This window comes from Impatiens glandulifera, chromosome 1, assembly GCF_907164915.1.
Source record: "Impatiens glandulifera chromosome 1, dImpGla2.1, whole genome shotgun sequence".
In the NCBI taxonomy this organism is placed as follows: domain Eukaryota; kingdom Viridiplantae; phylum Streptophyta; class Magnoliopsida; order Ericales; family Balsaminaceae; genus Impatiens; species Impatiens glandulifera.
The window spans coordinates 16,984,336-17,056,424 of NC_061862.1; the positions used below are offsets into that span (position 1 = coordinate 16,984,336).

Here is a 72,089-nt window from a genome sequence, read left to right on the forward strand (position 1 = left end):
GTGATATATAATATATAATCTATAATATTGATTGTTAATAGAAAATAACTGTTAAGCCTTTGTTAGTATTTGAGTTATTCAAATAATTTATTTAAGACTTTTTACATAATTTAGTTTGGCAAGGTATTAATATTTAATAAAAAAATATTTATTTTAATTGATAAATTAATTAATTATTATAGAACATTCAATAAGTCTAATATGGAGGCTGTTCAAAAGTTGAATTGAGGTCTATTGACATTACTATGTAATTGACATTACTATGTAATGGCTGGCCATGGCCAATTTGGTTATTGTTATTGGTAAAATTTGGTATAAATTAAAAAATAATTTAATAATATATAATAATAAAATAAATTTAAAATATTAAAATAAATATTTATTTAATATTTTAGTTAATGAATAGATATCGAGTGAGAAAAGTGAAAAAGTATTGAAATAACGTTTAATTATATTATTTTTTTTTTAAATTAGAACCTAACCATATATATATAATTTTCCTATTTAAAAGTTTGTTAATATTTAAGTCATAGTCAAAGTCTGCATTTGAGGTAGAAGTCCGGACTTGCTTACGTATCCAATAAATTTAATTATATGATGTTATTGAATTTGAGGTCTCAATTATAATTGTTTTGACTGAATGTAGATATTGTACTGAAAATTATATGCACATCTAATATTCAACACAAAATCAGTCTTTATCAAGAATAGAAAAATACAATTTTTGTAGATTTTTATTTGATTAATCTTTTTAGCATTTATAGGCAAATTTTAAACACTAAGCGGTAAGAAAGTGTGAAATTATCAAAATTCTATTTATATATACTAACTTATCAAAAAGTGTCAAATTTATTTAAAATAACGGAAAAGTTAAACGGAGTTAAAAATTTTGCCACATTTAATATCCACCTATTTTTTATTTATTTTTAATTTACATTAATTACTTTAATTTTTTTTTATTCAAACAAAACATTCAAATTTTTCCTTATCCATCTTTTTCTCTCTCTTTATCCCTAACTCTTCATTTCTTTTAATTGTTCATCTGTCTCTTCATCTTTAGTATGAGTAATTATTATGAAATAAAAGGCTAAATTCATAGTAGGTGGGATCCCATTAATGCCATGGAAGCCACCAATAATCATATCCGATGAAGAACCGTCGAAATATTTGGAATCAACTCCGTTTGAAATCCTAGATCAGAATTTCATTTTCCTATTTTTCCGACAGTCGCCGCCGATCGATACACTACAGAGGGCCCCACCTTTTGTCCAGTACCTTCTACATATCTTGCAGAAATACCTCGGCTACGCGAGGCTGTAGTTGTTGTAGTAACATAATTTCGTGTTTAGAGAATGGCATCTCGAACACTTCATCGGTTGTTCCGCTACCTTCACCGTCGTCACAGTTTTGGCCACCTGGTTATTCTTCCGTCACAATATTATTATTTGACGTCGACATAGTTGGTTCATTAATTTTCTAGAAAAAGTTGAGAAAGAAAAGATCTTTATAGATGATTAGTTCATTATTTCATAATTTATTCTTCATTGCAGTAACTCATACTTTATCACATCAATTTTAATTCTAGCTATAACCTAAACAAAAATAGACAATCAGAGTTATAGAAACGGTGTTCATGAACATTATAGAGATTTCAGAAAAAAAAAAATAGTAAGAAGAAAATGAAAAATTGGGGGTAAAGAGAGAGAAAAATAGATATGGAAAAAAAATTAAAGTAATGTAAATTAAAAACAAATAAAAAATAGGTAGATATTACATGTGGCAAAAATTTTAATTCCGTTAAATTTTTCTGTTATTTTAAATAAATTTGACACTTTTTGACAAGTTACTATATATAAATAGAATTTTAATACTTAATAAGTAAATTTGACATATTTTTACAACTTGGTGTGTAAAATTGATATTCTTCCCTTTTAATTTATCATTGTAAATAAAACTCAAATTTTGAATTGGTTGTGTGTTCTTATATTATATATTCTTTATTAGTTGATTCCTATTTTTTGTTACGATTTTTGTAATTCTAATAATAGTAATGTTTATAATCGATTGATGTTTTTATATCCTTCAATTATTTTAGTAGTCATTTTTTTACTACAGTAAATTTGATTTACAAATTAATTTTTTTTTAAATTATTGTTTCTTATTCGAATAATACTCATATTTATATATTCATATTCCATTGATGTTCATATTCTTCAATTATTTTGGTAGTTATTTTTTTACTTTAGTAAAAGTTATTTACAAATTTAAAGTTGTTTTAAATTATTTTTTATAATAATATAACTTTTTAATATATTATATAAAAGATACTTTTATCATTAAATAAAAATATACACAAGTGATTGTCCAAAAAAGAATATATATATATAAACACAAGTGACTAGGAGAACGAACCGAAATAGTAATTACTAATTACACTAGGCCTGTCCGAATTTGCGGCCCATTTCCATTCAACTATTACTAAAAATAAATCACATATTTTCTCAATTGATAACTTATCCAAATATAAATCTGTTTTTCATTAAAGTTCCAAATATCTTCTATTGTCTCAGACACTTCAAATCTTCTTTCTTTCTTTTCTTTTTTTTATGAAATTTGAATTCCATGGCTTCTGCTAATAAGACTAAAGCTTAAGAAAAAAGGTAAGCTATTTCCTTTCAATTAAAAAATAAAAAGTACCCTATTACTATTATTCCAAACAGGTCATCCAAGACGAGACGCTTAGAGTAAGGGATCAAAATCGAGAATTTACGTAAAATCGTTAACTAATTGTAAACTTGTAAAGATTTTAATTGAGATCCTAAGAGTTTAATTAAAAAAATAATAATTATATATTATTATTTATATATAATTAAGTATTTTATATTTAGTCAATTAAATTTTTTTTATATATTTAAATATAAAATTAATTAAATAATAATAATGAGTAAATAACACTATAAAAAAATTACACTTACAAAATTAATTATATTAATTTATTTATTTGAATAAATAATAATTTTATTTTTTAATTTTTAAATATAATTTTTTTTTTTAACTTAAAATCGTATTAAATCGTAAAAATTGAAAATATTTATAAACTAATAAAATCTTATTATTATGGTAAATTTAAGCTAAATATGTTAAGCACCCCCAAAGAATTAGGTTGCCCAGTATATATAGAAAATTTGAAAAAAAAAATTGGTTACTTTACATATTTTTATTTTAAAATTTTTAATAAATTTAATTAAATATTTTTATTAATTTTATTTTAATTGTTTTTATTATATGACTAGGCTTACCCGGTACCCAACCCTGCCCTAGAACCCGCCTACCATTTCCCGATCCAAAAAAATTTAAAACTATTTTATACTATAATTGAAATCACAATCTTAAAAGCACATATTATAAAAGTTAAATAATAAATAATAATATTAATTTTCCGAATAAACCCCAAACTTCGTGGCTAACCCACTATCACAATACAAAAATAATAATGATAAGAAAATATTGATTTCATTCATATTTCTATTAGATTTCAAAGAGGGACGTTATATTACATTGCACTTTGCACATACAATGTTAAATTAAATTTATTATTCGGCTATTAAAATTTAAATAACTATATCATTAACATTTTTTATATAAAAAAATAATAGATGCTCAATTTCAATTCTAATTTCAAACTATGAACAAATCAAACATAGTCTAATATAAATGAAATAAATTATGAGAAAAGAATTTGGGAGAAGAAATTTGAGAATGAATGACTACATAATTTGATTAGTCCAAAAGTGTGAACGTACCCACACAAATATGACCGACCATCTAAACATTGTGTTATTTCTTACATTACATTGAATATATTAAATTAAAATGCCGGTCAATTGTGTTCATTTGAAATCAAATATAAATAAACCATAATCCATAAGCTAATAATAAAACAAAGAAGACCAAATCATTTTAACCAATACCAAAGAATTTTAACCAAGGTCAAATAATTAGTCGAAGATTAGCCGAATTTTAAAACGCCCAAATCCAGGACGATCTGGGTTTGAAAAAATAAAATATTTAAAACTATTTTTTTCAAAATATTTTTTGTGATATTTATTTATATAAAATAATATTAAATATTGTATATATATTAACACATTTAATAATATTTGTTCACTCAAACTCAAATATAACTTCAGTAATTTCAGATATCTTTAAACAAGCCGCCTAAATAATTATTAATGAAGACAAATAAATACAGTTCTTTCTTAAATGCTAATTACAAGGAATACATAAAAAAAATTATTTATATTACAAAATGAAAACAAAGTGAAATAAAATATTATAAGTATTGTTAATAAAACTATGAAGATTACTTCACACAAATAAAATTATAAACAAAATAAATATAATTAAAAAAATAATAATAATATGTATTTCATGTTTAAATTTTTTAATAAATCAAAAATAATATATTAAAATAAAAAATAGAACATTCTAATAGATTACAAATTCGAAATATACTTATAATATTTTTTATTTTATTTTTAACCATTTTTAAGTTTATAGACGGGTCAACCCAAAATTCGACTCAAGTATCCATTTACTTTCATCTATATTCAAATTAATAATGTTCATCCCGAAATTAAGCATAATTTATATATATATATATATATATATATATATATATATATATATATATATATATATTTATATTTATATTTATATTTATATTTATATTGTAAAGCTTTGTTCTAATAAGGCGGCCTTTCTTTTCCTCTATCTTCTTTTATTTTCCAATCTTCAAAGATGTGTTTGTTTTAATAATTTGTTATATATTGGACTTGACTCTAACTTAAAATTAATTAAGGTACTGATTATTTCTCATTTCAATAAAATTTATTGTTGAAAATAGTTCGACATGTAATTGAATTTCTCTTAGATCAATATATGAATTATATATTATTAGGTGACATTATTAAAGTATTTATTAAAAATATTTTTTTTAATTTAAGAAATTAACAATTACAATTAAGATAAGACATTTCAAACAAATTTAAATATCTTAAGCATTATTTTTTTTTATTTGAACTATTTTAACTACTTATTTAATATATATATATATGAACATGAGCGGAGTCAGGATGAAAAATTATCTAGGGCTGACTCTAACTTGCATCTCAGATTTAACTTTCTATGCTCCGTTTTTTTTTCCAATAAAATTTCCACGATTATTAGAAGATGGAGACTCGTCATGCCCTCTCAATGCACACGCTTGCAAAGTGATCCACCGAATGCTTTCAATAGTTGTTGTAAGTCGTAATCTGTTATTTTGTTTTTCATTTGAAGATTGTGCATTCAGTACTTTGTCAATATGATAAAGATATTCATTAGATTATCAAGATATTCAACTGCCTTATTATGTGGTGAAATATTACATCATATATGCATAACAAAATAACACATATCCCCATCATTAACTCGCTTTCAATATTTGAATACATCTATTGTAAATGTAAATTTTTGGGGTTGCTTATGTTCAAACAAGAAACATGAGAAACAAAAACAGCATCTTTCAAAGGAGAGTATTCTAACCAAGTAAATTTTTAAACCAATGACTTTGGAACCGTTGATTTTAATTTCCAAATTTGGTCGACGGGTACTCATCTTTAATAGGTTGATATCACCCATCTTGATATAAGCTCGTCTAATTTCATCCATTTGGTTAAAATGATATTTCCATATCGGAATACGTAATGCTGGATCAAGTTTAAGAGAACTTACATCAACATCAATTTTAGGAGATTTGTTAGGTTTTTGAGTAGGGATATCAAATTCTTTATTTAAATACCGAATCAAACCAATGTAACTATTTTAACTTGTTTATTAATATTAATTTATATTTTCTTATAAATATTTAAAATAGTTTAAAATTAAAAAATATAAAACACTATTATTATTTTAATTTTTATATTTTACACTTATAAATAATTTGTATTATTAATTATATTAAAATAAATAAAAATAATGTATAATTATTATATAAATATAATTTTAAAATAAATAAAATTATTATATGATTTACATTATTTTATAAAACACTATTATTATTTTAATTTTTATATTTTACCCTTATAAATAATTTGTATTATTAATTATATTAAAATAAATAAAAATAATGTATAATTATTATATAAATATAATTTTAAAATAAATAAAATTATTATATGATTTACATTATTTTATATATAATTTTTTATATAAATAAATCTTATTTATATATTAATTAAAATTTATGTATTATTATAAATATTTGTATATTAGAAAATATTGTTAGTATAAAATAAAATATTAATAATAATTATTTTAATAAAATTAAAATAATATAATTATGAATTAGTTTATAGATAAATTATAAGTGAAGCCGGATTTGATTATCTGACCTCATTTTCACAGTTTGGTTACATAGCCAACTAGGCTGAGAGTCATAAGTGAAATACATATATAAAATGTTTTATTTTAAGATTTTAATTTAAGTGGATTGTAGCACACCCTACCTATGTGTGGCTCCGCCCCTGTATATGAATATATGATCATTCAAGTAATACTATTTAATTTTAATAAATTATTTGTTATAAATTAAGATATAGTATAGATTATAGTAAATAAATAATAATAATAATTAGAGAAAATTATTTTAGAATAACATAGTAATATTATATATATATATATATATTTATTTTATTATTTTAAATTTAAGCTAATACTAAATTTGCCATTATACTGTACGTGTAAACCTCCAGACTTTTTGAGTTTAAGTGAAAATCAAAATTATATATAAATATCATATATTAATTATTAATTGTTCTTACTATTCTTATATTATTATAATTGTATAAAGTTGTTATAATATATTAATATATTTAATCATGCATGTGATGATAGTCTGGAACACGCTAATTTGAGCATCACTAATTAAAATTTTAAAAGTGTTGAATTAATATTATTAAATTTAATATGATAATATTTTTTAGAATTTAAACATTCTTTTATTTGAATGGAGTTTAGTTTTATTTATATAACCACTAAGCATTATAAAGAGTTGACCACGTGTATGTATTTGTATTAACTTAAAATCAATAAAATAAATTTTGTTGAATTGTAATGAGTTGTTATTTGAAATACAAAATTCGTTATTAATAATTTATTAAAATATTTTATAATATTAAATGAAATAATATTTAAAATTTAAAGTAATTTAAATTTAAATAACGTGTAAATATATAATTAACTATTTTTAATTAAAATATAATTTTTTCTGTTAAAAATATAAATATATTATAAACAGATTTTAATAGAAGAAAATGATACAAGAGAAATTAAGAGAAATGGAGATAAATTATCAAAGTGAACAACTTTATTTTTAATAGTACATAAAACTAGTTATACAAGTTTTAAATGAACTATTTCATCATTTTAGTTTTTTTTTAAGAGTAATGTATATTAAAAATGATAAAAATTGTTTAAATAAACGACAAAACATAATATAAAAAAACGTTATTTAATTGGTTATCAAGCTCATAATTTATCGAGAACAACGATTAACTCCCCGATCGACTCTACCGACTTTCAGTAACAAATCTTAAAAAACGTCGTAAAAATAGTATTATAAATGATACGCATCGGGCGATTGCTATCGTTGAAAGTTTAATGATATCTCTTTAATTAGATAGTCCACCAAAAACAATTGAGATAGTAACCCAAATATGTAGGTCTGTCATATCAGCTATATCAATCCAAATTTCTCAGCAACTATCCAAAAACTCGGACATCACCCAATGAATTCCAGTAATACTACACAAAAATACTCTAGATACTAGTTACCTCTCGACAATATAAAAGTAAGTGAGTTGTCGATTCAACCTTCTCGTGACATATATGACGACTAACCATAATACAACATTTTTCATACACATATCATCAGTAAGAAATCCACCGTGAATAACGCTCCACCTAAAAAACCATATACTGAATGAAAATTTTGATTCACAAAGTTTCTCCCAACAAAAAATATATAGAATCATTTTAGCAAACAAATTGTAGCAATATCCCATATGCATGAAAAACTATCAATGTTTTACCGACGCATAACGTCTTGTTAGATGATGACACTCATTTGCGTCCTACCAAAAGTAAAACTCTATTATGAGACGAACTCTCCATAATGTTTTAAATATATTTTTTACACTACACTAATTAAATTTCGTCTAAAAAACTGATTGAAAAACCATCCTCTACATTGAATTTAAACTACTCATGAAAACTTTTTCCACATAGAATAAATTCTCCATTTTCTAGCTAAGTAACAACAAGAGGTTGATATCCCCAGCTCCCTGAGGTCCTAGGTTCGAGCCTGTCAAACATTATGTTATGCGCCTGGTTAAATGTGTTTGCGGGCTATATGCTTAAACTGCGGGATTAGTCGTACTCCAAAGAAAAAACAAAATCGGCATGCATTCTAAAATTCCAAATACTACGACCCGCTGGATAATTACTAAATATATTTAAAAAAAAAATCATCTGTTTTTAAAACAATTAAAACTAGTTTGTGTTTTTCCCAATATCCAAAAGATCCGATCTATGAGAAATTTCAGGAATAGTATCAAATGTCATGAGGTGAATATATATAAATATGAATAAATACATGAACATTGTGCTTGCCATTTCCTTATTATCGGAAATGTCTAATGCTAAGCTCGTTCCAATAAACAATATTTTGTCGAGGATCGGAAATCGGAGTAACAAATTTTATATTATAGACAAATTAATGCCTTCAACTCTTTAATTTATAATTATATATAGTTTCATAAAATTATATTTATACTACAAATACATTGCATGTGGTATTAACGTATTGGAGGAGTACGTGAGTACTGAAGATGAGTACCTTATTTTATTTTATTTTAAATATATATATATATATATATATATATATATATATTATATTATATGTTTTGTTTTTTTTACTTAAATTTAAGATATATAATGATACACTAGTTAAAATTTAATTTTATATTGACTCCTTTACCCACAATGTGCCTACTAAAGTTATCCATAAATGACAATATTAAGAGATCTAGGCATTTTAATTAAATATGTTTAAAAAAAAAATAGCTGAGAATACATCATTTCAATGGCTAAGTTAGTTTAAGTTATCACAAGTAAAGGGCCACGTGAATAAATTTTAGTAATTTGTAACATAATTAATTAGTTAAATATTTTGGTAACATTTAAAATGACCTAAGATTGAACCATTGTTGTTATTATTAATTTTTATTTTTCTTATTTTAAGTCTATTTATGATTAATTATTTTTCATAAATTATGGAAAATCAACTTAAACCTCTATCGAAAAAGTAAACAATAAACGCGATAAAAAAAGTAACAACTCAAAGAGAGCTAGAGCATCAATTGTTAAACAAGACACGAGGCTCAAATGCTCAATAATCGGGGAGACTCACGTATTTAACATTATAGCGAAGTTCTTGGAATCTTCTGTTCCCAATTTATCATGCTTCCTTTGTTCCCTCTCACAAGGGAGGAAAAACTTTTTTTATTTACAATATTGTCCCTCCCTTGTGAGAAGAGAAGAGGGAGCATGGTAAATTAGGAGTAGAGGATCCTGATTCGTAGCGAAGTTTAGACTCCCTTATCTGCATGGATTTATTCGCCAGGTTTCTTCAATAAATCATACTTTCTGATTATGCCTTCAGACCAAGTTCTTTAAAGTATAAATTTGTCTGTCACTGTAAATTCATGATTTTCTGTTTTATCCACCCTATTTGGAATAAATATGGATACAAAATTAACTTCACCAAGTAAAAAATGGGACAACGGATTAAGTATGGAACCCGTAAACACACTTAATTATTTAACTAGACGCATAATTTATTGTCTAACGGGCTCGAACCCAAAAACTTAGGGTTAGTATCTACCTCTTATTACCGCTATATATGTTAGAAAATGGTATAACTTCACTAAGGTATCTAAAGTGACGAGAATTATTTTTCAAAGACCAAAAATTACGAGTTCATTTTTACTTAAAACGTCTTAATTGGAGGTGGAAGTCATATATGTGGGGTGTTATACGAATTTCTTAAATCTAAACAAATTATGTATCTATAATTGAAACACAAAAATAATTTTGAATGTTAGTTAGTGTAATTTTAGTTTTACAAATTTAGTTATATATATTTGGATTCATACACCAAGAATTTGAAGAAAAAAAATAAATGAAAAAAGAAAACGTGTTTCTAACAAACAATTTAATTGATTATTTAAGTCTCTTATGAGTTTTTATTTATTGTATTTTAAGCCGTACCACTTTTACTCCACCACTTATATATATTTATGAGAAATCGGAATCATATCTTGATCAGATCGGTCCCAAATGAAAGATTTATAATGATCTTATTTGTTTGACTTTCTTAATTTAAATTATTTGAAATTTTATATGTCAATAATACATATTTGCTAGCAAAGGTCCGATCATTCACATGCCCCGATAAAAGATTAAGCTCATGACATTGCTTCTTTAATTTTTATTTTTATTTTATGTAGAGGTTTGAAAATCCCATTTCTTTTATTTACTTAATATATGACAGATGATTCATACGATGACTTGTTTTATAATTATTTAGAATTTCAAGTCAAATGGGACTTGATTAGCAAATTATTAAATATAATCTTAGTTGAAAAATAAATTATATATATATATATATATACTATATTTATTATTGATTTGATGTTATGAGAAAAGTGAGATTTAGAGAAAATTATGTATCAAATAAATATGTAATTAAAAACAACACAAGTTATTATAAATCAAACAAACAATAATCATAACTTCCAAATCCATTAATAAACAACCTTTTTAAATTAATATAATTAACTAGACATATTTGAATGACTGAAGTGTCATATTATGATTTTATAAAATTTATAATTAAATTATTTTGTTCAAAAATTTACAAATATTAACGTTCTAAAAGTAACAATGAATGATATATATATATATGTTAGGATTTGTATCTTCCAAATCCGACCAGCTTGAAATAATCTGTAAAAATGCAAGAAAGAAGAACACAAGAAGACACAGATTTATAGTGGTTCACTCAAATTGAGTTATATCCACTTCAGGCACCACCAAATTTCACTATGAAGAAGAAGAAATACATAGTTTTTGCCTCACACTTTATCTCTCTAGAATTCAGTCTACTCAATATAAACTCTTAATAATCACATATTTATAAGGTAAACATTCAGGTAATAAACCTAAATAACTTTGGTCAGGCCCAAGTTCAAAACCAAAAAAAGAAAACCCAATAAACTCTAATTAACAATATAGAGTTTATTATAAATGTAGACTCCATAACTCAACAATAAAAAGTTGTAAATGATGGTTTTTGGCTTTATTTTGTCGCAGGGAGGGACGTAAATAAATAGATTTACTGACGAGTTATTCGAATATGGGCTCGGTAAGAACTCGTTCGAGCTCGTTCGTTAATCTTAATGAACCGAGCTTAAGGTCGTTTAAAGATTTAAAGGAGTCAAACTTAAGCTTTTATATATTTGGTTGTGAGCTCGCGAATATATTCTTTTAGAAGCTCATGAAAATGTTCGTTTATATTAGACTCATTTATGGCGTCGTGATTCACGAGCTCGCGAATATGTAAGTTTAGAGAAGATTCATTTAAAACCCTCTTTCAGTATTTATAGAAAAATGTTAATATTTATTATTTAAAAAAAAGTCAAAGCTCACCTAACGTGAAGTCTTCTTCTAAGTTGCAAGTTAATAACTTTGAATTCGAGTTTGATAATATGTTAAACGAACCGAGCTTAAGCATGAAACTGTTCAATTTGATTTGTGTCAGCTCGTTCACAACCCTACCCACAGATTAATAATAATTTATTGAACCCACAAATAATGATAATTAATTTTCCGGCTTACTCTATTTTCCTGCTCATCGATATATATATAAAATTCAATCGAAATCATCTTTAGAGACATATAAAAAATAATTTTGTACTTAATTATTTGATTTTGTGATTAATATATACACTATATCATATATATTGACTCTTGTTTGTCTATATATTATTTTTGAAAGAGATATTCTTTTTTAACTGCACTTATAATATGAGCAAGTTGCATATTGAAACATTCAAACTATTCAAATAATTATTTAGTCTTTTTATAAATTAAATTTATCAAGTCATTCTTTTCGCTTATTGCACTAGTGTGTCCTACCCATGCAATTTATTTTTAATTCCTAAACAAATGTTGTAGGGGGATATTTTTCCCTGAAAACTCTCCACATGCATGCATATATATATATGGATCTAATGTTAATATGTTACTATTCAAAACAAAATTATATTACAATATATTTCTATTAAATGATCAGTCTTATTTTGAAAAAGAATAACATTTTTAGAAATGAGTACTTGAATTAAAAAATATATTATAATTATTACTTAAATGAGACAAACAAAGAAGAAAACAAAAGATTATTGATCGTGTCACATGGAATATAATCTCCTTAATTAAACATGTTTAATTATGATAAAAGGAAAGGGTAGGTTCAATCTATCTGCAATATATATTAATTAATCAATTAAATTACTCCTTGTTCAAAACCTTGATATTAATACCATCTCCAAAATCCAAGAATGGTGATCTTCCAATCTGGTTTCCTCGTTTGACCTTCACCCAGCTGTTAATTATTAAGAAATCATTATTAATTAGCTGTTAATACTTAATTTTCTTATCTTTAAATAATAATAATAATAATAATATATAAATACCTATATTTGGTGACTAAAACGTGGAAGAAAATGGTCATGAAAGCCCTGGTGAAATCTGCACCAGCACATTGCCTCATTCCTCCTCCTAAGGGCATGAAATTCTTAGATATTACACTTGAATCAAGTTCCTGTAATTCAATAATAATAATACTGTTAAATTAACATTTAATTTGAAATTCTTATTGGTTAAGAACAATAAATTACAAAACTCGAAGTTCGATAGTTATCATTATCATATATATGTATATACCTTCCAGCGCCATGGGTTAAATGCCATCGGGTCACCCTAAATTTTAGGGTTTAGTTGTTGAGCTAATGTAGCAACCATCCGCCTGAATTGTATATCCTTCAAGATGAAAAACAAAGATTAACCTAAATAATTTTTATTTTGAAAAGTAAATATTTTTGTAATTAAAGTAAGTACCATTGACTTGAATATCTTTCATTGCTCTTCTAAGTAGACCAGGTGAAACATTTGCCAATCTTAAGGTTTCATTAATAACCTATCATTTACATTGAATTTTAGTTAAGCCACTCCCAATTAATTAATGTATAAAATAAATAATTAGCTTAATAAATTACTTGTAGTGTGAAAGACATTGATTTGTATTCATCCCATTAAAGAGAAAAAGACCTCTTCAGATTTCTCCCTCTATTGGAGAGAATTGCTTCATGCTCAGCCTGATGAACAAACACAAAATTGATATAAGAACAATCGAAATAGTATTGTAAAAAAAAAATAACAAAACTTAGTCGGTTTTGTTTTATTAGAAGATTGTCGCAAAATATTTGACAAACAGATTACAAATGTGTTAGAGATAGTTATATCTAATAATTAGATGACGTTCATTAAATTTCGTCAAATGTATATTAATATAAAATGTGTATAAACTCATTTAATTTAAAAGGTGAAAATATGTTTTTGTCAAGTTAGATATGGAAAAAATTTATGATCACGTCAATTGAGTGCAAAATGGATTGGTTGAATTAGATTTTGTATTTCGGCGATTAGGTTTTTTGTCATTGTTAATAGGATTTCTCATGGATTTTTCAAAAAGTTCCGAGGGATCAGACATGGTGATCAACTCTCTCATTTCTTGTTAGTTAGTGTTATGGAAGTCTTCTAAAATATGATGACTTTCGTAGAAAACTTGAGACTCATTCGTGGAGTGAGTTATGAGTCAAGAATATATCCTTTTGTTATATCACATTAATTTGTTTTTTTGTTGATGACACACTCTTTATGGTTTATGCTACACACATGAATTTTAAACACCTTCGAGATATTTTATGGTTATTCGGTACATGCTTCAGTCTTCTAGTCAATCTTAATAAGTTAGACAACTTTTTCTCAGATTCTATTTCGAATAGAAGAATGGTGAGATTGACAAATATGTTAGAGTTCAGAAGTTGGTGGTCTTTGTCAACATATCTTGTTATGTCATTGGATGCTAAATTATGATCTAAGGTCTCTTGGGATCCCGATTATCACTAAAATAGAATGTAAACTATCTAGGTAGAAAAGTAAAGTAATCTCGAAAGGAGACAACTAATCATAATTAAATGTGCGTTGTCATTTATGCCCACATATATGATGCCTTTATTCATTTTCCCAAGAGTATGTTAGTGAAAATTGAGAGAATAATGTATAAATTTCTATGTGAATCTTCTAACTCATCGTTTTGTTATCTAGTTAGTTAGGATAAGGTTAAATGTTTTAAAGATCAAGGATGTCTGAATATTCAAGATTTTATTTTCTTTAATAAGTCTCTTCTATCAAAATGGTTTAGTAAATATGCATCGGAGCCGAACAATCTTAGGAACTGATGATCAGATGTAATTATGGTCATGATTGGTTTGGTTGGTTCGTCAAAATATCTAACTATCTAGCAGGGTATAGCATTTGGAAAAGTTTTTGTGATAAAGATTCATCTGGGAATGGTTCTTCGATCATTTTTTGGGACAACATTTGGTGTAGTGTCAAAAGTTTAGCTAGGATGTATCATAAACTTGCTTCTATTTCTATATGTAGAAATGTCACAGTTAAGGAGATGTTTAATCATCGGCCTAGTGGTTTCACTAACTAAATTAGATATAAAAGTTGATTAAATATTAGGGAGAACTATCCCATAATAGAGTTTTACTTTTGGTAAGACACAAGCAAATGTCCCCGTCTAAACAAGACGTTATGTATTGGCAAAACATGAATATTTTCCATGTGGGGAATTGCTACAAGTTGTTCGCTAAGATGATTCCATATAAATTTTGTTGAGAGAAATTTTGAGATTCAAAGATTACAATCATGGTCTCGTTCTTTAGATGAAGCGTTATTTATTTGAAATTTTTACAGATAATATGTACAATATTGGCCCTGAGAATCGGACTGCCCCATCCCCATGTAGAAAAATGAATATATGATCAGAATAATAGGTGTGAGTCGGTACAGTCAGTGCCGACATCAAGAATTGTGATGTCCCATCCCCATGTAGAAAAACGTGGAAAAAAAATTATGATGCCCTAATTTTAGTTTAAAATTTTATTTTTGATGAGATTTAAACCCATAATCTTATATATATTTTTTATTTTTATCTTAAACCACTAGGCTACACACTTTTATATTCAAATATCTAATAAATTTAACTAAAAACTTATTTATTTTATAAAATGGATTGCCTTGGCAGTGGGCTTGCATGGCTTACCCTAGGGCCAGTCCTAAATATATGCATGAAAAATGTTGTTTTATGGTTAGTCATATGTGTCGCGGGAAAATTGAATCGGCAACTCACTTATTTTTGCATTATCGATGCATAACTAGTATGAAGTCTTTTATGTAGTATTATTGGGATTCATTTAGTGATGTATGTGTCTTTGGGTAGTTGTGGAGAGTTTTGGATTGATGTGTCTGATATGGTAGACCTACATATTTGTGTTACCATCCTAATTATTTTTTGGTGGACTATCTAGTTTGAGAGAAATCATTGAACTTTCAATGAGCGTAGTCGTACAATGCGTATTATTCATAATGTTATTATTTGGACGTTTTTTTTGGACGTTTTTTAATATTCGTTCTGAAAAGTTGTAGAGTTCGTCGAAGTGTTAACCGTTTTTTTCTAGAGGACTTAGAGCTCAATAACTTATTGACTAAAGTTTTTTTATTTATTTTTTATTTATTTTTTATTTTATTTTATTTTATTTTCATGTCATATTTTTTCTTTGGGTTTAAACGATTTTTTTTTATCATTTTTAATATATATAGACATTTTCCAAAAAAACAAAACTATAATTATATATATGAAGAGGAGTGATAAAGGAATAACGTGACATCACCTTATTAGTTTGAAAAATAAAAATAAAAGTGTGAGTAAAGAAGAAAATAAAAAGGAATTATTTTATTTTTTAGTTGATCAAATTTGCCACGTCAGTCACTTTTTCATTCCAGTTCCAAATTTACTCTCTTATCATTTCTCTTATTCGAGGGATTATTGAACTCATAGGGTATAAGTTTAAATAAATTTTTAATAGTTAGTATGCCATAAATAAGATAATTATATAAGTTTGAAATGATTTTTTTTCTTACTTTTTGTTACCTTATTGTTGTTGATATATATCTTTTTATTATTTTTCAATTTTTTTTTTTGTTGTTGTAATATTATTTGTTGGTATTCATGTGTTTCATATTAATATATATATATATATATATATATATATATATATATATATATATATATTTAATTTAAGAAACTAGTATGATACAATATGTTGATCTTCATTTTAACAAGTGTTTTTATGAGATGGAACATGATTAGTCAAAAATACACACAAAATATATTAAAAAAAATGTTGTTAAAACAATATTTTTTTTTTATATATGACTAGTTTGTTTTTTCTCAATATACAAAAGATCGAGATGAGAAATTTCAGGAATCATTATCAAATGTCAACTGATCAGTATAAATTGTTTATTGCACACAAATGTCTCAAAATTCTTTAATTTACAGTTTCAGAAAAAATGTACTACAAATACATATTATGTGGTATTGGGATACCCTTTTTTTAAATATATATTTTGTTCGATTAAATAATAAATTAAGATATATAATGATATACTAGTTAAAAATTAATAAAAAAAAATAGCTTTGTAGTTAATTAACTGACTCATTTACCCAAAAAGTTCAATCCCAGTAAAGTTATCCAAAATGACATATTAATAGATTAGGCATTTTAAATATTTTAAATCTGTTGTGAAAATTAAATAATTAATAAAAATAAATAAATAAATAACTGAGAATACATCATTCCAAAGGCCTAATAAAGGGTCAAAACCAAATACTAAACAAAATAATTTAGTTTACGTTATTACATTGATTATTTGTCATAAATTATTAATGATTAAATCAAATATTGATAAAAAATAAGTAATAAACGTGATAAACTCACACATCGCCATGTTTGGACATCGGAGAAAAAACAAGACTTGCTATGGATCAAATGGGTTCATTCGAAATTCAATAGAAACAAAATCAGCATCTGAACGTGCAAGATCAAGATGGAAATGACATGATTCTTTAAAAAAAATCTAAATGTCAAAGATAATACTGGTAAGATAATCAAACTTCAAATTGAGAATAAGAACGTAACTCTATTTTGGCATGACCCATGGTACGATGATCACCATATTATTCATAATAGTGTCTTCTCTTTTTCGAATAAGACGGAAATATCAATTGACATTGTCCAACAAGTCAAAACGGGGAATGAAATACCTTAAACGGGGAATGGAATAACTTTGTGAGGGGAATTCCAGAAGGTACGAGATATCAATACTCTTTCTTTCTATCACTTTAATAATTGTGAGGATTCTCGAGTTTGGAGTATTGAAAATGAAGGTAGGTTTGACTCGGGATCATCATGGAATATTGTTCGCGATAGAGGGGATGTGGTTCTATGGTCCCATTTAGTGGTCCACGAAAGATATTCCTAGACACCAATTCATTTTTAGTGGTTAGCGTTCCGTGAAAGATTTAACACGCGCGATCGCATTAAGAAGTATATGAAAATCTCATATCTCAGTTGTCTTCTTTGTATGGGAAATGAGTAGACCATTGACCATCTCTTTGGGGACTGCTCATTTGCTTTCTTACTTTGAGATAAATTATTCACATCAATGAGTCTCCTTAGCCTCCCAAAAGAATGAACTGATATTAAGGAAATAGTAATCATCAAGACAAAGGGTAAGGACTTTAATTCAAATGTCTTCAAGTGCTTCTTTGCAAATATTGTTTAACATATTTGGATGAGAGGAACGCAAGAACATTTTCAAGGGTTTGAAATGATGTGAAGTTTGTTTGAAATGAAATCATCTTTGATGGAAACTCACTCATTTGAACGTGGAGGTGAATTTCTACTTGTGAAATGAATTGGTTGATTTGTCAAAGATGGAACATTGCATATGAGAAAGTCACTCTTACTTCTGATTTCAATGTGCTCTAAGTTTCGTTGTTTGTGTCATTCACTTTTATTCTCATATATTCTGGTTATTTTTTCTGTTTTCATTTTGTTGGTTCATTATTTTTAGCAAAGACTTGTTCTACCCTAATCCTGAACTAGTAATCCTTTACCTTTTTTCAGGTATTTTATTTAATAACAATATGTCGTTTTCTAAAAAAATAACACAAAGAGTTGCAACCTTCATTTCCACACAAATGACACAATTAAACAAAATTTAGTTGCAATTTTTCTTTAATAAATTATACTTTCGTATTACCAGTTAGGTGACCAAGTTCTTTAAAGTATAACTATCAAATTTGTCGACCACCAACATGTGTGCTATAAATTCATGATATATGTTTTACCAATTTTACATGCAAACAAATTTGTTTTCAAATATGGATCTAGAATTGAATCACAAAATTTGACAATAATTTTGAATTTTAGTTTTACTAATTTAGTTATAATTGGAATCATACACCAAGAATTTGAAACAAAAAAAAAGAACAAAAGGAACGTGTTTCTAATGATTATTATTTTATTTTTTTTTAGAAATTGATTGTTTAAGTCATGGTCAACTATTAATCTGTTATATATATATTATTTTCTTTTTTAATTATTTTTTAAGCAGTATCACTTTTACTCCATCACTTATTTAATCAATAACAAATCAGAATCATATCTTGATGAGATCGGTCCCACATGAAAGAATATATGATCTTGTTTTTTTGACTACTTTAAAAATTATTATTATATATATATATATAATATATATAATTTAATATATATAAATATAATTAAATTTTATATGGCCCGATCATTCACATGCCCCGATACAAAAGTTAAGCATCATCACCGGCCATGAGCTTCTTTATTTTTAAAATTTTTATTTAGAGTATTGATAATCCACTTTTTATTTTCTTAATTTATGACAGATGAATCATACGCTGACTTGTTTTATATAATTTAGATTTTCAAGTTAAATGGGATTTTAGCACATTATTAAATATAATATCATTTGAAAAAATATATATATATATATATATATATATATATATTTGATTTATTTGATTTTAAGAGAAAAGTATGTATCAAATAAATATGTAATTAAAAGGCATAACTAAGTATCTATTTATTAATTATATTTCTCCTTTGTCACAACTTTTTGAAAATGAGACTGAAAATAAATTTAGATAAAAATATAACACAAGCTAATATAAATCAAACAAACAATACATTGTCTTAACTTCCAAATTTATTAATAAACAATCTCTTAAATGAATATAGTAGACATATTTGAATGACTTAAGTTTCATATTATGATTTATAAAATTTATAATTAAATTATTTTGTTAAAAAATATTTAACGTTATAAAAGTAAAATGAATGATATAAAAATTGTAAATCATGGTTTTTCGGCTTTACTTATCCACCGATATGAAAGGTAAATTAATAGAGCTACTCGTGAGTTATTCAAATTTCGGCTTAGAAAAATTCGTTCGAGCTCGTTCGTTAATCTTAATGAGCGGAGTTTGAGCCGTTTAAAAACTTGAAAATTTAAAAGAGTCAAACTTGAACTTTTAAATATTCGGCTTGTGAGCTCACGGACATGTTCGTTAGAGACTCGTGAAAATGTCGTTTAGAGAAGGCTCATTTATGGGCTCATGAAAATGCTCGTTTAGAGAAGTTTGTCCATGAGCTCGCAAATATGTAGGTTTAGAGAAGATTAGTTTAAAACCGCTTTTAATATTTATTGAAAAATTAATATTTAATATCTAAAAAGAGGTGAAGCTCTTGACGAAGTCTTGTTCTAAGCTGTAAACGAGCTCTCTAAACGTCCAACTAAATACATACTAGTCGAGCTCTAATATACAAGCTCGAATCTAACTCGAGTTTGGATATATGTTAAACGAGTTGAGCTCAATCTAGAAAGGTTCAACTTGACTTGTCTTGACTCGTTTACAACCCTATCCATGGATGATCGAGCTCTAATATACAAGCTCGAATCTAACTCGAGTTTGGATATATGTTAAACGAGTTGAGCTCAATCCTAGAAATGTTCAACTTGACTTGTCTTAACTCGTTTACAACCCTATTCATGGATGATGATAAATTATTGAACCCGCAAATAATGATAATTAGTTTTTAAGCTTACTCTATTTTCTTGCTCATCAATATAAAACTCAAACGAAATCATCATTATAGTCACACTAATATAAAAATAATTTTGTGATTAATATATACACTATATCATATATATATATATATATATATATATATTGACTCTTGTTTTTCTATGTATTATTTTTGAAAGATATTTTTTTCAACTGCACTTATAATATGAGCAAGTTGCATATTAATCAAACTATTCAAATAAATTTAGTCTTTTTATAAATTAATTTTGTGGTCATTCTTTTCCTTATTGGACTAGTATGTCCTACCCATGCAATTTATTTTATCTTTTTATACAATTTATTTTTAATTCCTAAAAACATGTTGTATAGGGATATTTTGCCCTGAAAACTCTCCACGTGCATATATGGATCTATTGTTAATATGTTACCATTCAAAACAAAATTATATTACATTAATAGTTTGAATAAAAAAAATTATTATTATTTCAAGGTATATGTATATATAATAATTGATCAATCATATATATGAAATGAGTATTTGAATTTAAAAAATTATCATAATTATTACATATATGAGACAAACAAAGAAAAAAAACAAAAGATTATTGATCATGTTTTGACATGTAATACAATCTCCTTAATTAAACATGTTTAATTATGATAAAAGGGTAGGTTCAATCTATCTTCAATATTAATTAATCAAATAAATTACTCCTTGTTCAAAACCTTGATATTAATACCATCTCCAAAATCCAAGAATGGTGTTCTTCCAATCTTGTTTCCTCCTTTGACCTTCACCCAACTGTTAATTATTAAGAAATCATTATTAATTAGCTGTTAATACTTAATTTTCTTATCTTTAAATAATAATAATATATATAAATACCTATATTTGGTGACTAAAACGTGGAAGAAAATGGTCATGAAAGCCCTGGTGAAATCTGCACCAGCACATTGCCTCATTCCTCCTCCAAAGGGCATGAAATTCTTAGATATTACACTTGAATCAAGATCCTGTAATTCAATAATAATAATACTGTTAAATTAACATTTAATTTGAAATTCTTATTGGTTAAGAACAATAAATTACAAAACTCGAAGTTCGATCGTTATCATTATCATATATATGTATATACCTTCCAGCGCCATGGGTTAAATGCCATTGGGTCGTCGTAAGTTTTAGGGTTTAGTTGTTGAGCTGACGTAGCAACCATTATAGTCCAACCCGCGGGAATTGTATATCCTTCAAGATGAGAAAAAAGATTAACCTAAATAATTTTTATTTTTTGAAAAGTAAATATTTTTGTAATTAAAGTAAGTACCATTGACTTGAATATCTTTCATTGCTCTTCTAAGTAGACCAGGTGAAACATTTGCCAACCTTAGGGTTTCATTAATAACCTGCCATTTTCATTGAAATTTAGTTAAGCCACTCCCAATTAATTAATGTACAAAATAAATAATTAGCTTAAATAATTACTTGGAGTGTGAAAGGCATTGATTTGTATTCATCCCATGAAAGAGAAGAAGACCCTTCTTCAGATTTATCCCTCTTTGAGAGAATTGCTTCATGCTCAGCCTGATGAACAAAAACAAAACTGATGTAAGAACAATTGAAATAGTATAGTAAAAAAGAAGTTTTAAAAAATAAGTCACATACTTACCCTAAGTTCCTCGACAACTCGAGGATGGTCGGAGAGTAACTTAAAAGCTAAAGTAATTGTCGAAGAGATCGACTCGAAGCTAGCAAACAATGCTCCAAAAATGAAGTGTACCACGAAATCTTCAGTAACAAATGCCTCGGTTCTCATCTCTCTTACGGCTTGATCAAGAAGATCTTGATCCGTTTTGTTTGGGATTTTTTGTTTTTCATTGATTTTTTCTCTTATCATATTGGTTATTTTCTTGCTCTCCTAAAAAACAACGTATTTTTTGTTAAGCCCTAATTAAATAATAGGTTTCCAAAATTATATAGGTCATAAATAATAATAATTATCGATTGAATACCTGAAGAACCCTATGGAATGCTGTTCCGGGAATGTTAATCGGGAAAGACATCAAACCTTGTAAAATACTCGTAAATTTCTCGCTTAATTTTTCATTTGATTTTGTCGAGTCATAACCAATCATTTGCTTGGCGGTGCAATCAAAAACCATCTGCATGGAAAATATCAACATTAATTAATATTTAATTCAAAATATCGTCGCTAAATGTCCCAAATGTTAACTATTAATTAGATCCGACCATACAAACCGTCGCTATAGATCTTTTTCGACATAAAATAAAAACAGTAACTATATATATTATACTTACACTTGCAACAGATTCTTTGACGGAAATGGAATCTTGATTAGTCCACTTTTGAAGAGTTAAATCAACAAAAGTATAGATCTCGGGAAGAAGTTTATTCTTAAGACTCTCCGTTCCAAAATGATTCAAGACAATACTTCTAACATAACGATGAACCGCCCCAAAGCCAGTAGGCTTAGATTCTCCATCCATGTTAAACAACTTAGCAAAAGTGTCCAAATACCACATCTCAACCGATCTTCCTTCTTGAAGGAACAAATGATGGTTGATCTCCGAATCCGTGGTTATAACCACAGGCCTTCCAGCAAAATTGGTCTTAAAAACCGGACCATACTTTTGGATTCTCTTCTTGATGAAAGGATGGAGATCGAGAGAATGACTAGGAAATAGAAGTTCGAGGGTTTCCCCGATGAGGGGAAGTCCCATGGAACCAGGTGGCAAAGTCCCGTTGGCGAACTTAGGGTTTCGCCATTTTCGGATCCAAATAGTTACCAATATGGTAATCAAAGCCACAACACATAATAGTAAGGAAGATACCATTTTCTCTATAACTAAGGAAATGGTGTATGTATGGTATGAGAGAAATATTGTGAGAAGGGCTTAATATATATATATATACAAGCCAAGGGGGAAGTTATGCTTACAAAGTACATAAAGATTGTGGTTTATAAAAAAAATAATTAAAAGGCATAAAGATTGTGGAAAGTCTGGACTATTTACGTCATCAAATAGATTAGTGACGGTTTAATTAATTATTGCATGGCTAGCCGGTCACCTAGGGAAGTTGACTATAAATTACTTATAACTAAAGGATAATTTATTAAGTTAAATCTCTGTAAATTGAAATGGGATACTTAATTACTGTGCTTCTTAAATTAAATAAAAATTAACACCTAATTTTCTAAATTCAGAAAAAAACAAAATATCATTTTTAAGTAGAATTTTCTGATCTCAAACTTATTTCTTCAGAATTATGGGTTTTAGTTTTCATCCAATACCGTTAAAAAATATAATTGTGATCCTTTACATTAATTTTAATTGGCTAAAAAATTCCACATTGTCGTCTATAAAAACAAATTTAAAAATTCAAGAAAGTTGAAAATTGGATGTAAAAAAATATAATTAAATTGATAAAGAGAGTCATAACACTACTTATACAGTTCCTAGAGTCAAATCAAAATTTCCAAAAAAATATCATTCAAATTGCTCCTTGTCAGCTTTCTCTTTTGTCTTCATTTATAAATAATGCAATTATGCAAAAGAAGTCTCTATATATATATATATTTATATATAAGCACTCCAACGACCGGCGCTTTTTTGTTTTTTTTAAGTAAAATTCTATTATTAGTTAATCGTGTTTATATAAATTTGAAACGGTTAAATTTAAAAAAATAAATATAAAATTTTAAATTATATTTAATTTTTTTTGAAAGAACAATTAATTTTAAATATTATTTTCATATTAGTTTTGTGATAAGATATAAATCAATAATTAAATGTGAACAATTGACTTATAATATATTTTTTAAATTTCTTTTTAGTTAGTAGAATTTTAAAAAATTATATGATACACAACTATATAAAATTCATAATTGAAACTCTTTTAATATGAATATGTTAATTAAGATGATTATTTGTAAAAAATAAATAAAATATTAAGACACAACTTTATATAGTGCAAGAGTTATATACTTATTATACATAATAAAAGAGTCCTTGTTTACCAGAATTTTTTGCTTAGATTATTATTTTAAATGATTTATAAATAATAAAATTGATAAGAGCTGAAAATAAATTTAAAAATAAAAAAGTTACAAAATATAAAAAATGAAAAGAAAAAATACATATTTTAATTAATACAATTACATGCATACGGTTTCAAAAGAAAAAAGGATTATTAATAAGTAAATGATCCAAATTTTTATTTCTTAATTGAATATGTATATATATTATTTTTTAAATTATGATTTAAATGATTTTCTAGATATTTATTCAAAATATTATTTCAATTATAAAAACATATAATCTCTAGTAGTTAGCGCAACATCCAGTTACTTTACCCCTACCATAATATTATCTTTAAAATGTGATAACTCAATAATGAACAGCAAAATAATATAATAGTTTAGAAATATATAATGAACAAATAAGTATATTATTTATTAATCAAATAATGAATACTCCCACATGTACTTATCAGCTAGCCATTGTTGAACAGAAAATTTTACTTTTTCAAAACCAAGACTTATGGCTAATGATGAGGCCTTTTTTTGAAAAAAAAAATTTAATTATTGTCACAAGTTTATTTTCTACTTTTTCATTTTTTTTTAAATATTGTGCAATATATATAATTTAGATAGTTTAAATTTAACGACAAAAGTAATAAAAAAACACAATTGTACAAAGTGTTATCAAACAAATTCGAAACAAAACGAAATTAACTATTTGAGAAACAAAAATGAAAACAATGCGTAAATAAGCTTGAAAGTTCAAATGAATATCAATGAGTTCACGGACCGACTCCACCAGTTTTTTCGAAGAGATCTCCCCTGTCGTCAAATAATAGTGTTTCGGGAGTAAACGCATTAATCGACCGTGTTCATGAACTTCCTACGATTTTTTTCGAGTCAAGTGGTACACTAAGAAATAACCGGAATAGAAAACTAATCCAACAGACAACAAACAATGGTTCGTCTCATACATCACTAAAAACATGTCCTTGTCCTTTTCCGAAGAAGACATTGGGTAGGCTAGTCTCCTCCAAAGATTATTCTATCATCTTAAATAAATTATAAATAAAAAATTGGTCCAAGTATATTAATTGCGAAAGAAAAGTCATTTTTTATATTTCATTGACCATTTAAAAAAAATAGTAAAAGAAAAATGAATCTGTAAAAATATAATTGGTCCACCTTAGAATAATATGTATGCAGCCAACCAGACTCACATGGACTAGTTAGTCCAATAGTAATAATTATTTATTTGAAAACCTTACATTCTTTGGTTTTATGGACAAATTTTGGTCTGATTGGACCAGATTTTAATTTAAAAATTAAAATTTATATATAATCAAATATATTACCATTGACAAATTATTCCTGATAAAAGAGGAACATTCTAACTGCGAAGTTTTTATACATTCAATTTCAATTGTGAATCAAAGCCTTATTCCCAAGTGAAAAAATGATGAAAGCCCTCAAATACTCCACATTTTCTAAAAGATATACCATCTCAATTAAAAGAGAACCAGCACAATGAGAACTCAACTCAATTTTCTACTTTTAGATTTTGAATAATCCATTGTAGTGTGCAAAAGCATTTGAGCATAAATAAAACATAAGACAAATATTTTCTGGAAATAAACAAAGGAGTAATGTTAATGGTATACAAAATAGCAGTAGACTTGAAGCATCTCTTACTCTACAACATCTGTGATGATTGATGAAATCAATCATTTTTTTCATTCACTCCCAAAATTTGAAGTTCACTGTCTTTTTATTTTTTTTTAGAGCAAGAAATCAAACAAATTAATCTAACCTAACACCTGCTGCTGCAGGCAATTACAGATAGGAGAAACTGACTAATTAATCTGAGGATCATCAATCTTAGTATTATTATTGCAGAAGAGTAGAAGAGCTGATAATAAAGCAAATTTGGTAACATATCCCAACTAAGAAGCTTAATATATCAAGATAAAGAAGATCAATCTTGCAATCGATCAAAATACGATGAAATTTTGAATACCCAGATCAAATTAGCACCCTATAGTTTTACCTTGCTTCAAGCTATGATTTGATTCCGACGGAAAGATAGAGATAGAGAACAGCGTCGCCGGAAACAGGCAAAAGCGAAGGCGGCGAAACTCAGATCTTGTTAATGAAACCTTTCTAACCGGAAACTTCCGATTCAGATTTCCGATCAAGGTAACCGTATTGAAGTCAAAATTTAGACCGCTCATTTAACTGTTACGAGGTCGGACCACGTATTTTAAAACTGTGGTAATAATGAGATGCGGGCAAAAGGGCAAGGTATTTATAAAATTTAATATTAATTATTTATAGTAAACATATATATAGTTGACTTAAAAATGAAATTAAAAAATAGTAGTCATCTATCATATATTCTGCTCTTTTGGTATGAATGTTGTCCATGCCTATCTAATGTAAGAAGCTCTGGTTTATGTTCTATTTCAAGACAAGAATAAAACAATAATAGATTTCATTTTGTTACAAACGAAACAAAACAAAGCACTCTGTAGTTTCTAAAATTTTCATCACAATTCTGTAATGTCTATAACTCGATGATAATGATGATGATTGCCATCGTATATCATCGCTTCTAGTTCTCAACATATGAACACGAGAAGAAGACCAATTTTTACCTTATAATTCTGCGTGGAATTTTCTTACTTTTCTTCTCAAAATTTTGAAAAAAATAAAATCCAACTTCTTTATTTTTCACCCGGGTGCCTCCTCTCTGCCACCCTTGTAGTAGTATCTGTTGTTGTTTCTGCTTCGTGCTTTCGCTTCCTTCTTGAGCTTCGTCTTGATCTACTTCGAGATCGAGTTTTTGAAGCTTGTTTCTCCTCCTCTTTGTTTTCGTCCATGCCAATTGCGCGTTCAGTAGATGGGAGTTCGGGTGGGGCATCTGGCCATGGTGTGTTTCTTGCCATCACGGTTACTTCCAAAGGAGGATCAATAATCCAACTGCATCAAGTTAAACGTTCCATTATCATGAGAGATCTCCAAGGCTGGCCAAAGGAATCGTCTCAAGACAAACTAAAAAGGTTAAGATCAAAAGGCAAATTCAACATTATCAACAGAGAGTGTTCAACATATTAACAACAATGCTCAAATTTGATCAAATACTTTAGAAATATCCAGCATTGATGTTGGTGTTTTTTTCCAGGACATATTTCATTTGTCACATGAGTAAGGAGTGTCCAGAACAATTGGGGAATTGTGGGATAAATGGATTGGTTGGGCGAAAACAACCAAACTTAAGGATTGGAAAATGATCATGATTACACTTTGGTGGATGATTTAGGGGTGAAAGAAAAACCATTAACAATGATATGATACAAGGATTGTTCTTCACCTAGATTTCATTATTTTTAAAGGGTGAGAGGTGTCTCAGGGTGTTAAGTTTTTAATATTGTAGATGAGATGATCATTTGTTAGTTTATTTTTTGCTCTAACAGATAAAATATCATTTTTGCTTTTGGATGATTTTAGGGGCTTACTCTCACTTTAGCCTCTTTGTGTTCTCAATTTGTACTGTAAACAATACCTTTACTTCTTTCAATAAAGAGAAGTTATTATACAGAGTTAGGCAAAGCAAATCTATAAAAATTCAGTGTTAATATTATGTTGGATACTTTCAAAAGTTGTTCATCACCTTTGTAGCATGGTAAGTTTATGCAGTTTAATCTATTCTAATCATGAATGCAAACCTTTTAAACATATTAGCCCCATTCAGAAATACTTTTTATATCAATTTTCGTGCCCAGATCAAAATCCAGATACAGAAAAGTGGGAAACTAAACTCAGTGAAAGAAGAATTCCAAAATTTATTGGTTGTTTCACATTTGGATCCAGATACAGAAAAGGAAATAAAAAGTGTCTCCAATATCACCAACTCTTTATTTTGTAAAAGTCATCAATAAAACAAACCAAATGATAACCTCGACGAGGATACTGTTCACGCCATGTCATAATTTACAAAATCAAGATTCCAATTGTTGCACAAGTGGACCTCAAACTTATGTCATGGCATTCATGGGTTAGTTCCTATTGTTTGAAACTGTGTTCCTTATAGAGTATTAGCTAAAATGCCTATGTCACTGAGGAGAATATTCCCACTCAAACTTCAAAATATTATTGGAAATGCAGTCAACAATGGAAAGGAATAAGTTATAACTGACTTCAGTACCTTTCTCTAAAGATGCCACATTAAATGCAAAAGAACACAAAATAATTAAAAAGCATGTTCTCAGTTACTAAATCTGTAACTTAATCTTACTTTTGGAACAAAAGAAATTAAGTCAATTTAGAATGTCGTGCATTAATGTCACTAAGACAGTCAACGTAACAAGTGGGTGTGGATTGTGAAAAGGATTAACAATAATTGGAGGCATCTTAAAGAAAATTTGAGGTTTGTTGTGGACAAGGTAAATCCCATCGGATTTTGGCATGATAACTAGTGCGGGAATAATAGCATAGCAAAAGAGTTTCAGACCCTATTAGGAGCAGCAATTTGCATTCAGAGTAATGTCATAGTCATGTTTGTTCAGGATGATAATGGTTATAATGCTAATATCAGATTTCGTCGTAAGCTCAATAACGAGGAAAAAAGATGTTGGATAAACTTAATGACCAATCAAATGGATAAGATTAAACCCTACCATTGATGATAATGATAAGATGATGTGGTAAAATCGGATCAGTTTAGCGTGAGCAAATACTATGAATCTTTAATCAAATAGAGCCGAATAGCTACCCCTGTAATATGGTTTGGCACAATAGTACACCCTCCAAAATTTCTTTCTTTGGATGGTATGTCCTCCATGGTAGTATCTTTACAGACGATAAACTACAATCAAAAGGGATCATCACGGTGAGCAGGTGTTACATATGTAGGGAGCCGGAGGAGACAGCTTCACACGTTCTTTTGCATTTGCCCTTATGTTGAACCATTTGGTATTTATTGTGGAGCATTCTCGGTGTTAATTGGGTTATGCAAGGGATTATCAGCGATTTTTGATTTGAATGGGTGGATCAATGCAAAATCGTTGGGCATTCCTATTCCACTTAACATTTGGTGGACGATAAGGCTTAAAAAAACAGGAATATCTTTGACAACGGAAGTAGACCCAACAAAATTTTCAAGATCCTTCTTTTGATCACTCTCGCGGAGATCAGGATGGGAAACACTGGCATTTCCGCAGGATACATCGTGGATCTTCTGGACGAGATCAGGAGAAAGTAAGGTTATGAGGTTGCATTCGCCCCCCTTTTTTTTGAAACATGTGTTCAACCGGCATGTCCTGAATTTTTGGTTATTGTTGCTTTTGTTTCTAGCCGGTTTGTTGCGGTTCACTGGATGACTTGTGGTAGTTAATTCGACATGGGGATCGTCTATGAGCATGTTCCATGTGAGAGTTTTGATTTTGGATTGTCTTGTCCTCTTTTGGTTTTTCGTTGTTAGCATCATCATTGATTAACTCTTTCTTTGGTATTGTGATTCGATTCGGTTCCTCTTGCCTGCGTTGTGCATGGAGGCAGGCATGCTGTTTTTTGATAGACTTTTTTGCACTTTGTTCTCATTTCTTCGGTTTAGTGGGACAGTGTTGATTTGTTCATCACTTTAGCCGATTTATTTCGAACTATCATTCTTTTGGTGGTAATCGGCTTGGTGGGGTGTGAGACTCGGTCATAACAATTGTACAATGTTGGGATCTTTTCTTTTTTTATATATATTTTTTCTTTTTATAAAATGAGTTTTTGTTAGAAAAGAAAACAAAAAGGGGGTGGGGTGCATTAATCTCTTATATATATTAGAGGAGTGACAGAGGAGAGAAATTGAGAAAGGGAATGAGAGAGAAAATGATATGGCATCATGTTATTTTATTGGCTGAAAAAAGAAAAAAAGTACAAGGAGAAGGAGTAGAGAGAGAAATTTTATTATTTTTTCAGCTAATCAGATGTCACGTCATTCCCTCACCCATTCTCTCTTCCAAATTCTCTCTCTCAATAACTTCTCTATATATTAAGCTTACATACTTTGGTAAGAAGACGCCAAGTTATGTACTTCTCAAATCAAATCTCATCAACTTATTGTTTGAATGAATAATTAACATACACACAAAAAGTCTCAAAATTCATGTCCAAGGCAAAAAAAAAGTGGAGATATTTGCTAAAGCCGAAGGAATAGAGGCAAAGAAGAAAGCTAGAGAGCAAGAAAGGGAGACAAAGCCATTGCCACTATCATAGCTTGAATTTATTTATGTAATGCAAATCCATGTCAATTCTAAAATTTATTAACTTGGGTTTGAGGGAAGTGTTTGAACATGAGAAATAATATATTTCTATAATTATCACACTGTAGAATCATATGGCGTAATGTAATATGTGATATGGTAAGATAATTATATGTGATTGGATAATACCTTATGATATCCTTTAAATATATGATCTTTGTCATGTGAGTTAACACATGATTAATAATACAATTTCTCTTTAGTTTTCTACTATTGTGCTACAACCTCTCATATTCTGTGAAAGTCAAATCTAGGAAATTTAATCGAGAAGATCGTCTATGATCTCATTCGATCCTATGCACAAACCACTATCAAGTTGACAATTCAAGATCAGAAAGTAAAGTAGGCAAGAACAAATCACATTATTCATCAAATCCCTACACATGAGAGTTCTATTGGACAAGTATAGTAACCCAGTATAGCAAACGAAATAAAATAGCAAAAAGTGGAAAAGATGGACAACTAACCTGGCAGGAAACTTGCTGTCTGCGCGAGCTTCAACCCGAAGCCACCATAGCAAAATCTTGCGCCCGCAGCTCCCAAGGGGTTCCACCACTGATTGATCCTTCACCAGAGCCAAGGGGCTCTCCATGTCCTTTCCGTTCACTGCTATGTCATCTAGATCATTGACCCACTCTGGTTTATCTTCTGCTTCTTTCCAAACCAATCTCGAATTTAGAACAAAGCCTGCCCATTCCAGCTTCCTGGGAAGTACAACTCCCCTTTCACCAACATAATTAGAAACTCTTGTGTAAGGGAGCCAATTGAGAGTGTGCCATCCCACCAAAGATTCAGACGAGTTACAAGCTGGACCCAGTACAGGCATGTCACGATTTCCCTCCTCTTCCTCGTTCACTCTTGAAGTTGCATTTAGTACTTCATCTGGATCACTCGAATGGAGAAGAATACCAACAGATACAGCACCAATCCATTTAACCTTCTGGATCTCATCAAAAAGTTCCAAGCTATGCATATTACTATCATCAGCAAACATCACAATCCCGTCTAGCCTATCTTGTTTCACAATTCTGCTCAATCATAAATCTTCCGGATTAAATGCAATCCTAGCAATAAACCCAAAGAAATGGAGCAATTAACAGGTTTAACACTCACCTGAGGGCATGTACTCGCATATCCGCCTCCACCCTATGTCGATCCTCCCATGAAATTGGCATCTTCGTGTTGAATCCAACATGGATAATTCTAAGTCCCGACTTGGAAATCAGTGAAGCAGTCTCGTTGGTAGGTCCACCGGCTTCGACAACTATCCATATAACATCATACGGTACATTCATCAAGGAATGCATTACACCAGTGAGATGTAGAGCCTGGAAAGTCCTTACATACGTTGGGGAGATGGCTATGACAGTTTTGGGGTTTTTAATACCGAATTGTAGCCTCTGCTCCCTCTGAACTCTCTCGATTATACGATGAGCCTTCATGACTTCGACTGGATCTGGATGAGGCCAAGGTCGGATCAAAATTCCATGCCTACCGACGACAACTCTGCTGCTGGGAATCCCTGTTGTGTTGGCTGGAGATCCGGTATTTGTCCGAGTAGTGGTTAATGCTCCAGCGATGTCGGAAGCTGTTCGGAAAGGAGAGGAGATGTAGAGATGGTTGATTGAGGAAGTTGAGAAGAGGAGAAAAAAGACAAGATGAGAGAATCGGTATCCAAGGACGAGGCTGATGAGACAGCATAGAGCATGGAGGATTAACCAGAATATAGCGGCTGGAGATTTGAGAACGGCGTCAGAAGAAGAATCGAGAGGAGTTGAGGCTCTAAAACTGTTGGTCCTCCGCGGATTGAGGTAGCTCTGCTGCAACGCCGACATCTTCATTGTCTTCTTTGTGGATTGAGTTGTTTTGTACAATGAGAAGTGAGATTGCGAGTGGATTGGATTGGATTGGAAGTTTGGGATTTGATCTTGCTATTCCTTGAAGTTGAGATAGAGATAGTGATTGCTGGTGGCTTTAGCAGGAGATGAAGGTTAAGCTGCTTTAATCAAACTTTGGATTACTTTGTTTTTACAATTCCAATTGTTCTTCTCTCTAATTTCCTTTGCTTTTCCCTTTGATTTCGTTCATCTCTCTCTCTCTTTTTCTCTTGTCTCTGTGACTTCGTGCGTGTGTGAGAGAGAAACTGTTCGGGCACGCAGAATTTGGCTTTGGGTGCATATGGGTCGGGGGCATGAATTATGTTTATCTTCTCAACTCATTTTCTTCTAAATATTTTTTTACTCTCTTCCTTGGTTTAGTTACTTCGAAGAAGTTATCAGCATATGTATATGTATCCATTAAAGAACCTGAACATGTACAAAGAGAAAAAAAAAAAAAAATAATAACAGATGAGAGAAGGTAATATTTCATTATGATAAGTGTAAAATATAGGTAAGAGCATATACACGGGAAAGCAAATCTCATTATGCGTGCTATTTATTCTTCCAACCGGACGCCATTCGCAAACACATTTTGCGTTTTGATGCATTTCTCTCGAAAAATGTATATTTGCGTTGACACTATTGTTGACACTATTGTTGACACTATTCAATCCCCAATTTGACCATTTTTTCAAAATGACCTTAATCTATTTTTTATATTTGTTTTATATAACTAAACATCTATGTTGTAAATTAATCCTTCAACTATTTTTTATTTTTATTTTTAAGATAAAAAGTTATAATATTTTTTAAATATATATTTAAATCATTAAATTATATTATATTTATTTTATTTTATATTTTTACATTACAAAAAAACATAGAATTTTTTTTATTTTTTATTAATATTGTTTGTTTTAATATATTAGGTTTGTTTATTTAAATATATTATTGAATTAATTTGTTGCGTATGAATTATTGAGATATAATTAATTTGTTGCGTATGAATTATTGAAATATAATTAATTTTATTAAATAAATAAGAAAGTATTGTGGTTAAAAATGTAAAGTTGATAAATATATATATATAATATTAATAAGGTTAAAAAGTTAGTGTGAGAAAAGAATATTTTAAGAATATTATTTTGAGTTTGGAAATGAGTTTATGGGATGGAGATGGTTTAATGCATGTACTGATAGTCTGACTCTGATAGCATCGAATTAATCATCGTCCTGTCTCCTTTTCAAAGAATCTTCGCGGATACTTTTATACCATATTTTCTAAAAAAGAAAAAAAAAACAAATTATAATAAAATTATTTTCTTAAATTATAAATATTAAAAATTAATATTATTATAAAAATAAATTTAAAACTTTTATAAAATATGATTAATAAATAAAAATATTAGTGGTTCATATATTTATTTTTTTTAGAAATTAAAAAAGAACTAGCATAACACCCTCGCTTAAATTTAAATGACGGACTCAAACTAGAACCTCTCAAGGAGTCTCAAAGAGGTTGGGGATATACATATCTTCTTGCCGCTAAGCTATAAGTGGGGATAAATATATATATTTAATTTTGTTTATTAGTGTTCGGGGCAGATGCGGGACGAGTGACACAAATATCATTCCTGGTCGATTATCGGTCAAACCAGATCTACAATATCACTGTTATGAGCGGTACGTTCAATTTGAGAAGAGTTGTCACGAGCTCGGTCTTTCCACCAACGATTCGTGCGACACTAATTACGATCTTTGCAAAAACGATTAACTAGTCAGTCTTACTCGAAGAAACATTTGATGCTTAATAAAATTGACACAAGAATTTTAGAGAGAGCGTAAACTCTTACAAAGAATACTATTACATCACTTGCATACTTGTGTTTACAAAGTCATATCTTTGAAGTATTTATAGGACTAACTACAATTACTACATTAATGATATACTACACAACTACTTTATTAATGTTGTATAACCCAATTACCATGTTAATGGCTTAACCAACTACCACATTTAATGTCTCATTAATGTAAGGCATGCTTTCTTACAATGCTTCTTGAATGTTCTTTGGGTTGGGCCTTCATGGATGATTAAGTTTCTTAGGTTAGGAAGACAAGGGCGTCGTAACATTCTCCCCCACTCATTTCAGCGACGTCCTCGTCGCGTCCTCCTTGTAGGTCTAGATGATGTCTCCAAATACGACAGAAGTTTTGAGCGATATGCTAGCTTTCCAACCCATTTCTTCCCTAAGAAAAAGCATTCGTATCGCCTCACAAGCCCTTTGTGAACTTTGGAAAATTGTCTCCCTTGATGGAGGAGAAGTTTCACGGTCACTTGGTTTCCTTCAAACTCCAAGTGTATTCTCTTATTGTCCTCTCACTTCTTCATTCTTTTGGCGGCCTAGGCAATTTCACACTTCTCTTTCAAGAAGAGTAACTCCTTCAGTTGCCTATTCAATTCCTCCAATTTGGGAGGTTCCATGCGATAAAGGACCGCCACTGATGGTTTAGTATCTTTGACTAACTTTTTTTATGTGATCCACATTTCTCGTATGGTGGAGTTTCTTTAGTAATTTCGCTGGCATTACACCCTGAACTTTCTCTAGGATAGTTGTAACTTTTGGATGTGTTTTTTCTTGGGACGCACTTTTCTTCATAACTTTTGAGAGTGCATGGCAAAAATGTGCCTAGTTTCTCTTTTGCCCTCCCTTGTTAAAGGTATTGTGCAAGTATTGTCTTGCTCTAGAATGTATATAGTATTGGCAGAAGGAAGTCGGAAGGCATTTACTTTGTCTAGGAACTCTATGCCGAGAACTATTTTGTAGTCATCAATGTCAATGATGGAAAAATCCAGGAGGCCAGTCCACTCCTCCAAGTTGACCTTTACATTACGAGCAACTCCATAAGTTGCACTTGGTGCCGAGTTAACTACTTTAAACCACCCCCTTCTCTTTAGTGTACCTTATCCCAGTCTTCCTATCTCTTTTACCTCTAGAAAGTTATTGTTGGCTCCTGTGTCCAACAAAGCTTTAACCATGTGGTTTCTTATTTTTGTTTCCACGAATAGTCGTCCTTTCTTCGCGAATTTCGACTCCTCAAACTTTATTTTAACGGCATTAAGGAGGTGTAACGACCCTAATCGAGCTTCAACATGAAGGCGTTCTTGCACGTCCGATAATGCAAACAGTTTGTTCTTTATAAGGAACTCTCTTGCTTTGAGCGACCCTTCCTAATCCCCACGTTTCTCGTCCCGGTCTCCTCTACCATTGGGCTTGGTAAACTTAACTAGGTCATCTTTGTTGTAGAAATGGTCTCCACCATTTTCTCCTTTGTCATTCCTCTCATAGGCCGATTTTGGTTTCTCTTGTCTTCTCATTTCAACAAGAGATTCAGTCACGGAAATAGCGGTGTTTAAATCTTGGACACCACGCCATTCCAACTCCAATTTCGCACACATTTGTAGATCATCAATGAAGGCAAACAAGGCTTCGTCGTCTGAGTAGTTTGGGATCTCAAGGAGAGTAGGGATGAACTCCTTGAAAAACTCCTTGATACTCCCTCTTTGTGAGAGTCGTCGTAACTTGGTCATTGCTTCTCGAATGTCGTTTTCAGAATAAAACTATCTCTTGAGTTCCTCCTTGAATTCCCTTAGGTATTGATAGAACATATACCTCTTTCTATGTCACTACTCATTTTCCTCCAACACAGCATTGCAGTGTCTTCTAGGTACGTCATGACAATATCTATCTTTCTCGCCTCTTCCATTAGACCGAGTGTTTTGAAGTACTGATCCAGATCCCATAAGAAGTTTTCAATCTCTTTTGCGTTCTCTCACCTAAATACGCTTTAGGTATTGGAACGTCTATCTTTGTCGGATTAATGACTCCTATAGGCGCACGTCCGCACTCTTGCGCAACCGCTCTCTTGAGTATCGTCGCTTCCTCTCTAGTGTCTTATAACTTGGAGGTCATTTCCTCGAGCTTCTCATTCAAGGTACTGATCTCAAAAAGGAGGGTATGTTCCATGATTTGAGCTTGCTCTCGACATTTGGACAACTCCTCGTTCAAAGCAACTTGCATCCCTTCTCGAAACTCGTATCTCTCCTTCTCGAGCTCGGCAATGCATTTATCTACGCCCCCGAAGTTATCTTTCCCGTAAGCCACAATGAGTTCTACTTTCTCCAACCTGACGACAATGTCAGCGATATCATATCTTGATCTCCCCCTTTCTTTGTTAGTTTTGTATACTCCCGTTTGAACCTGGCCCGGGTTCCTAAGATCATCTTCGATCTCTTGGAAAAAGTATTTCGAAACGGTCCAATAAAAAATACTAATAGATTTCGAGTAAAATGACATTCGTGGAAATTGAATATCCCAGCGCGGTATCAAATCAGACAGGCTACCTAGTATGAGTAAGCCAGAGCTCTGGCAGCGAGCCAAAAAACCGCAACATAAGGGATGAATTATAATTGTTATCCCTAATATGGAGGATCTCCCAACCTTTCTCTCACACCACAAGTTTATATTATTTCATACTGATTAATAAAAAAAATTGTATAGTATTAATAACTTTGTTTCATATTTTAATTGTTATTAGTGGTAAGTTATTCCAAAATTTTTATTTTTTTTAGATTTCATTAATACTTTTTTGTGATTTATATTTAACATTAATTCAATCATTAGACCTCATAAAATTGACGTATTTACAAGATTTTTTGTATGTGTGTCACAATATGGGCTAATTGATTGAGTCCAGTTTTTATTTAATGGATGTAATAGTTTTGGGCTCAGGAAAGTTGTTCCATGTTTCATTTGACAAAAGGGTTATATATATATATATAACAATTAAAATAATTAAAATGATGTTAACAAAATAGTTTATTTGAACAATTTTGTAAGTTTAATGGGACTTTAAAATTTGTTAAGTTATGGCCACTTCAGTTCTATTATTTAGACTTAAAGCTTGTTTGGTTTTGGATCATTTAGATAAACTTTGATTTATTTTAAAATATTGATGAGTGATTATTTTGAGAAGGTTAGTTTTTTTTGTTAATTTTTTTAAAATTATATTAATAAAATATAATTATTTTATAAAACAAAAGACATTTTAGTATGTTAGTTAATATATTAAATTGATGAGAAGAAGATAAAATTATTTTAATTATTTAAAAAAAAAATCAACCACAATATCTTAGAAATATCCTATTTATTGAGAATGAGAGGTTGAAATTACTCCACATTAGGATTAATTATATAATAACTATATAAAAAACTGCAATTAAAAATTAATTTAATGAAGATAAATTAATATTTTATATTTTCCATGTAAGCGCTTATATATAGGGATGACAATGGGTAACCGTATATTCGATACCTGTGGGTACCCGATGATCGAGTTCGGGTATTTTAAATCGGAATCGGGGATGGGGAGTGAAAAATGGTACCCGGTCGAGTTCGGGGTCGGGGATGGAGAGTGTTGGAAACCCAAACCCGATACCCGAATATATTAATATTAATATATATAATAATATTAATAAAATTTAAGTGACTTATCAAATTTCACGTCATAACTTGTAACTACTAACTATAATTAAATAAATATATATTAATTATTTTATCATCACGCTTAACATCATTTCCTAAATTCACGATTAAGAAGTTAACATCATTTCATTCATTTGTAAATTGTAATAAGTGTTTCTCTCTCATAGGATGTTCATTGTTCATTCAACTTTACTTCAAGTCTTCAACTTCTATCTTCTTCAACCTTCTTATAGTTTTTGTTCAAAATCTCCAATAAAAATAACTATGCAAGTAAGTAATATTTTTATTTAATAAATTTATGTTTGTTCTTCAACTTTTACAATCTTATATTTATTTATTAACTTAATCTTCAATTTTTATTTTGTAGCTTATTTTTCCGTTTTAACAGCAACAAAGTTAATTTTTTTTATAAGTTCTACACGACTACAACACATTGTAGGTAAGTAATACTTCTATTATTTATTTGTATTGATGTCATTTTAATTTGAAATAGAGATGTGAATTCATTACATCGGGTTTGGTTCGAGTTGAGTTAGGTAAATCGGGTCAAATGAGTGAAACGAGTCATGTTTAGGTCAATCACAAATAAACATGTCATGTTTAGATTAGAATTGTTCAACCCATTAACCTGTCAACCCGAACTCGCCAACCTGAAACTTACCTAGATTGTCACCCTTAATTTTATATTTCTATTCTAAGTTTCTAATTTAATAATTTTATGAGAAGTGATAGGGGTGAAATTTGAGAAAGAAAATGGGAGAGAGAATGATGTGGCATTACTTAATTGGTTGGAAAAAAAAAAAAGTGTGAGGAAGAGAGAATAAAGATAAATTATTTTATTTTTCCAACTAATCAGATTGTGTCACGTCACTCTTTCTCCCATCCTCTTCCCCCAAATCCCTCCCCAATCATTTATCTAATTTTATCTTTTAACTTCTCTCTTTTCTATCAATCTTCAAGTTTACAAAGATCATACAAATCATCTTTGAGGTAACGATATAAGTGAAGCACTTATTTATTTAATTTTTTCTTTTTCTTATTATGTTTATCTTTCTAATCTTTTACCACTTTAAAATATCTATCATTATCATTATATTTTTCTTATTATAGACATCAAACCATATATCACCAATATTATCAAATTAAGTTTTAAAATTAAGAAAAACAATCACCCATCCTATTACCATGTATTTTTTTTTATTTTCTTTTTTGAAGTTTAGATTTAATTAAATAATCTTACTTAAGTAACATATGAAAAAAATTTCTAAGTTGCACCATTCTCTTCAAAATCCCCCCTAATCATTTTTCAAACTAATTAGATAACTATATTTTATTTTTGTTAAAAATTTTAATTAGTATAATCTTTTTAATTTTATGGTTCACAATTTTTTATTTTTTTAATGGGCCTCATGACCGTACCTGCTTATGACTCTCTAGTCTCTACTGATTTATACTATATTATTATATAATGTGGTTAATTATTTTATTGAAGTCACTGTTTATGAGTTTTGGACTGAAAAGAAATATAAGACACCACTTGAAGTAGAAGAGCAAAGGATATATAAAATTTGGAATGACACATAATAACCAGAATTTCACTTATTCACAATTGAATATCGTCACCAATACCTGCAACAATTAAATTTTTTTTTTTGTTTGAAATGAGATATTGATATCAATTATAGGAAAAATATTGAGTGATACACCTGAATAAAAATATAAATAAAATAAATTGAATAAATTGAATAAAAATAATAATAATAATATGTATTTAATACTTAAAATTCTTAATAAATTACAAATAATATATTAAAATAAAACAATTTTATTTTAAGTTTTATTTCCTTCGATAAAACAACTTATATGAATATTTTAATTTATGACACTTTTATATATATATATATATATATATATTCAAAGTTTATGAATTAAAACATTCAGGCTTAATTTTCATGGATTTCTCCTTATCACGTGAGTTCAACAATAATATAGAGCCGTCATGAGCTAAAAAGACTTATACAGTCCCAATTTTTTAAAATATTATTAATTATTAATTATATATTATATTATTAATCTTATTATTAAAAATATATTATATCATAGGCTTCCGTATTTTAAGAAGTATAATACTGTATTATAGTACAACTATATCAGTAAAATGTATAATTGTTTGGTTAGAGAATTTTATAACTACAGTAATATAATCGGTATAATTTATATCTTAAACTACGTATACTGTTACAAATATTTACTAAATTTTTAATCCATGATTAACCTCATATTTTTTTTTTATTATATTTTGTTTACATAACACTCATTTATTCTTATCTTTTTTTCCTCTTCTCTCTCATCTTTATTGCTTTATATCAGCAAAAATAATATTATGTTTGTTGATAATATTACTTATTTATAAATACTTATATAATTATAAGGGTTAAATTTTTATATATAAAATAATGTAATCATACAATAATATTATTTATTTAAAAATACATTTATATAATAATTATATATTTTTTTTATTAATTTAAATAAAATTAATAATAAAAATACATATAATTTAAATATATTAATTTTAATATAATTAATAATACAAACTACCTATAAAATAAATATTAAAATAATAATTAAAAATAATTTATATAAATATAAGGATAAAATAATCTTTTACACATTTTATTACTTTTTATACCACAACCCAAACACAAAATAATAAAATTTATATAATTTATACTTATTTTATACTCTTAATCAAACACTATTAATTTATATAATTTATACCTTTTAATATCTCTTTACAATTTATACCCCTTACAATTTATAACTACCTAACTAATACTACATATCAAATACTATATATATAATTTTTTTTCTCTTTCCGTACTATAATATAAATATTAACAATTTATATTTTATTTTATATTCTATATAAATATAAATATTAATTATACAATTAATTAATTATATTTCACACATTTTAATTTCTATTCTAACATCTCCGTCATTTTCTAACCTACTAATATTGTAGTCATAATTTTCTAACCCTAATTCCTATTTTGCGGCCTTCATTTTCTATTTATATTATAAGTTTTCTAACCCTAAATACCTACTATTGAGGACGTTATTTTCCATACTAATATTGTTTGCATGTCCTGAGGATTGGGTTACCCTAGCCCTATGATAGAAAAATTGTGAAAATATTTTGGATGTCGTAATATTATTATTTTTTTAAATTATTCAAAAAATTATTTTCACTAGAGGGAAAATGACTATTAAACACGGCGAAAACCGTTGTTAAAAGTCATAATGCCGACGTTAATGATTATTACGTCGGCGATCAAAGTCGTCATTCGTCGACGCTACAAAAGTCGACGTTAAAGTATTTTGATTATTAACCACAACTTTAGGGGTAGGAAGCCGTGATTAATAATGACCACGACTTTAGGAGAACGCCGTGGTTAATAATGTATCATTATTAACCACGACTTCGGTTATTTTTTGAATTTTACAAAACCTATTTCAAATGTTTTTACGTAAAAAAAAAGACAATTCATAAATCAAATTCAATTCCAAATTTGACAAAATTCTAAATTCGTAATACAAAAATCTCAAATGAAATTGTATGTGCATCACTAATTGGAGGGAGGAAGGGGAATCTTAGACATGAACATCTCTAAAGCCTCTCATTGTGCGTGCACCTCCACCTGAATGTCGTTCATCCTCTACTCATGTTCCTCCTTTTGTGTTTCCTAGTTTGTGCACAACATCTCCACCTCTTCTCCTAGAATCATGTTCTCCTCCATCAATGTTTGTTGTGATACACGTGAGTTGACGCTTGAAGAAGAACTTTCCTTTTGATCGGGTCTGAAGTGAGTGAGACGTATTCCCAATTCCATCTCTATCACCCTCCCGTGTCTCTGTCGTCCCAAAGTAGACTCAAACACCTCGAGCGACGACATATTAGGATTTGTTTCTAGTCGCTCGCGCATCACAGTCTACAATCATTTACAAAGTTAATGTTAGTAATTTTAAACTTAGACATCCAAACTAAAATTATAGAAATGATAACAACTTACGATGTCATATTGAACGAGCGGAGAAGGCGTGGGAGTCGGATCATCGACAATCGCTCTCCTAGTGTGTGTTTGTAGGAAAAATTTTGCTTGACTAGGGGGTGTCCCATCTCCCTCTCCTATACAAATAACATACATATATATATATCATATGTTAGATATTATGTAAATTGAATACTTTTACTAAAAAAAATATCATATCTCGTTCTTTCTACGAAAATGGTTTGCTGCCGGTGTGGTGGGGGTACATCAATTTCCTTCTGTTGTCAGCGTTGATCTTATTTTTTTTGCAATTATAAGATAGTAGTTGTTAGTTAATAGTCGGAAAAAAATGAAATATAAATGACTATGTATTATACCTTAAATTTAGGCGTGAAGTAATGATTGTCAAGCAAATTATTCCAATCTTCGTAATAAAACCCTCGAGGATGATTTAAATTCTGTCTTCGTCATTAATATACGGGTTGATATAAGTCTTATTATTCGCATATCTCCACCTATCTCATGCCTTCTTTGCTTGTTTCATCGTCTTATCTCTATAGGTTTCAATGGGAATGTCTGTTGAACTTTTGAAAGGATCCTGAAAAATAACTTATTTTAGGATTATAAAAGTTTCAAATTATAAGATAACACGTTAAAAGATATAAAACTCACGGAGATAGACTACCATATATGACTCAATTGGGATTGGGAGAGATCAGACTAGTTTTTGAGACGATGTGGCACCAACTCGTCTTTCCGGACAACGCTGTCAATATGGCGAGACCAATAGCGAGCGTTATCGCATATAAGCCTTCCATCCAAGTCCCTGAACTCCAACATCATCTTCTCTCCAATTCCCATTCTCGCAAGAACCATGTTTTTGTTATTCCTTCGCCCCCTCCTCAATGAAGACGTTGCTGCAAAATAACAATTAAACGACATTTGTTAAAATTTATATAATGATTTAAATATCAAGTATAAGTTATTATTAACTACTCGTAGTCTCGGGAACGGGAGAATCCTCCCCCGGGGTGCTAGACTCCTCGAGAATGGTGGAATCTGGATCATCCAGTCTCTCAATATCATGAAGCTCTGATTGCATAAACTGCATAGAATCATCGGACTCTACATCATCTGTACGAGCTTGGAGGTCGTCCAAATGTCTCGATAGTCTTCGCACTCGGAGCGCATCCAACTGTCTCGATAGTGCTCGTCTAACATCCCGTTTAGGTGGCATGATATATGAAAAAAATAAACGACATATAATTTAAAACATAATCAAACATATCTAACTTATCAAACCTAATCAAACAACCTAAATCTACGTATAAATATGTAATCTAGCTAGAAAGGACATACAATTTATAATTAGACTACAAATTTTATACACATATATTGAAACAGTGTAAAATGTTAGCAAGTGGGAGGCTTTAAACCTTTTTTTTCATGATTAGTGAGTGTATGATGAGTCAAAAGATGGTTCATTTTGAGGATATAGATTAGTTAGTTAAAAAGTTGAACTTATATTGTTAAAATGTCTCGCGTTCATCAAATTTGGTGTTGAATTTAAATTATAAAGTGTTATTAGCCTAATTGATTAAAGAGTTGTATTTGTTTTGTTAGGTTGCAAGTTCGAACCATACCTATAAAATTTTTAATTTTATTTTTAACCGTTTTAAGTTTATGAGCGGGTCAACACACAATCCGACTCAAGTATCCATTTACTCTCACATATATATCCAAATTAACCACAACTCTCGACCCGGCAATCCGGACACTTTAAAAATTAAGCATCATTATATATATATATAGATTAGTTAGTTAAAAAGTTGAACTTATATTGATAACATATCTCGCGTTCATCAAATTTGGTGTTGAATTTAAAATATATTGCTTTATTAGCTTAGTTGGTTAAAGGGTTATAATTAATTTTATAGGTCGTAAGTTCAAACCATACTTATAACATTTTTAATTTTATTTTTAACCGTTTAAAGTTTATGGGCGTGTTAACCCACAATCCGACCCAAGTATTCATTTACTCTCTCATATATATCCAAATTAATCACAGCTCTCGACCCGACAATCCAAACACTTTAAAAATTCTTAATGTTTAGTGGAAAAAAAACATGACATTAGGAAAAATTACTATTAATATTTAAACATAAAAACAAAGTTTAATCGCAATAGTTGACAAAAACACAATGCTGATATTTTATTTTGAATAGTATTCATATTACTAAATTAAACAAAATAATAATTAATAATATATAATAAAAAAATAGTAGAAAATACTAACCAAATAAATAATGATAGGCCAACTCGCCAAACTGAGTTGCAAATTAACCTACCAAATTTAGGAAAAACTGTAACAAACGAAAATGAGTCTTAAAAACAACAATAAACAACGGATACAATAGTTATATCTTAATCACATCGATGAGATCACAATAATTATGTTCGACGAAATAACTATGTTGATTCTTAAGGAGAATTAAAAGCCTAGAAGTAAATGATCAAACAAACACAAATTGCAGTAGAAATCTTCAAAATATATAACTATATATAAAGGTAAAAATCACAAACCTCATTTCTCCATAATGCATCAATCATCCTTTATAAAGAAAATAAATATTCATCAAAATTCAATCTTTTCATGAATTTATTGAAGATGGTACTCGCCGGTCCCCTTTCTAAGATTTCAAAATGTAGCCAACTGGTATCCACCAATAACCCAATATCAAACAAGCTTGGGAGTTGGTTAGCTAAGATCTCAATAAAGAAGAAACATATTTAGGAACAAAAAAGGACAAGATACATGCATATGCGCGCATGTCTATGAATAGTTTATAGAAGATATGATAATCCTAAACAAATCCAAAATATAATTAAGAGAATTGAACGAGAGAGGAAATGACGTGTCATCACCTTATTTGTTGGAAAAATGACAAATTTGAGATGAAAAATAAATAAATTATTTTATTTTTAGTCAAATTGTACTTCTCTATAATTAGTTTAGTTTGTTTTTTAAAGTTTCACTCAATTATTGATTTCAAAATAGAGAAAACAAATATAAGTAATTTATATTATAATGTTATATTATTATTTAATATATATTATGAATTGATTATTTTTAAATAACCTTAGAAACTAATGTTATATGAATTTATAGATATAAACACACAATAAATAACTTTTATTAAAAAATTGTATTTTGATTTTTAATTGATCTCTGGAACCATGCATGGCGCCAATGATGAATAATTTTCTGAAATATTCAAAAGTAATTATTTTGGTATCTAATCTCTTTAATTAGAGGACCTGATGAGAGATGAAAGAGATGCTTATTAGTTCTAAATTCTAATTAAACCAGACATAAAACTTTTGGTTAAGGCTAATTAGATAGCATATGTAAGTTTATTTGATTCATTCAACTTTTGGAAGGTATATGACTATATTCAGTGTGTGTGTGTGTGTCCATACCAGTTGGCTACATTTCGACATCCTAAAAAGGGGGCCGGCCGGCCGGCCAGTACCACCTTCAATAAATTGAAAAGATTGAATTTAATGAATATTTATATATAAAGGATTGATGCATTATGGAGAAATGACGTTTGTGATTTTTAGCTTTCATAGTTCTATTTAGAAAGATTTCTAAGTATTGTCAATATGTGTTTGTTTAATTAACCTCTAGGTTTTTAATTGTGCTAAGACTCAATTGGGCATAATTATTTTGTCGAACACAATTATCGTTATCTCATTATGTACGTGATCAGGGCCGGCCCTGGGGTAAGGCAACCAATGCACTTGTATAGGGCCCCCACTTTTATAGGGCCCCCATTTTTTTTTATATTTAATAATATTATATTATTAATATTATTTTTTCCTCTTTTTTCTCCTTTAATATTAAATATATATTATAAAAATAATTTTTATATCTCCTTTTTAGTCTCGTATTATAATATGTTAATTATTTATATTTTATTTTATTAATTAAAATTAAATTTTTTTTTTTTACTATTTTAGGAGGCCCCAAAATTTAAATTTGCATATGGCCTTAAGACATCACTATTGCATAAAGTGTTTATTATTATTATTATTTTTAAGACTCATCTAGATTGTTTCAGTTTTCACTCTATTTTGTAGAGTAATTTGCAAATCAGTTTGGCAAGTCATTATTTATTTTGATTCGTATTTTCTACTTTTTATTTTATTTTATATTATTATTGGTGATCAAATGAGTTTAATTCAAAATAAAATACCAACAATTTATTTTGAAATATTAACAGTAATTTTTTTAATGCTTTGTTTGGTTAGGTTTATACGAATTTCATTTATAATTTATTATTTGTTTTTATAATAAAAAAATCAATAAAAATATTTAAAGTAATTTTTACAAATAAAATAATTTGCAAGCTAGTGTTATATATATATATATATATATATATATATATATATATATATATATATATATATATATATATATATATATATATATTTATATTTATATTTAAAAGGTTAATGTATGTATATTAAAAATAAAAAAAAACTTTTAAATATAACGAAAAATGTTTTACATAATTATTTTTTAGTAATAATAATAATAATAAAAATAAACAAATAAAAAAAATATAAAAAATCACACTTGTTTGCAAGCAAATGTGATATTAACCGACATACTAATACTAATTTCTTCCTATTACATGTACTTAATAATATAATTAAATTCAACCTAAACCAAGACATAATTTATTTTTTAAATATAAATATATAGTTAATATTTGAATTATTGAACTCCGAGGTTAATCGTTCCGAGGTTACTCGCGTGAGATATACGTACATTCATTGATGGGGAGCTCTGATATCTATATATATAATGATGCTTAATTTTTACAGTTTTCGGATTGCCGGGTTGAGAGCTGTGATTAATTTGGATATATATATATATATATATATATATATATATATATATATATATATATGAAAGTAAATAGATACTTCGGTCAGATTGTGAGTTGACCCGCTCATAAACTTAAACCGTTTAAAAATAAAATAAAAAATGATATAAGTATGATTCAAACTTACGACCTAACAAAACAAATACAATCCTTTAACCAACTAGACTAATAACACTTTATATTTTAAATTTAACTTGATAAACGCGAAAAATTTTAACAATATAAGTTCAACTTTTAAATTAACTCATATATATATATATATATAAAATGATGCTTAATTTTTAATGTGTCCGGATTGTCGGGTCGAGAGCTGTGGTTAATTTGGATATATATGTGAGAGTAAATGAATATTTGGGTCGGATTGTGGGTTGACCCGTCCATAAACTTAAAACGGTTAAAAATAAAATTAAAAATGTTATAGGTATGGTTCGAACTTGCAACCTAACAAAACAAGTCAACCTTTTAACTAACTAGACTAATAACACTTTATATTTTAAATTCAACACAAAATTTGAAGAACGCTGAACATTTTAAAAATATAAGTTCAATTTTTTTAACTAACTATGATGCTTAATTTTTAAAATATCCGAATTGTCGAGTCGAAAGCTGTGGTTAATTTGGATATATGTGAGAATAAATGGATATTTGAATCAGATTGTGGGTTAACGCCCATAAATATTTTTACCGTAATATTTTTTTCACGATTTTTTATATTATTACCTGTATAAATGCTATTATTTTATAATAACATAAAAAAAAATATATTAAGAGAAGCAAAACAAAATTATTAGAAGAATATAATAATATATTTATTAGAGTCCTACATCATTAATTATTTGGCTAAAGGATCTATGGATGTAAAGACAAAAGAATACACAATTTTATGTATATAATAATTATATTATGACAAACACGGACATTAACTGCTTGGATAATAAAAAAAATATATTATTCCGATAATATCTTACAATATATATATTAAGTTATTAAGTTATTTTTATAGTATAATTTTTTTTTTGAATGTTACGTCCATTTTCAAAGAATGGATGTACTGAATTATTTTCAATCCATGTGGGAGAACGACTATTCAATTTAAATGTGTGGATATAAAATTTGAAGGGACAATTCCTTGCAATATTCTTAGTTAAAAAAACATATTATCTTGCCAGCTATTTAGTCCTATTCCTTTAATATCTTTTATTTTCTTATTACTTTTAATATTTGGTCATAAAATAAAATCGAAACAAACTAGTTATAAACAAATACACAACTAATTAAACATCCAAATAAAACCAGACACAAACAACAAATAACCCATTAAAATATAACACAAAGAATCATGAGTACACATTACAATCATACCTTATATATGATTTTGGGGTTGAATTACCAAATTGGATGAATTCTTTACCAAATATATCCCCAAAAGTCGATAATGCCCCTCTACAAGCTCATCATTAATAATATATGTAGGGCCACTATTTTTATTTCTCATCATGAATAATATGTAGGGCGACTACTTATATTTTTATTTTTTATTTTCTCTCATCATTTTTTGTGTGACTGCTTAAACTCAACTATCATTATCTTTTTATTATGCATAACCATCTTTTATATATTTACTCCAATTAAGTTCATGAATCAAAACATTCAGTCTTCCAAGTTCATATACAGCCGTGATTTTCATGGATTTCTCCTTACTTGATCTTGTGAGTTCTTCAATAGCAGGAGCAGTAATATTAATGTTTATAGTACTATTCATGTCCCTCTATTATTTCAAAGTGTTCCTCTTTCTTGGTGGTGCTGGACGACAACATCCTAAACCGCCGGAACCACGCGGAGCATGGCCTGTGCTGGGCCACCTCCGTCTTCTCCGAGGTCCCAAACCTTTCCACATAACATTGTCTGAGATGGCAGACAAATATGGCCCAATTTTCAGAATCCGTCTTGGACTTCGCCGGGCCATTGTGGTTAGCAATTGGGAGTTGGCCAAAGAACTGTCCACCACTCACGACCTAGCCGTGGCATCACGGCCTCAAATGCTGGCAGCAAAGTACTTGGGGTACAACTATGCCATGTTTGCTTTCTCCCCCTACGGGTCGTATTGGCGTGAGATTCGAAAAATTGTGTCCTTGGAGTTGTTGTCTGCTTGTCGCCTTAACTTGCTCGGACACGTAAGGGTGTCCGAGACAAGAGCGTCAATCCAACAACTCTATAAGTTGTGGGCGGATAAAAGAGATGACTTCACTTTGAACACTCATACTAGTGGTGTCTTGGTCGAGATGAGGAGATGGATATTGGACTTGACCACAAACGTGATCTTTATGATGATCTTTGGAAAAAGATATTCGGGAGATGATCTTGCTAAGGAGGAAGCTCGAAAGTGTCAAATGATTTTAAAAAGGTTCACATATTTGTTTGGTGCAAATGTGATGGGAGACATGATACCATGGCTTCGATGGTTAGATATAGGAAATCACGAAAAATCCATGAAAAAAACATCAAAAGAATACGATAATCTTTTGAGGCAGTGGCTAGAAGAGCACCATGATCGACATATGGACAGTAAAGCTCAGGGCAAGAGGGTCGAACAAGATTTTATGGATGTGATGATTTCAATGCTTAAAGATGCCGATATTGATGGTTACGACGCTGATACCGTTACCAAAGCAACATGTTCGGTATGCCTTAATACTTTTTTAATCATGTTTATATAAAATTATTAAGCAAAAAACACAGCATATAAAAAAACAATCTCTTCTGCTAATATATAATTGAAAGGTTAAATAAATCATTCCATTATTGTATTTAAAATTAGTATGAAATATTTTTATACAAATTTGTCAAAATTTATAAATGTAGAGAGAAAGAGAATATAGAGAAAGGAGTTGGATACATTTTAATTTTGTTTAAAAAATATGTAGATTATTTTTTTTAACTAGATATTTTCAGTAAACAACTGTTAACATAAATGATATGTCAAAAAAAAAAAATAGAAATTAATTCAGTTTATATAAAAATCATGAATCAAACAAAACAAACATAACAGTGAAATTATAAAGAATATTCTAATTAAGCTGAATCAATTAAGCTAATGTTTTGAACTTTTTGATAAAATGTAATTTATATATGTTTTTGCAAGTTTTGGCCCAAGTATATAATCTATGAACTTTTTTTAGGATCAAGTATAGTGACTTAATGTGATGTAATGGTAAATATATATATAAATTACATGGTTTTATAGATTTTGAATTTTGGAGGAGCAGAATCCACCGCCTCCATGATTACATGGACTATTTGTTTACTCATGAACCACCCCCATGTGTTGAGGAAGGTTGAAGAAGAGTTGGACATATTTGTGGGCAAAGGAAGGCTCGTGGAGGAGTCTGATATTCCCAAATTAGTATACCTCCAAGCTGTTCTCAAAGAATCGCTAAGGTTATATCCACCGGCTCCACTAGGAGGCCCAAGAGAAGTCACTCAAGATTGTATTGTGGGCGGCTATCATGTGGCTGCAGGGACAAGACTTTTCTTTAACCTTTGGAAACTCCAACGCGATCCTAAGATATGGTCAGAACCCCTAGAGTTTCGACCAGAGAGATTCATGACTACCCACAAAAATCTAGATGTTCGCGGCCAGAATTTTGAATTTATTCCTTTTGGCAGTGGTAGAAGAGTGTGCCCTGGAATAAACTTTGGCATGCAAATGGGACACTTGGTCTTAGCTAGCTTGTTGCAATCTTTTCAGCTCTCGAAACCTAACAATGAGCCTACAGATATGACCGTGACTGAAGGAATGACAATGTCCAAAGCTACCCCTCTTGAAATTATCGTCACTCCTAAACTTTCAAACAAACTTTATAAGTGACTCATTACATGAAGCTCGAAAGGTGAAGTACTCTGACTTTATACTTGCAAGTTGAAATGTGTGTTATAAATTGAAATACTTTTATGTTTATCATGTTATTATTTAGTTGAATTTGCAACTCTTTTTATGCAGCAACGAAAATCAAATCTGCCGCACTTAAAAATGAATTTATCAGCGTGTATATTCAACCTTAGCGACACTTAACTAATTAGTGTAAGATGTGGCAAAGTAAGAGATTTTACCGACACAAAACTGTCATAATTGGTGAAAACAACAAAAGATTTACCATAAAATAATATAAAAATATTATATATATTATTAACTCTACAAACTTGGATTAATCTATTACATATAATTCATATTTATATATCATAATCAAAATAAAGGTGAAATCTGTAAGTCAAGCTTATTAATGTTGGTCCAGAAAGAGAATCACTCACAAAACTTTGAGAAATTTTTATAAAATTTAAAAAAAATAATTACAAGAGTTGTTATCTCTCTCTTATTTTTTCTTCATTATTGCAAATATTTTGTTTTCCTCATCATTGCAAATCTGCCATTTTCCTCATTAATGCAGATCTTTCATTTATTTGTAAACGTTGTAACAGTCAAGAGTAATACAACATTCTCCCCCTTAGTCCTGGCGTGGTTCGAGATCACGAACACCGATCAGGTGTTGCATCATCACCAGTTTTGATGCTGGCAAAGCTTTCGTAAGTATGGCGGCCTTCTGTTCATCCGTTCGAATAAACTTTACTTTGATTTGACTTCCTTCAACACACTCTCGAATAAAATGATATTTCATGTCGATGTGTTTGCTACGACCATGAAAAACTGGGTTTTTCATGAGTGCAAGTGCAAATTTGTTGTCGACGTAGAGCTTCACTACCATAGGTTTCGAACCACTTAGTTCAAACAACAATGATTTCAACCAAAGTGCTTGACACGCTGCCGCAGCCATGAACTCTGCTTCACATGAGGATAATGCCATTGTCTTCTGTTTCTGGGAGTTCCACGAAACAAGACTATCGTTAATGTAGAACGCCATGCCCCCCATACTTTTCCGGTCATCTAGGTCACCTGCGAGATCATTATCAAAGTAACTCACTATTTCCTCGTCACCGCCTCCTTTTTGAAACACTAAACCTAAGTGTATAGTGCCTTGAAGGTATCGAAGCACCTGCTTCACTGCCTTATGATGTATCTCAGTTGGCCTCTCCATGAATCTACTAACAACACCAACAACATAAGAAAGATCTGACCTTGTATGAAGGAGATATCGCAAACAACCAATGACTCTTCGATATTTAGTTGCATCAATCGGTTGTCCTTCGGGATTCTTATAGAGTTGAGCCCTATGCTCCATTGGTGCCTTTGTTGAGTTACAATCAAGCATTCCAACTTGGTTTAGCACCTTTTTTTGCATATATTGTCTGCTTGATCGAGACACCTCCTTCGAACTGATCTACTTCGATTCCAAGGTAGTATGAAAGCAATCCGAGATCACTCATCTCGAACTCCCCCATTATTTGCTTCTTGAAAAGTTTGACACCCTTTGAATCTCCACCTATTAAAATAAGATCATCCACGTAAATACCAACAATAATTCAGGTATTAGCGTTGCCTCTTGTGTACACTGCTTGCTCCTGTGTACACTTTTCGATGCCCATTTTCTTCAAACTTTTGTCCAACTTTAGATTCCACGCACGAGGAGTTTGCCTTAGGCCATACAATCCCTTTGTTAATTTAAGCACCATACTCTCCTTCCCTATTGCTTTGAATCCTTCCGGTTGAGTTACGTACACTTCCTCTTCTAGTTCTCCATTGAGAAAAGCTGATTTTACATCAAGATGATATATTTTCCAACCACAATTGGCTGCCAAGGCAAGAATGACTCGAATTGTGTCCATTCGAGCAACTGGAGTGAAGGTTTCTTCGAAGTCAATGCCTTGTCGTTGCACATATCCATTTGCAACTAAACGAGCTTTGTGTTTGATCACCTCACTATCTGAGTTTTTCTTGAGCTTAAATACCCATTTGAGTCCAATTATATTGTGTCCGACTGGCAATGGGACGAGAGACCATGTCTCATTCTTCTCGATGGCTTCAATTTCTTTAGTCATTGTTTCTTCCCATTGTGTCTGTCCAACCGCTTTATTGTAGCAAGAAGGTTCCTCCGTCTGTGCTAACATCAACTCTTCAAAATCAAGTGTCACTCGAGGTGCTTCTTCTAAGATATCATTCATGTTCTTGTATCGAACATGTCCTTCATCACTCCCAATGTGTCCACCTGACCATGGAGTGGGTAAACCATCGCCTTGGTCTGTTTGTTCAGTCACTTGCTCGAGCTGTGGAGGATTCGAGACAGCCTCTTGGAACATTTCTGAAGTATATTGTCCTCTTGTCGATCCACTCTCAAATGGGATCGTTCGAATTCCAACATGCTCGTGATTAACCTCTTCGTAAACTTTGAAGGGTTGATCACTCTTTTCATCTTACCAATCCCATGCTGCACTTTCTTCAAACACAACGTCACGACTCACATGGATCTTGTCATTTTGTGGTTCGAGCAACCTGTGTGCCTTACTTCCTTCTTCGACACCTAAATAGACAAACGACTGACTTTTGTCGTCTAACTTTTTTATATGGGGAGTAGTCACATTGGCATGCGTAGTACACCCAAAAACACGAAGGTGTGCTAGGTGTGGCTTTATTCCAGTCCACATCTCAAATAGAGTTTTGTCTCGAACAACTTCGGTTGGAACCCGGTTGAGAAGATAGACTGCACGAAGAATTGCCTCCCCCCAATACTTGCTCGGGACTGCCATGCTTTTGAGCAATGACCTAGCCATGACCATCACTATTCGATTACGCCTCTCCACCACACCATTTTGTTGAGGAGAGTATGGTGTTGTGAATTGTTGCTCTATCCCTGCTTCTTCACATATCTCTCTAAATTCCCTCGAGAAGAATTCACCTCCTCTATCTAAACGAAGTACTTTTATTCAAAGTCCGGTCACATTCTCGACCAATTGCTTCGTCTTCTTAAATGAAGAGCATGCTTTGTCCTTTGTTTTCAACATATGGAGCCACATCCACCTAGAATTATCATCAATAATCAACATGAAGTATCGATTTTCTCCTGGGTTTGATGGTGTGATTGGCCCACATAAGTCAATGTGCACCAATTCGAGTGGCTTTTTCGCTCGAAACTTGGCTTTTAACGCAAACGATTGTCTCGTTTATTTTGCAACTAGGCATGTTCGACAAAGTTGTTTTAGAGGAGAAATTTTTGGAACACCAGCAGCCATTCCCTTATTTATGAGGGACTTTAGTGCTTGGAAGTTAACATGACCGAGACGAGCGTGCCATAACCATGTTGGATCTTTAAGATTAGCTAAAAGACAAACCGTTTTTACTAATTTCAAGCAAATTTGATATAGTCGATTATGCGTTCGTCTCACTTTCATGATAAGGCATGAAGGGTTCTTAGAGAAGACTTCAAGCTCTTCTCCGTCCATCACCACCCTGTGACATGTCTCGGTAAGTTACCCGAGACTCACTAGATTACTTTTTAAAGAAGGAATGAAAAAACTCCCTCGAGAAGCCACTAGTCGCCATTTTTGCATTCAAACATGATAGAACCTTTACCACAAATTTATACCGTGGAACCATCTCCGAACTTCACCTTTCTAGTGACTGCCTCGTCTAGTTCAAAGAACTTCTCTTTATCGCCAATCATGTGATTGCTAGCGCCATTGTCCAAGAACCAAGCATCTCTTGATGTCTCATCGTTCTTAACTTCTATAATTTCTGGAGTCAGCTTCATTTCATTCAGCATGACAACATTGATTGGCAGAATCTCCTCCGAGATTGCCATAAGCAATGCTGGTTCGACGTTGTCTGCGTGGATAAGGTGTGATACCTCGTTCTTCTTTACTCGACATTGTGTTGAGTAGTTTCCCATCTCGTTTCAATTAAAACAACAAATGTGACTCTTGTCTCGAGGAGCTCCTCGACCACCTGAACCACCTTCTTTGTCTTTCCGAGACGGTGCTCCTCGTCCTCCTCTTCCTTGGCCTCTACCTCGGGTTCTACCTCCTTGACCACGGGTACCACTATCTGTGGAATCCTTTTTCCACTGGTTCAACGAGTCTTCCTCGTCCTTTTTCAACCGTGCCTTCCACTCCTCTTGAGTGAGTAGCACTTGTCCTTCGTTTCCTCCAAAGTTTGTGTTTTTCTTACGTGTACGCTCCTCGAAGACCTTCAGCCTTCTAACAACTTCCTCAAATGTTAACGTCTCGAGGTTGTAAAACTGCTCGATGCCGTCTACCACACTGATAAATCTTTCTGGCACAGTGTCGAAGAGCTTCTTTACTATCGCAATATCATTTAGTGTTTCTCCAAGGCTTGAGTACATGACTGATATGGATGTGAGTCGACCAGCATATTGATCGAGCGACTCACTGTCGTTCATATGCATCCTATCAAACTCACTCTTCAATGTCCGCAATCGTGCATTCTTCACTCGGTCTGCGTCGACGAACCTCGTCTTGAGACAATCCCACACTTCCTTCGTCGTCTTCTTATTTTCCACCTGCATTAGAAGATCCTCCGAAAGTGCTTGTAGAAGATGTGACCTCGCCTTCTTATCAAGTTTGACATTAATCTTTGTGCCTTCTACTGACTCGACTGCCTCCCATACTCATTGGTCCTGCATCATAGCCTGTACACGAATCACCCAACTGATGTAGTTCGTGTGTGTTAGCTGCAGATAGTGGAATATGCCATTGTTTTGTTGCGCCCTTGATGATCCTACACCCTTCGACATTTGATCCCACCGGATAATTTTTAGCATTCACTTGATGCTCTGATACCAAATGTTGGCCCATGAAAAGAATCACTCACAAAACTTTGAGAAATTTCTATAAAATCTTAAAAAAATAATTATAAGAGATATTATATTTTCCTCATTATTGCAAATATTTTGTTTTCCTCATCATTGCTTTCCTCATTAATGCAGATCTTCCATTTATTTGTAAACGTTGTAACAGCCAAGAGTAATACACCAATTAATTCCTCAATGAAAAATCCTATTTTAACACTAGGATACTTCATAATTTCTTTTTGATATAAAACTTTAAAATTAAAATATTAGACAATGCAAAAAAAATCAGCTATCTCGTATGATCATATCCCTTATCAAACTTTGTTTTAATCACCACAAATAAACTATATCACCTAAAACCAAATATTAAAAATATCGTTCTTGTCCTCTTAAACATGTAATTCACCACAATCATACAAAATGAAGTATATCAGTTCATGTCAACGTACTAGTTGTCACAAGGGAAAGCAACGCAGTAGATTTTTACTCAATTTTCCAACCCCTTATGAGGCTTGTTTCGCTCACCAAAACAATCAGCCAACTCACCAACACAATTTATAAAATATGAAAGACAAGAGAGACACAGATTACGGGCCACGCTCAACTTTATAATTTTATTTCGCTCACAAATAACAATTACAAAGAGGCTACAAACACTTGGCTATACACAAAAGGACTCTCACTAGTTGGGGGTATTTTCTACCAAAACTCAACCAAACGTCCTTGTGCAGCTCAAGAGGTATTTATAGCCCTATGGATAACAATCAGCTTAAATGAAAATAACCAACTCCGCAGAGTAGGGGAAAATCGCCTGACAGTTATTGTTGGACGTGGATCTCCATCGGTCCTAACTGATGCTGGGCAGCTGGACGTGGGTCTCCATCGGTCCTAACTATTGTTGGGAGGTTGGACGTGGGTCTAACTGCAAGTAGTGGGTCTTAACTGCCCCACTACTCCAGTCCCACTTCCTCCATCGGTCCCAACTGTTGTTGGGCTGCTGGACGTGGGTCTAACTACAAGTAATGGGATGTAACCACCCACTATGCCCACGTTTTCCACCAATCCCAACTGCTCCCGACATTTTCGCCACATCTGCCCATCATGCCGACTTTTCCGGGTCTTCTCACAACCGTCACAAGTCAGCTTGATTCTTTCCACGCATCCTCTCAATGCACCAAATGTTGTCATCCTTTTGTGCCTAGGTCACACGCACACGACCACACTTAGGCACTTGCTCGGTCCTAGCACTCCACAATCATTCCTAGACAAACGCATGCTAACATCCTTCTCTCGGTCCTGGTATTCCACACTCATGCCATGACATAAACTTTGATCACTTAGCACTTCGCATCTCTAGTGCCCATGTCGCACGCCCGCGACACTCTTTTCGGGCACCTCTCGGTCCTGGCCATCCACAATCAAGCCAAGACCGATGCCACATTTTAAGGTTGTAACACTAGTGTAGAAGAGGAAAATATTGATAGTTTTTCTTTATCGTCAAAATAAATAAAATTTTATTAAAGCGTCGAAAACAATAGCAAGAACTAACAAAGATTAACGATGGAAACAACGACTAGTGAAAAGTCTAACTACCGTGCTATTTACCCAATACCAACATTTTTTTCACAACTATTTTCATCCTTATATTAATATTTCATTTGCTTCTTTGATAGGTAGGCTATAATTTGTTTCAGCTTCAGTTTTGATCATGCATCTTTTAAATTATTCGCAAATTCATGACTTGGTTATGTAAGTTCATGTGGTGTTTGATAAAATTAATGCGTCATTCAAAACCCTTGTTTGTTATCTTGGGCCTTGGAGTCTAGGACTCATACTTTTTGATCTATTTAATATAAATTTCCTTGACTAGCATCCAGTCAAAGTTTTTGAAATGCAGGAATGATTGAACCAATATACACAGTTGCATCTGACAGTGAAACTACCTGAGTAGAAAAGTCTTTAACTACTTTTCCAGAAAACTTTTCCCCCAATGCAGTGTTGTTGTATGTAAGGGGATACAAATAAGTCAGCTCCTCATAAACACTATTATTGGTTGTGTAATAGTGTTACGATTATGAAATCAGACTAACCCATGCAGTTATATATTTTCTAAGGAAAAGACTATTAATCTTTTATAAAATCAGATGATGGACACCATATAATAATTATGGATGGAACCATTACTTTTGAAGCGTTGAAAGTTGGTCTTCCTAAACATGGAACTATTCTTCGGAACAATTGATTATCTTGAGTTTATCTCTGCTACTATACATATCAATATGATTAAAAGAGAAGACCATTTGTTTAAAGACTTTGAATATTTTGATTTGGAGAAGAGCATTTCAATTTTCTTTATCTCAATCAGGGCAGCTTTAAGAGTCTTAAAATAAGAGTTTGAGATAAATTTGATTGAATTGAAATGGAGTCATAGTGTTCTAAAAAAACATAGCTTTGATTATCACTAGTAAAAAAAGGCATCAGTAAGGGCTAACGCCGTTACAGAAAGCACTATAAACCGTTACTATTGATCTTCAGTAAGGGCATATAACACCGTTACGACTCGTTACAGATACGCACGTTACAGATAATTACGAACTATTAGTAACGGCTATTCAACACTGTTACTGTTATCAGTATCTATAACGACACTAAAACCGTTACTGTTATGATTATCTGTAACGGCACTTTAATAGGAGAACCGTTACTGTTATGATTATTTGTATCGACACTTGAATAGAATAACCGTTACTATTATTAGCATCTGTAACGACACTTGAATTAAAGAACCGTTACTGTTATTAGCATCTGTAACAGCACTTGAATTAAAGAACCGTTACTGTTATTAGCATCTGTAACAGCACTTGAATTAAAGAACCGTTACTGTTATTAGCATCTGTAACGACACTTGAATTAAAGAACCGTTACTGTTATTAATATCTGTAACGACACTTGAATTAAAGAACCGTTACTATTATGAGGAATCTGTAACAGCATTCTTAATTATAAAACCATTACAGAAATTTTTAATATTTCATTTTTTATTTTAATTATTAATTCAAAATACCCAAATGCACAAATTTTGCCTGTAATCCGAAAATAGACAAATTTTATAATCCAAAATACCCAAAAATCTCATTAATTCAAAATACCCAAATATCATAATTCTAAATACCCAAATATCATAATTCAAAATACTCAAATATCATAATTCAAAATACCCAAATATCATAATTCAAAACACCTAAAATACACAAAATACCCACAATCAAGTAGGAGGTGGAGGACGGGGAGGAAGGCCACTGGGAAACATAGATAACATCATTGCCATCTGATTCTTCATCTGAAGCATTTCTTCCCTATATTGGTCACGTTCAGCCTCAGAACGCAGTCTCTCAGCCTCGCAACGCTGTCTCTCAGCCTCAATAACTTTACGTGACATTTGTCTCTCAACCTCAATCTCTTCACGCGACAGTCGTCTCTGAGCCTCAATCACTTCACGCGACAGTCGTCTCTGAGCCTCAATCTCCTTTCGCAGCTCTATCTTCTCTGCTTCACGCTCCTCTCAAAACTTCCTCATCTCCAATTCACGTTCCTCTCGTATTTAGCGCATTTCTTCTTGTAGAACTTGGTTTTCCTCGCGTAATTGTTGAGTGTCAGTGCGATGATGACTGCTCGAAGAACCTCGAGCATCTGCTCTAAACGATGTTGGTCGTACGCCTACCCCTATACCTACAACTCTACCATGTCCTTGAGACCTGTAAGTGTACTTTGTCAACTGCAGTTCATTTCTAGTCGGGTCTTCTTCTATACCAGTGCGCAACGCAGACTACAAACACAATTATTTTTGGATTAGTACAAACACAAATTAAACATATAAAATAAACCACACTTACCACTTTCTCAATAATAATATCGGGGATCTCTGGATGTGGATCCTGTAGACTTAGTTTCTTACCATATAAATTTTTAATACTAAATTTGTTCCAGTTATCACCCCGAGATTCATGAATCAATTTCGTTTTCTTGGGCATGTACTTTGTCAAACAAATTTCCTTTAGATCTCGTGCCTGCAATTGAATTTCGGAACCCGATAGTAGAACAGGAGAACCTCTATGCTCAGTACGCCCGTCAAACGTATCAGTCTCTTTGCGCCAACGGTGATTAGGCGAGAGGAATCGTCGATGACTCATGTAACACTCCTTCTGGTAATTTGTCAACCTCAATGATGCGGTGTTCTGATTAAAACATGGACATGCAAATTTCCCTTTTGTACTCCATCTAGACAAATTTGCATATGCGGGGAAATCATTAATAATCCACATAAGAGCTGCCCGCAAGTTAAAAAAGTATTTTTTGCTTGGTCCGTATGTCTTCACACCAGTATGCCACAATTCCATCAACTCTTCAATAAGTGGCTCAAGATATAAGTCAATGCAATCTCCCGGACCCTTTGGTCCGGGAATTAACATGGACAGAAGAAAGTTGCTGGTGTTCATACATATAGTGGGAGCGACATTATATGGGATGAGAATTACTGGCCAAATGTTGTACAATGTTTTCCCGTTTGCAAAGGGTTGGAATCCGTCACTTGCCAAAGAAAGTCGCACATTTCGAGGGTCTGCTGCAAAATCTGGATACAAGTTATCAAAGGTCTTCCATGTCATTGAATTAGCCGGATGCCTCATCACATCATCTTCAGAATTATTATCTTTATGCCAAGTCATCATTGGAGCGGTTTTGGAACACATAAAAAGTCTTTGCAACCTCAGTTTTAATGGAAAATATCGCAACACCTTATTGGGAATAAACTTGCCATTCACTTTTTTACGAATTGCACTAGTAGATGGATTGATTTTCCATCTGGACAGCCCACAAACTTTACAATTCTGTAAAGCATTATGTTATTTACGAAAAAGCATGCAATCATTCTTACACGCATCAACTTTTTCGTACGATAGACCCATGTCTTTAATAAATTTCTTACACTCATAATATGAATTTGGCAACTGATTAGGAACTGGTAGAATTTCATCCTTCAATAATCCCAACAATAAATCAAATGACGTGTTTGTCCACTGACCTACGTTTTTTAAGTGAAGAAGTTTAAGAAGAGATGAGGCTTTAGAAATACGAGAACCTTCGTATAAAGGTAGTTTCGAATCATCCAACAATTTGTAAAATTCCTTAGCATCATCAACGGGATGGTCATTTTCACTAGGTTGATCATTGTCATTAGGGTACAAATCAACGATAATATCTTCCATTAGGTGATCCTCACAAACGTCAACAGGTTCGTCGATTATATTAGTCTCGTTATTTTGTTGTACATCATTCATCAGTTCTTCTGCAAACTCATCATCTGATTCATCTTCATCACTCTCACTAGCAGCAATTACACTCTCATGTTCAATTTTATGTTCATCGTGAAAATACCAAAAACCATAGTTCTGTCTGATGCCGAATACAATCAGATGAGTTCTAACAACAAGTTTATTCTCATATACTCGATTTGCACACTTTACACAAGGACATGCAATTGAAGATCTACTCGTGGATTTTTCAGCAAATTCTATGAACTTGTCAACCCCTTCGATATATTTTGGATCAGTACGAAGTATAGTCATCCATGTTTTGTCAGGAACTTCCATTGGACTAGACAAAATATTACTAAGTCAAATAAAGTATATCTTTCCTAAATCATTCATATACATAGCTAGTACAATAATCTTAAACACAATCCAAAAATATAACATACAAATAATCTAACATATCTAACATATATACAATCCAACAATCTATCATAATCTAAAATGTCTAAACTCCAATCTAATTATCTAACATAATCTAACATGTCTAACCTCCAATCTAATTATCTAACATACAATTTAAAAATCTAACATATCTAACCTACAATTCAATAATCTAATTAACCTAAAATCCAATAATCTAACAACATACAATCATATTATGTATCGTAATCTAACATATTATGAAGTTAGTTTAAGAACTAACCTGATGCACGGAATAAGAATCGAAGAAGAATGGAAGATGGATTGGACGGCAACGGAAGAACCTAAAAAAAAGATAAATCTTTGTTGAATTGAAAAATTGGCTTATACATAAATATAAAAATTGCAACATTTAAATGCTTTCCCTATAATTTTGAACCAATCCACCAAAAATAGACAAAAATTCAGACCACAAAAAGAATACCAATAACCACGCAAAATATGTTATCAGATTTAATCTCAAGTCAAATATACATCATCCTATTTTACCACAAAAAGTATACATAAATCACTAGTGATTTTTTCATCTGTTTGTCCTATTTTACAAAATGACAGAAAAGAAAAGGGCAAGGCTTTTTGGAAGGGTATGGGTGTGAAGGTGGAAGAGATAGGCTGACTTTAATCACACGTAAGCAATGATTTTGTCTTCTTTGGGTAGTAAATCATTGTTAAATCAAAGCCTAACTAATTAAATAATTCAGTATTCTAATAATAATAATTTAAATATACAACCCACCCACCTATTCCCAATTCCCATCCTACAACAATGTCCACCCACCTATTCCCAATTCTCATCCTACAACAATGTGCCTTAACAAATCAGATAGTTATCTTAGCTTAACAAATCAGATAGCTATCAAAGTCAAGCTTAACAATTTGCCTAAACACTAAACCCTAGATAGCTATTCAATTAGAACACCCAAGAGCATATCAGGTTAATAATTTTAGAGAAAAGATTGAATAATACAATATTATGTAGTAAACCTAGAAAATAGTTGAAAAAGAAATATTTAGAAAATAGATAAAGAAGCTGATTTTGATTTTAATTTTGATTTAATTGAAAGAACATACCTAGCGGCGGCGAAGAAACCTAAATAACAAATATGAAAAGAATAACAATCATTTGTCAATCTCAAATCTATGTTTACAGGAGCGATGAACTTACTCTTTGATGCTGTAAACGGAGAAGGAAAGAAGATGAACGGCGATTGATCGACGGAGACGCGGCGAATGACGGAGGAGATCCGATTGAACCCGGCGGAAGAGAGAGAAGAAGAAAACTTACCTGATTGCCGGCGAATGATCGACGGCGGCGACTTCAACCGACGGCGGCGATTTCAACTGATGCTTGCGGAGAAGAAGAAACGGGAGCGCGAAGAAGAGAGAAGAAAGAGAGAAGGAAAAAAGAAAGCAATATGGATGATTTTATTTCTGAGTATCTATAACGGCACTGTCGTGAGCCGTTACAGATAACTCTACAAGAAAACGAACCTCCAGATAAGCTTTCTGTAACGGTTATATAATGATACCGTTACAGATATACCTAAGTTTTTGTAACGGTGATATGACAAAACCGTTACAGATAAGAACCTTTGAATCGTTTCTTTAAATGCGTTTTCTGTAACGGTTATATAATGATGCCGTTACATATATATACTTCAACTTTTGTAACGGTGATATGACAAAACCGTTATAGATAAGCACCCTTCAAATCGTTTCTTTAAATGCGTTTTCTGTAACGGTTATAGAATGATGCCGTTACAGATATATCTCAGCTTTTGTAGCGGTGACATGACAAAACCGTTACAGATATCTTAACTAAAAAACGAAAAAGAGATTATCTATCTGTAACGGTGACTCCTATCTAAGAGTCGTTACAGACATATATAATCAGTAATAGTTGTATATAGCCGTTACAAATATATTTCTATCAGTAACGGTGAAATACCATCGTTACTGATAGGAATATATCTGTAACAGCTATATGCAGCCGTTACTGAATTTCATTACCGAAAGCGCTTTTTCTCCTAGTGTATGGTCTCTAATTTGAATATCTATTAAAACTCTTGACAGGTATATATATTACTAATGAAGAGCTCTAACCTGCTCTGATAAAATATAATGTTAGAATAAATAAAGAGATTGTATTAGAATGTTATTTATTGAATTACATAAGTTATGTCTATTATATAGACATTACATTGAGCTTGTAAGGAAACTAATAATATAATATAATATAGTATACTAATGATATTATCACAATTTATAATATTGTGATAATATCTTACATATATATTATCTTATATTCTAACAATCCTCCTCAAACTCAAGATGGAAAACGCTTGATCAACTTGAGGTTGAAGACGAGATGATGAAATGTTGATGTTGTATTCTTTAAGATTCAAAAACCCGTGAGCTCCATCTAGTTAAATGATGGTAGTGTGTTGACGGATAAACCAACGAAGAGGTAAATCCCATGGGAATAGAATGCTGGGGTGGAACAACAACCGAATGAACTCCAAAGTTATTCGCGAGTCTCAAAATTCATCCAACGACGGGATGGTAGTGTGTTGCATTAAAGAAAACCAGCGAAGAAGGTATGTAGAATCCCATGGGAATTGAATGTTGGGTGAAACAACACCTGAAAAACTCATCTTAACAAAAGAATGACAGTGTGTTGACTAAATAACTAGTAAAGAATCACATATAATTAGATTATGATAAATAAAAATAAGGCATTGACTACTTGGATAAACCAACAACTGAATACAAAACTCAGAAAATATGATTGCCGAAGAATGTAAGAACATCAACAGAATTATTTGAAAGAACAAAAAATATTATTGAAAAATATAATAATATAATAATGATTAGAGCCCTCCATCAATATCTTATATATATTTTATCTTATATTCTAATATATAACATGGATGATATAATTTTTTGGGGGAAAAACGATTTAGCGTCATTTCATTAAAAATTCCCAAAAACGGGAAAAAAATCACGAGTTTAAGAGATCATTCTAGACAGGTCTAGAATGATTTTGAAGTCGTAACATTCTGAATAAAAACTAAAAAAACTAAAAACGTAAATGAATTATCTAATTACAATGTTTTCAATTCTAGTGAGTTTAAAAAACGGTAAATTCCAGTTCCTGCAGATATTCCAGTTCTGCTTCGTACTTGGAATTCTTCTAACATGGATGATATAGTTTAAAATTAAGATTTTAGAGTTCGTTATTTTATGAGTTTATGTTTAGTTAATGTTAACAAGATTGCATGCTTCTACGCTTTTTACAAAAGAAAAAAAATATATTTACAATCATTCCATTAACTAAATTTACTTTTTGAGAGGTAGGTAAAGATTTGCTATTCTCATTTATTTTGCCAGTGGATACATTGACTCACTAGCATCCATTTTTACAAGTCTTCTTTGAAAAACTAGGGAAGGGAAGCTGAAAATTGAGTGAAATAAAGGTTGTAACACTTTGTATTGAACAATCCACTTTGAGGTATAACATGTTTGAAAAAACTTTTAATAGAGGCAAAAAAGATTGAGCATTCCTAACTTTGTGTTTCACCTTACTGTTTGTGCATCATACATTCATCCATGTGGTTTGATGATAAGCTAGATTACACTTATGTGAAGAGGAGAACTAAGAGATGCATTTGAACCGACCACCAAAATGTCTATTATATTTAATTTTATGTCTAAATTTACTTGTTACTAAAATAATAGTGATTATTCTTATTATTATAGTATAAAATCATAATAATATAATTCTAATTTCAATTTCAATTTCAATTTCAATTTCAATTTCAATTTCAATTTCAATTTCAATTTCAATTTCAATTTCAATTTCTATTTCTATTTCTATTTTTATTTTTATTTCAATTTCAATTTTTATTTTTATTTCTATTTCTATTTCTATTTCTATTTCTATTTCTATTTCTATTTCTATTTCTATTCATAGATTTAAAAAAATATATATAATAAAACAATTTAAATATATATTATTTATATTATTAAAATATTAATTTTACCAAATATAGTAGGATATACCTCAGGTTTCAAAAGTTGTCTATAGTTCTATTCTCGTTAGAAAAAAAAATCGGTTCAAAATAATAATTTTCTAAATTAAAAAATAAATATAGGTTCGACATGTTATAAACTTCATAAATTAAAAAAAATATCGGTTTAAAATTTTAAGTTCCTAAATTAAAATTTTTTATATCGGATCAAGATGCTAACTTATTAAAATAAAATAAAAATATCGGTTTGACATTTTAAAACCTAAATTCATAAAATAAATTATCGGTTGAACACGTTTATCATGTTGTAAATGATAAAATAATAAGATATATTGTTTGAAAAAATATAAAAAATAAATAAATATTAAAATAACAATTTCGAGCCAAAAAAATGAAATTAAAAATTATAAAATTACAATATTTTTTTAAATTCTATTGAAATTTTAATTTAAATGACATATGAAACATTAGAATTGAAATTAACTCCAATTTTTTATCAACTAAACATTTTTTTCTTACTCATGTTCACTTGCCATTTTAGTCTTGATTCATCTCTCATATATTCTCATTGACATATTCAATTATTCAATTTCATTAGGTCTAGACACATGACATTCTTCGGATTAGAAATTTTTTTTAAACATAAAATGAAAAAAAATGATTGTTAATTATTTTGAGAAGGTAATGATTATCTATATAATCATAATAATGCTTAAACCATCTACACGCTCTCCACAATGCTCCGGGTTTTGTCTAAATCTCGCGAATCCTGTTGCTCCATTTTTATTTCAGTATAAATTTAATTATTTGATTTTTCTCTACCTCTTTCCTTTGTCTGATGCTGATTAGAGTTTGATTGGCGCATTTTCAGACACAGATAGGGGAAGAAAACTGCAACCAAAGAAGCTGTTCGGAAATTTTCATAGAGAGAGTTTAGGTATTTATTTGTTGTTGTTGATGTAGATTCGTTTCTTTCCATGCTCTTTTCTCATCTTCTTTGATGAAGGCTAGGGTTTGATTAGTTGTTCGACGCATTTTCAGATCCTTGAGAGTGAGAGAAGCAACCATGGCTGCTAACGGTACCTGAACATTGACAACCAAAGAAGCTAATTTCTCCATCTTCGTAGATGAAGGTTAGAGTTTAATTAACTGTTCACGCATTTTCATATGCTTGAGAGTGAGAGAAGCAAACATGGTTGCTAACTGTACTAGAACATTGATTATCAAAGAAGCCTACATCCAAATGATGTTGGCATATGAAATCTCTTAGAACAAAAAACTGCGAGGCTTATGTTAGGTTGGAATCCTCTTTTTTTACATAGTAGCTTAAGTTAAGTAACTACCTTATTGGAAGGTTTGAATGCTTAATACACAATAATATTTTTTCTAATTATCAAACATTCGGAATGAATGAGAGAAGAAAAGTGCCAATTTTGGGGTTAATTAGGCTTAATTCAAATTCAGGGTTGTCTGTCTCTACTTTGTTGATACTAATACAATAAACTTTCCCTTTGGAGCAACATTGTGAGAATAAGAACTGCAAAACAGATACATGTACAAACAACCAAATTAGACCGTCCGCAAATGACCTTATGTGTTATAACAAGATTGAATTCAATTGACCTTATGTGTTATAACAAGATTGAATTCAATTGAGCCTCAACCAGAAGGACCAAAGGTTGCTGTTTGGTAGCCTTCTCCTTTCCTTTCTCGAGCCAACTAAATGATGTTACAGCCTTTGGGGAAATATTGTGAGAATAAGAAATGAAAAATAGATATTGCACAAACAACCATGTATGCTTCAAATGAGACCGTGCAAATCATGTTACGGAGAAATATTATGAAAATAAGAAGTGCAAACAACCACATATCTCCACATATATAATCTCTCATTACATAGAAGCTTAGATTTTTCTTTGTTGTTGATGATATAGATTCATTTATTTTACAAATCTATACAACTATGTTATTGGAATTTTTGAATGTTGATATTTAAATATGCTATTAATATACAATAATATTTGTTCTATTATTATGTAATTATCAACCTTGTCAGTTTTTAGGTTAATTGGGTTTAATTCAATTTTAGTTATGCTTCTGCTTCTGTGATAAAAGGCAATAAATTTGCACAAAAAGATGCATACACAAAGAGAGGATGAGAATGTAGATAATAATTACCATCCTTAAATTAGAGAGTTCAACTAGGATTGGGTGACTCATCAAACCTTTTCAACTTTTCTCATCTGAAGCACAATAAAAGAAAAAAAATATAGTTAAAATTGTTTTGTCAACAATAGAGTATTGAAGATCACCCCTCGGTGGAGAACCAACGGGATTCATGGTTGATATTTCAACAATCTTTGGAACCTAGATGGGATAAGGATAATGGCTTGATAGTTCTTATTTGGTGTGAAATATATTTAATTATATTTCTTGGGTTACTCTATTTTTTTTGTCTGAATTATAAATTAAAAGGTAATACATTGAGATAATGATATTTTTTATATAGAATTTTACTTTCATTCTTATTTTACCTACAAAATGTTTGATTTTTTATATTGTTTCATTTATTATAAAAAATATATCATAATAAATTTTAAAATTTAATACTTAATTATGATGTAAAGATAAGGTAACTTATTTTATTTCATTTTTTATTTGTTTTAGTTAGATGGCTATAATCAGTTTTTAATTGATTTTAATTAAAATATAGTTTTTTAACTAATTTATATTCCATAATTAAAATCAATAATTTATTATATATTATGGTATTTAATTATAGATTATTAAATTATGCATATTCATTTATCTGAATATTTATGTGAATATAAATAGATATAGATAAACTATGGGTCAAATGTAATATATTAATTAGTATATTAATACATAAAATTATAAATATAAAATAATAATTTCAAATAATTTAATAATTAAAATTTACATAATTCGCAATAAAGATCATTATTAGAATCCGTGATGATCGAATTGTTAAAAATTGACAAATGAGTTGGGTGCAAGTGCTCAAAATAACGTAGAAGTTCACTATGATCTTTTTAGAATAAGATTATATATTAAGTACTTATATGGTTTAAACAATTTTGCATTATTTTTTTTAGATATACAAATATTTTTTTATTGGATTTAATACGACAAAGATTGTTTTATTTATTTATTTTATCTATTTTAAGTTTGAAGTTATACAATGTTATTAATTATTATCGGTTAACCATAAATATGAATATATATTTTTAAACATTTATAACATCTAATCATGTTTGGTTAAATGTTCAAAGATTTGTGTATATTACCATAATATTTTTAATTAAGATACTATTATTACAATTATCAACGGATTATAACTACTTATTTAAGATAAAACATATTTAATTTATTATTAACTAACATAATATATATGACAAAAATCTTAACCCTAAAAAAATTGAGGTGATAAGCATTAGGATATTGAACATTAAATTCTAACCTAACAATTAATAATAAAAGAGATAGCATTCACCACAATGTATAAGGATTAGTGATGCTGAGATTTGAATTTATTGGGAGTACTCAAAATAAAAGAATAAAATATGGATAATATTTGTATAGGAATTGAAAATGAATTTTATAGAATTTTTTAAATTTTATTTTAAATGAGAAAAATATTAGTTGAAATTTTTTATGTTTTATTCTTTCCACTTTAATTTATATTTCTAGCAAATGTGTCATATTTTATTTGGTTGATTGATTTTATATAATTTCTATTTGATTGAGTTTGTGGTTGTAAGATGGTTTTAGAGAAATAATTAATATAAAATTAATAATAATCAACGATTTTTGTAGGTTTGATTGGTCTTGAAGAATGATATTAATTTGTATAAAGTTGTATTTTTGATATTAAAGTATTGTAAATAATTTAACAATTTTTGATAAAGAGATAAATATTTTTAATATGACAAATTATGGTCAATTATTTGTGCGAATATTTATTCCCATACGAGGGTTCATCCAAACATTAGTGAGAATCTTCCATAAAGATAATGTCGGCTTGAGTAACGTAAACATTAGTGATAAAAATGTAAGAGTTTATCCATAGAAAAAATGTCGGTTTGAGTAAAACAAACTTTATTGAGAAAACCTAAAGGTTCGTACACGGAGAATGATTTGAGGCCTAAGTTCATACTGAAATGTGTAATCGAATGTTAAGAATTTGGCTTAAGTAAAACAAATATTAGTGAGAACCTTAAGATTATCCACAACAGGGTATCAAATGTTTTCATTTAAAACTCTGCCACGTCAGCTTAACACACATTTTAACCCCCACTTTTTATCATATCCTACAGCAGAGTGTTATTAAGGTATCAAAATTACTTTTTCACTTTCTCTCACTTCCACATCATTTATACATAATTTCATTTTTTTAATCACAAACAATATTATTCATCACTTGGTAAATCAATTTCTTTTACGTGATCGATTGTTTCGCCTTTGAAACTCTTCGAGAAGTTCTTTTTGCCTTTTGAGTAAAGATTCCTCCAACTCCCATTGTTGTTGAATCTCTTCGAGATTGAAAGGGTGTGGAGGAATATCCACATGATGATATGAAGAAAGGTGATACAAACAAGGATGATAATATGGTGTAAAATTACAAAAAAAATTTGGTGTCCAAATGACACAAACCAAGTCTTTATTTATAGATCTCGAAAAATAAAAAATAATGATATATATTTTTATTTTGATCAATTATTATGCAAAAGTGTATTTAAAAAACAAAAATAAAAAAGTAACCACCAGCGCTGCCACTTGGCACGCTGTGATTGGGCCACATCAAATTTGGTCCTCTATCAAAATTTGATACCCATATTTTAACACTTAGTTTTTATACTCCGCTGCATCATTTGATATTATTTTAACACCCATTTGATACCTTGTTTGACACCCTGAGGGTATGTTCATGAAGAGTGATTTAGGGCCAAAACTAAAGATAATGTCAAAAGACGTAATCGATTGATTAAGTATGGCGGGAATTTTGAAAAAACATTCGATTGATTTTTTTTCCTTTTTAGTATTAAAATGATTAATTATATATATAAAAATATGCATAAGAATATAATAAATAGTTGTATTTTAATTTATAAGGTTCCCATATATATATATATATATATATAAATATGTTAAGTTATTTATTATTATAAAAAAACAAAATAAGATATTATATATTTGAAATAATATTTTAAAATTAATTAAAAAATTAAAAAGAAAAACATCAATGTATATTTAATATATTATTAAGTAAAAAGACTAAAATTAATAAAATAAAAAAGTGTTTTTAAAAATAAAATTAAAACTGTGAAACAAAATAATAAAAATTAAAAATTAAAAAATTTGAAAATGTATTTATTTAAATATGTTATTTTAAATTTATTTAGAAATATATTTGAGACTTATTTGTTGTTATAAAAAATAAATTAAGACATTTGAAAAAATTATACTTTTATTATCATATATATTTTTATTTAATAATATATATATATATATTAATTTTAAATAATTTTTAATAATTTATTATTATAAAAAAACAAATTAAGACATTATATTATATGACAATTATTTTATTAACACATATTATTTTATTATTAATTAATAGTTATACAATTATTTATTATAATAATTTATTATTTTAAAAAATAAATTGTATATAATAATTTTTTTACCACATATTTTTTTTTAATTATTTATATATATATATATATATATATATTAATCTTAAATATTTTTAATATTTGTTCATTTATCTATTATATTAATTTATTTTTTTATTTTTAATAAGTGTCAATTCTTATTAAATTTGATTATTAAATAATTAAAATTATTATAGATATAAAAAATTTAAAAAACTTAAATAAATTTATTAGAATATTTTTAAATATATTGTTTTTTAAATAAGTATATAATAATAATAAGGAATATTAGATTTGGTAGAACTTTATATACTTTGATTGATAATTTAATAAAAAAAAATTAATGTTTGATGATTTTATTTTTTAAAACTATTTTTTATTTATACTTAATGAATGTTGTCAATTTATCCGTATCAATTACATTTTTTTTAGACTATAAATATTCGATGAATTTAAAAATATACGTAAACATTAAATTTGAAATCAACTTAATTTTTACCAATTAAAATCAATTCAAAATTTTGAATAATATTATTTTTATTTAAAATATTTTATATAAAATTTTTTTATATAT

The 72,089-nt window shown here is 29.9% G+C and overlaps 4 protein-coding genes across 4 annotated transcripts; 1 reads left to right on the forward strand and 3 right to left on the reverse strand.

The window, feature by feature from the left end:
• Positions 1–21,130: 21,130 nt before the first annotated feature.
• On the reverse strand, positions 21,131–23,352 carry LOC124921695 (cucurbitadienol 11-hydroxylase-like). The gene is made up of 8 exons (XM_047462385.1): positions 22,794–23,352; positions 22,487–22,636; positions 22,144–22,392; positions 21,960–22,058; positions 21,802–21,880; positions 21,616–21,722; positions 21,366–21,493; positions 21,131–21,281 (listed from the first exon to the last, which is right to left on the reverse strand). Exons 1-8 carry the CDS (start codon positions 23,328–23,330, stop codon positions 21,188–21,190), a joined length of 1,443 nt encoding a protein of 480 aa, XP_047318341.1. The 5' UTR covers positions 23,331–23,352; the 3' UTR covers positions 21,131–21,187.
• A 3,642-nt stretch (positions 23,353–26,994) lies between these two features.
• Positions 26,995–32,959, reverse strand: LOC124919675 (beta-1,4-xylosyltransferase IRX14-like). The gene is made up of 3 exons (XM_047459984.1): positions 31,942–32,959; positions 31,296–31,856; positions 26,995–27,496 (listed from the first exon to the last, which is right to left on the reverse strand). Exons 1-3 carry the CDS (start codon positions 32,667–32,669, stop codon positions 27,241–27,243), a joined length of 1,545 nt encoding a protein of 514 aa, XP_047315940.1. The 5' UTR covers positions 32,670–32,959; the 3' UTR covers positions 26,995–27,240.
• A 15,955-nt stretch (positions 32,960–48,914) lies between these two features.
• Positions 48,915–51,247, forward strand: LOC124921866 (cytochrome P450 CYP82D47-like). The gene is made up of 2 exons (XM_047462564.1): positions 48,915–49,945; positions 50,509–51,247. The coding sequence occupies exons 1-2, from the start codon at positions 48,950–48,952 to the stop codon at positions 51,130–51,132; spliced, it is 1,620 nt and encodes a 539-aa protein (XP_047318520.1). The 5' UTR covers positions 48,915–48,949; the 3' UTR covers positions 51,133–51,247.
• A 519-nt stretch (positions 51,248–51,766) lies between these two features.
• LOC124919365 (secreted RxLR effector protein 161-like) lies at positions 51,767–52,498 on the reverse strand. Its single transcript, XM_047459599.1, has one exon. The coding sequence runs from the start codon at positions 52,496–52,498 to the stop codon at positions 51,767–51,769; it is 732 nt and encodes a 243-aa protein (XP_047315555.1).
• Between the last annotated feature and the right edge of the window lie 19,591 nt (positions 52,499–72,089).

Excerpts from the sequence above, each read along its gene's own strand:
- LOC124921695 (XM_047462385.1), bottom strand. The coding sequence starts at position 23,330 with ATGGTATCTTCCTTACTATTATGTGTTGTGGCTTTGATTACCATATTG. Across the intron at positions 21,723-21,801 it reads GAAAGATATTCAAGTCAATG|GATATACAATTCCCGCGGGT; the intron begins GTACTTACTTTA and ends CTCATCTTGAAG. Across the intron at positions 21,494-21,615 it reads TTAACCCATGGCGCTGGAAG|GATCTTGATTCAAGTGTAAT; the intron begins GTATATACATAT and ends ATTGAATTACAG.
- LOC124919675 (XM_047459984.1), bottom strand. The coding sequence starts at position 32,669 with ATGAAGATGTCGGCGTTGCAGCAGAGCTACCTCAATCCGCGGAGGACC. Across the intron at positions 31,857-31,941 it reads ATGCGAGTACATGCCCTCAG|AATTGTGAAACAAGATAGGC; the intron begins GTGAGTGTTAAA and ends ATGATTGAGCAG. Across the intron at positions 27,497-31,295 it reads GACAGCAAGTTTCCTGCCAG|TTGGATTATTGATCCTCCTT; the intron begins GTTAGTTGTCCA and ends AACTTGATGCAG.
- LOC124921866 (XM_047462564.1), top strand. The coding sequence starts at position 48,950 with ATGGATTTCTCCTTACTTGATCTTGTGAGTTCTTCAATAGCAGGAGCA. Across the intron at positions 49,946-50,508 it reads TTACCAAAGCAACATGTTCG|ATTTTGAATTTTGGAGGAGC; the intron begins GTATGCCTTAAT and ends ATGGTTTTATAG.
- LOC124919365 (XM_047459599.1), bottom strand. The coding sequence starts at position 52,498 with ATGGAGCATAGGGCTCAACTCTATAAGAATCCCGAAGGACAACCGATT.